The 71,364-nt window shown below is 43.8% G+C and overlaps 3 protein-coding genes and 1 pseudogene across 6 annotated transcripts in view; 1 reads left to right on the forward strand and 3 right to left on the reverse strand.

The window, feature by feature from the left end:
• Positions 1-4,159: 4,159 nt before the first annotated feature.
• LOC104328383 (uncharacterized) lies at positions 4,160-11,552 on the reverse strand (annotated as a pseudogene).
• A 13,794-nt stretch (positions 11,553-25,346) lies between these two features.
• Positions 25,347-44,203, reverse strand: STYK1 (serine/threonine/tyrosine kinase 1). Of its 3 annotated transcripts, XM_075441569.1 has the most exons (11): positions 43,418-44,203; positions 43,261-43,345; positions 35,422-35,526; positions 34,368-34,514; positions 33,135-33,383; positions 32,668-32,849; positions 30,908-30,991; positions 30,453-30,661; positions 30,170-30,210; positions 29,807-29,903; positions 25,347-29,098 (listed from the first exon to the last, which is right to left on the reverse strand). In XM_075441569.1, exons 3-11 carry the CDS (start codon positions 35,486-35,488, stop codon positions 28,894-28,896), a joined length of 1,281 nt encoding a protein of 426 aa, XP_075297684.1. In that variant the 5' UTR covers positions 35,489-35,526; positions 43,261-43,345; positions 43,418-44,203; the 3' UTR covers positions 25,347-28,893. The 3 variants fall into 3 exon arrangements, with proteins under 3 accessions (XP_075297684.1, XP_075297675.1, XP_075297692.1); XM_075441560.1 differs by having other exon boundaries at positions 43,261-44,203; XM_075441577.1 differs by having other exon boundaries at positions 29,039-29,124; positions 43,261-44,203.
• A 5,091-nt stretch (positions 44,204-49,294) lies between these two features.
• SYCE3 (synaptonemal complex central element protein 3) lies at positions 49,295-53,537 on the forward strand. Of its 2 annotated transcripts, none has more exons than XM_075413369.1 (3): positions 49,295-49,533; positions 50,632-50,740; positions 51,858-53,537. In XM_075413369.1, exons 2-3 carry the CDS (start codon positions 50,632-50,634, stop codon positions 52,025-52,027), a joined length of 279 nt encoding a protein of 92 aa, XP_075269484.1. In that variant the 5' UTR covers positions 49,295-49,533; the 3' UTR covers positions 52,028-53,537. The 2 variants fall into 2 exon arrangements, with proteins under 2 accessions (XP_075269484.1, XP_075269475.1); XM_075413360.1 differs by lacking the exon at positions 49,295-49,533 and adding an exon at positions 49,589-49,987.
• A 7,473-nt stretch (positions 53,538-61,010) lies between these two features.
• YBX3 (Y-box binding protein 3) overlaps positions 61,011-71,364 on the reverse strand; it is a 22,117-nt gene continuing 11,763 nt past the window's right edge. The window contains exons 6-9 of the mRNA XM_075441587.1: positions 64,543-64,637; positions 62,578-62,749; positions 61,826-61,926; positions 61,011-61,377 (exon numbers count right to left, since the gene is read on the reverse strand). Coding sequence (XP_075297702.1) covers positions 61,861-61,926; positions 62,578-62,749; positions 64,543-64,637 — 333 coding nt within the window. The 3' untranslated portion in view covers positions 61,011-61,377; positions 61,826-61,860. The remainder of the gene's footprint in view (positions 61,378-61,825; positions 61,927-62,577; positions 62,750-64,542; positions 64,638-71,364) is intronic.

Genomic DNA, 71,364 nt, shown 5'->3' on the forward strand with positions numbered 1-71,364 from the left:
CATTTTGATCTCTATGCTCTCTGAAGCACTGGCCATGCTCTTTCCCTGACCCTTCCCTCTGACAACCAGTGGAGCAGCTCAGCAATGCACAGTGCCTTTAAGAGAAGTCTGTGCTAAAACATTTTTGTCTTAGAATGTGCAAACAGTGGTTGTAATTCCAGAGCCCAGATAATTTCCCACTCCTCCAGCGCTGTCAGTGTAGTTTGTGGATCTGATAGTCGATTATGGAAAAGTCACAAGCGATACAATCTGCAAAAGTAACCCAAACCCATTCCTTTCATTCCTCAGACTCTACAGGGAGAATAGGGCACAAATTTCACGTGCTGAGAAAAGACTCGTATATTCATGAGGCGCTATCGTACATATTAAACAGGAGAGTGCTCCTCAGAGGCTGAAAAAACACCCAGATGAGAAGAACTTACGTGCCAAGAATCTTGCCTGATTTTCTTTACATTCTGCTAGAAGGAAATACAGAAAACAATGGTATTTAGCAAAAGGTATTTGAAACACCTCTGCTGTTTTTGAAGAAAACTAATGAGCATAAAGGAGTAACATTTGCTATTGTTTTATTAATTGCTTCTGAACTGATTGGGCTTTGAAAATAAACACCTTTCGTATGCATACAATAAGCACAGTCGTGGGAGAGTTCTCGGATTGGAGAGTGACTTGCAGTGTGCAGTGTAGGGCTGAAGCTGCTGTTTATTCTTTACTGTAAGGCACAAAAAATCCTGGAAGATTGCTGTGATGGCTGCTGAAAATTTTTAAATTTTCCCAAGGCAATCAAGATGAGTATTTTGCAAAGCAGAGAGACTATGACTACTTTAGGATTTGTCCTCAGGTATGTCACATTCCTCAGTATTATTCTTAGTACCATGATTTTCTCTACCTCATGATGAGGGGTTTGCCTTAGAAAGCCCTTTGTTCACAAATATGAGCCAGTGCTTATGTACAGCCAAAGGAACAAAGGTCTTCTGTTCCAAAAGGTGAGCCAGACCAGGCTCTGCTCCATCACAGAAGTCTGTATACAGCAGACAAAGAGCAAGGCAGATGATACACTTAATATTCTCCTAAGAGAGAGCCCAAGAGCTGTAGTTGCTGCTGTAGTTTGCACTGTCAGACGTGAATACATCCCAGTATTGCTTCACAGCCCTGGAAAATGTGGCTAACAGACAAAGAGGGTAAGGCTTAGCGCAAGGAAGAAGTCATGGCTGCTGTACAGGGAACTTGGGAAAGGCAGAGGGGATACAAGGGACGGAGATAAGGACAAGGGCCATACGAGTAACACTCTCCTAACTACTCAAAATGCTGTTGTAAAAGCCTTTGTCTGCCCAAGCCTTGAGACAGAACACTCCTCCTGCCTTCTGGAAGAGAACATGTCCAAAGATGTCCACCTCCCAAAGCAGGTTTTGTAAAGTCACAAAATAACAAACAAGGATAAGATAACCTTGAAAATAAAAGAAACTCAGATTTTATTTGCAGGGGGGGGGGCCTAAAATCTCGTTTGAGTGCTCTACCCTGTCAGGCTGGTCCTTCTCTGGTGTGGTTCAGCAGTTTTTTCAGTGATGCTCTGCATGAAATAAGCAATAAACACCCTCAGTCCCCAGAAGGCATGAGGCTGTGCTGGAGGTCTGCACTCAGAGCAGATCACCTTGCTCTGTTCTGGTTTCAGGGCTGCCCCTTGCTCTGTGACCCCTTGCCTGCCCCGTCCCACCTCTGGAAGCTGAGCATGTCCAGCCAGTTGCAGGGAAAGCGCCAGCTCCCCTCTCCTCTGTGGGGTCCCCTTGACTGAGCATGCTGAAGCAGGGACGGGGTGACAGAGCAGCGTTTCTTGTCCTCCCATCTCTGTCATCTGGTTATATGTCTTACCTTCCTCTCGTAATCTGCAGTCCTTCAGCATGCCACCAGCAGAGACCGCACATCGTACAGCATCGGTCTGAGACTGAGAAAGACATTGGAGAGATTTCTGGACTCCTTCTCACTTAAAGTAACATAAAGACTCTCTAAAGAGTGCTCCAGGCATCCTGAAACAAGGATTTCTTTTTCAAACAAATATCCCTTTGACATACATAAATCTAGTTATGGTTCCTCTCATGTGTTCACTTAACCCTCTAGCAATGCCTAAGCTCCCAGCCCTACACGATGTGTTGCACCTTGCAACAGCCTGTGTGTCCTCATCTTCCATGTAAAGTCAGCGAACACCAGGATGTGTGGTGCTGCATGCCCTTCTTACCTCCTCGGGATGGTGGGATAGCTATTTGATAACAGTGCCTCACAGATCATCATCTATGATGTGATGATCCCCACACTTCACCTATGGCACTCTCTGCAGAGATTTCACCGTTTCTCTCTGCACACACTTCATAGACTGTACTCTGAACAAGAATGTGTTGCCGTCCCTGAAACTTTCCTAGTTCTTGGAGACACTGACATTTTTACAGGAAAAAGGAAGTGTTAGCAGCTTTCTGAAGTCCTGTAGGGAAACAAACTGCATCTCAGGGGTCATTTCTGGTGATTAGATCCCAGGGAGTGGAACATGAGTAGTAAGTCCAGATCAGAGACCAGATCTTCTGATTTAACTAATGATTCTCAACTAAAAGCAACCCTCAATCTACAAAATCTGCCGCAGAACTTTTCAGAACAATCTCGTGTCAAGCAAACCAATAAGTTCGATAAAGGTATCAGACCTGCAACACTCTCATTTTGTGACAGAGGAAGAACTCTAAACAGAATTCTGCAAAATTTGAGAACCTCTGTGCTTTGCTGCTCTGTGCATGTATTCTCCAGACCTTGTGTGATGCTTAACCTCTAGATGCTGTCCTGAGTAGTAAAAATGACCAGCGATTTCTCCAAAAGGAAATGTTATCACAACATATGCTTTTTGAAGTATGAATCTATGTTGGATGGATTGACACAATATCAAAACTCTAAGTGCCCCATTGCTGCTATTTGTACTTAGTGATAAACACCGAAATCAACACTGTGCTTTTATAAAGCTCTTTGATAAGGTTCTTTCATTGAAATCTCGAATTTGAAAACTGTCAGGGAAGTTCCCTCCAGTAATGGTCTACCTGAACAACAAAAACAGAGGAGTACTTTCAGCAACAGCAGATTTAGCTACAGCCATATTCTATATGCTTCTAGGAAGCGGCTGAACCATTGGAATAAAACTTTCTGTGCCATATGTGACTTTGTTGCGTATACCAACCTCCAGGAAAAATATCAGTCTGTAATTCCTCAGGCAGAGCTGAGATAGGAGCCCGATTAATAGCCGTAGCTGTATCTGCTGAGATAGGAGCCCGATTAATAGCCGTAGCTGTATCTTGTCCTATGCAACAGGAGATCCTCTTCTGCAGTGTTACTGCAAAGAAAATATTTCACCCCTTGTCCTCCTTGCTCTGTTCCTCCTACCAGCTTCTTTTCTGCTCATTTATCAATCACCCAATGCACTGAGCAATGGTGTTGGGGAGGAAAGCAGGAACAGTCACTATTCCTGAAGTAACTGTTAGAAGCAACTGATATTTATTTTCATCTCAGCGGGGTAACAGGTTTACTCCTTCACAGCTCGTTACACCGCAAGGTAAATTGGGAGGCATGCTCCAGTTTTCTCCAGGTACAAAGACAAACCACAGAAGAATTTAGGGTAGAAGGGACCTCTGGATATTATCTGATCCAAGCACTTGTAAAAGCAGGCCAAATTCACACTTCAGGCTAGCTTTCAGCCTTGGTGTACGTCACCAATGTTCACAAGAGAGAGAAATTAACCCACAGTTTGCACGAGCTGACAGATTACAGTCCCATCTTTCCCTAGGATTTCCCATGCCAGGACAGCATTCCAGCAACAGTGCTCAGGTGTCTCTGAAAGTGACTGAGGGGCACTTAGAGAAATCTCTCGTTCCCCCTCTCCACCACTTTGAAGACCGTCTGTCACTAGCTGATGGTGATGAACATGAACATCACCAGTGTGATGCTGAATGGAGCCAGGAGCAGCACTCCGACCTGCTGCAGCTGCTTGTGCCGGGGCTTTGGCTGCAGCTGCATTCGTTGCTTGCCCTAAGGCAGGTGTCCAGCAGCAAGGAGCACAGCCAGACGCTCTCAGAGAAGCTTCCTGAGTCACCTTCACAGGGATCAAGCCTTAGCACAGCCTTCCAAAGGACACTTCCTAACACAAGGTCCACAGAGGTCACCGAAGAGATTTCTTGCAGATCCATGGAGCAAGGACTTCGCAGCTGGAAGCATGGATGGCACCTTCCAGCAGAACGGCGCAGTTCTGAACAGGGCTGTTGGACTGGACCCTGTGGGAGACATGGGCAGAGCACACAAGCAGAGGAACATTAGAGAGGGATCCCCACTTTGACAGGGGGAGGAACACCCCACAGTTTGGAGGTAGGAGACTTGCTGCAACTGGACTTCATGACCCCGTGTCAGGGAAGACCCATCCTGGGACACGGGAGGTCTGGCAGCAGAGCTTGCTGTGCTCGGAGCTTGCTGTGAGACATTCGGTTAGTCAGTCTCATTCTGGGCTCTCCATTTCCCACCACTAAAAACAGAAAAGTCCTGTCCCATAAGGGATTTTCTACTGTTCCGCTTAAGGCATTTGGAGACCTTGGGACAGAAACTATCAAGTATACCAGTTTAAACCTGTGGTATGGGTATGTGGAAGGTGAAAGCTTCTACTTCATTAAAGTTATCCAATCAAGAAGCCTTTCAGTGCAAAAGAGGTTAATAAGGTGGTGGAAACGATTAAACAGAAATCCTCAGAGACACAAACCTGGTGCACATAAAATAACAGAGGCAACTGGCAAAGACCAAAACTCTTCAGCCACTAATTGATGGGCTATCAAGAAACTCTGGGGCACAGCTTTGGAGAGGCACACCCTGGGATTTGTAACTGATAAGAACGGGGGTAAAAAGAGGAACAGGAGGAGTTGGGGTATTTGAGGAGGGCCTGTGTGACTGTGCAAAACTCGTTGAGGAACCCTTAGAGGAAGGGGGGTGAAAAGAGAGGAGGGGATGGGCCATGTGTGAGCAGCTGACGGTGTTCTGAAAGTGCTCATCTGACCCAGCCCAGCCCCTGATCCCTCTCACCGGGCTCAGAGGGGGTGCAGGACCCTGGGTGGCGGTGCCGGGCGCCGGGGGTAGAGGGCTTGTGGCTTCCCCCAGCTCTTGCTGCATGGGACGGGAGTGTGCAATGCCCCGGCAAGCTCCAGGCTGCACTGGCTGGTGAGTGCGAGTCCCTGGGTCTGGGGAGGGGTTGTCGGGTGGGCAGAGGGTCCGTGCTGGTATATGGGGGGAGCACCGTAAGCGTGGGGTGCCTGTGAGACAGGGGTGTGAGTACATGGGTCTGCTCACCAGCGATCACTGAGCTGGACCAGCTGGTGAGCGGGGGACCTGTGGGGTGGGTAAGGGGTGCTGGGGTATGGGCGGGGTGTCAGATGGAGAGGTGCCGTGCCGGTGCTTGGGGGATCTGTGAACGTGTGTGTGTGCTGATGAACCTTGAGAGCGTTGTGTGTGCCTTCACAAGTGAACCAGCCAGAGAGGAGCAAGGGACTTCTCTGCCTGTAGCTGTGCTTTACGTGAGTCCTGGTAGCATTACATGCTGCAGGCAGTGCCTTGTCTGCAGCAGTGTGTGTAGCCAGCCATGGCAGAGTCCTTTGCTTGCATGTGTGTCTGTGTCCGTGTTTGTGCCTCTGGGATACATTCTCAGCTTCACTACTGGTTGAACCTGCAAATGGGAAAGTAGCAGCTGTGTCCCTCACCCTGGGACAGAAACTCCCAGGCCTCTGGGTGGACCCGACTGGGCTCCAGCAGCCAGGCAGGACGAACCCCTCGGTTCTGGAGCTGCTAGAGCCTGCAGATGCTCTGAACATCCCTTAGCAGTTGCATTCATTGTTGGTCAACTTCCCACAGCTACAGATGGGACATTTCATGGAAAAGGGTTAAGGGCATGGGAAGGATCTCAGTCCCTTTATCTAAACATACAGAGGAAGCACCGTACTCACTTCTTGCCACTAAGTTTTGAGCCTTCTTCCCAGGCCCAGTCACCATCAGTGCCATTGCGCAAACCAATCCAATGGAGTTTGGTGTGCATCATCTGGAATAAGTCCTAGGAGGGACAGAGAGGCCGAGAGAGATCAGTAGGCTTGGAGAAACCCAGTCAAGTCCTGGGTTCTGAGGCAGAAAGAAAGGACCACTGGTGAGAGATGGAGTTTTGGGGCCATTTCTCAATGTCCTTTGAACAGCCACACCCTTCCTCCTTAGCCTCCTGACTGCGGGCTCTGAGGGCTGAGCCCACGACAAGCTCAGTGGATGCAGGCAGAGAGAAGCAAGTCCCTCTTGCCAAGTGGCCAAGGGAAAGACTTGCCCCTGCCAGATACAGGAGGGTCGTGAGTACGGGTCCCAGTGCCCTGCGAAGGCCCTTTGGAAGGGGAAGAGGTGGGCAGTACAGTGCCTTGGACCCTCTCCCCCATAATCCTACCGTCCAGCATGGGAAAGGCCCTCTGCCTTTACCACTGCGAAGACACACACCATTTCACTGGTATCGCTGATCACCAGGAGATGAGCTCCCTGCGCCCGGCAGGATTGCTGGCTGGAATACCAGTCCTTCCTCTCCTTGGAGAAGGAGTAGCAGCTCCCTCTGTGAGCTATCCACTTCTCGGGGCAGTGTGGACATGGACAGCCTGCAAAACAATCACACATCTCTCTTCCCCGTTCATAGTTGTAGCCTAGTTCATCACAAACAGATTTCACAAATACACCTGATCCAGAAAATTATTTTCCACCAGTACAGTAGTACTGCTGCCCTTGGAGCTCTCCTGAGACTTGCAAAGACAGTGTAATTACCTCTGGAGGGCTCTGTAAAGGGTATCCATTTTCCAGATTGGGAATAGGTGGGACAGCGTGTAGGGATCTCTTGGGACCTTCCTTTTTCTTCCCAGTGTTTTTACCTGTTTGGTTTTCCCTCCCATTTTTGTTCTGTCATCTCCACATAAACTTCATCTTTGGCCCATATCTCCTTCTGTCCAACGGGACAGGCAAAGCTCTGGCACTTGATAGGTTTGTGGCAGGCCACCCATTTCCACCCAGTCTCCACCGCCAGCACTGGCTGCTGCTCGGGCACATCCTGTAGCACATTTCTGAAGTACTGCTGCTTTGTACAAACGGCATTTCCAATTCCTGTACTTACCTGAACATCAGCTTCATAGCAAGCTGGTCAAAGGGCTTAAACTTCCTAGGAACAGGAATTATTTTATAACAGCTGCTAGTCATGGAGGTCTTGCCATTTGAAGGACCCTCCTTTTCCTTTCTAACAGGAGAGCAGCTTGTGCTACTAGCCCATGGATGGCCACTGAACACCTCAGGGTTTATTTTCTCGCTGTACAGAAAAATCCACAGAAAAGAAATGGGCCTTCAGACTATACCCTCCAGCCTAGAGTTGTATTCATCCAAAGGCATCTTTGATATCCTCTACCTCTTACTCTCTTGTTCCTGCTGAGGGCAGGTCTAACTAGACCAAGCTTAACATTTAAAAATCTCAGAAAAAAAGAAGTATTTTTTAAGAGAAAAAAATGTACTTCCAGGCTTTTCTTGGACACCTGTGCAGGTTTCAAGACCTCTGTTTTGCTCCCTGACAAAGCTGTAAATTAAAATATGAAGGAGATTTGTTTACCCTTGATAATAAACCCCACTGTTGTCCCCAGCGATGCCAAGAAGAGGATCCCTAGAATCACTGCAATAATCCAGCAAGTAGCACATGAAACAGGAGAATCTAACAAAAAGAAAAAGAACATAAATGGGAGAAATGTGAGGCTTTCTAAATGGGATCAGCTCTAAAAATACAACTTGCATTGAACTGCGGTGTCTATTTACCTCAGCTTGCACTCACGTCAGAGCCCAATACTCTCTGACCGGGTTCTTCTTGATATTCTACACACGGATAATTTAATGTTTAATATAAAATTTACTTATTTGAAGACACGTGATGCTGCACGGGATTCCAGTTTAGCAGAATGATACAGCTATGTGCCGAAAGCACAAGTGCAAATTACACTTAGCAGAATACAGCGATTTCAATACACAGATCGATCATGATACAGACGTGATTCTCATTGCCAGGCTCTGTGATATGCTCACCATCACAACGAATGCTGGGTGGCACTGGGCAGGAATATGTGGGTTTAAGCAGCTCAAGCCTGTTGCTCTCTTCAAAGCTCTTTTTGCCAGTTGTTCAGTGATTGCACTCTGTGTTAGGCTGAGCCACGTATACACTCCCCCCATACTGGTCTGGCTAATGCAGAAAGATAGTCTCACTCTTTCAATTAACTGGTGGACAAAAATTTGCACAACCAGCTGATCCACCCAACTGATACAACGGTTAATCTAAAAAATGGTACCTCTCTGGTCCCCTCAGTTCAATTTTTCAATTTCTTTTCAAAAGTTGAATTTTGTTTCTGGCAGCCACGTTCAGTCACTGCACACTTCATGAGCACACTGCACTTGCCCATCTCCTTTGAGCCTTCTCCTATTGTAGGGGCTTATTGATCAGTCACAACTCAGGATTACGTCTGAAGAGAAGTCCAGACATAATGACTGTTTTGATACGGCATCAACAGAAATGATTAGACCACACATTACTTACTCTGTTGGAGCTGCAAGTCTCCAACTTTAACCTGTCTTGAACTGCCCATCCTTCCCAACTTCAAACAGCAGGACAGAAAAAAATATTTTTAGCATACAAATGCAAATCTCTAATTCAGACATGAAATCTGTTAGACTGTTTATGCAGCAATGCATACATCTTTCCCATTATTAATAGACTTTACCTTTGTTCTTGTTCTCCTCTGTTCTTTGTCTTCTCATCATCTGTTTCTTGGAAGAAGTACTGTGTTTCACATTCAGATAGATGTGCTCCTTTTTATTCCCATCACATGCTTTTAAGCATTGGTTTTTTTCACTTTGCTTTACTTGGAATTTAGAAGTCCAGTTAGCTGCAAAGTCCAGGTCTGGATCTGAATTTCCCTGAAGGTCAACAGAGCTTTCCTCCCAGCAGTTAGGAATCATTTTTAATGACAGAGCATATTATTAGCAGAAGAGTAATACATAGAAGGAATGGTGTCCTAAATCAGCTTTCTGAAATAAAAAATCATTTGAGCAATGACAATAGCTCATGAAAAGCTCTGTCTTTTGTGATTAAACTGCTGCTATGACAGATGCTAGGTAGGTCAATGTTAGGCAGGGGGTCTTGCTGTCACAGGGAAGTGAAGTTACCTAGCGTTCTCCACATCAGCCCATATAAGTAAGTAACTTCGGCTTGACTGAGATGACAAAGGTGAGGGATTAAATTTCCATATGTAGCAAAAGCATAGACATGGGTAATTCTAGTGGGACAATTTGCAGAACACATTTCTCTCTTTCACTGCAAGCACCGTCAATAAAAGCAATACAGATGCATTTGATCTATATCAATGACATACTGATTTACAAACAGAAGTCCTTTGAGCATTTGGACAAGAAAATTGCCGGGGGGGGGACACACACGTTTACCTTAATTCCATAGGAGGAAGCTGAAATGCAATAGCAGAGCAGGTGGTGCATCTGTCCTGGTCTCCATATGTGACTCTGCAGGACGACAAAATGATGATTACCATCAGACTGAAACAGGGCAACTGAGAGATGAGAAAAAAGTATTGTGGTGACCCACACAGGAAACTTGCATACTTTTACCCCAGCACAAATCTTTACCCTTTCAGAGTTATAGCGACAAAACCTGTGCCTGACACGGTTTCACAAAATTCTGTTTGAGCTAATTATAATGTCACATTCACTGAGCAACAGAATACACTGAACCAGTTGAATCTGTAGAATCCACTATAAAATCATAGGCTTATACTGCCAGTTCCTTTCCTGCAAAAACAATTTCTCTGATCTGTCCAACAATATCAGTCTTTCCACCCAACTCTTTGGTCTGTGTAGAAAAAAATTGCTCATGCCTGCCTTACAGTTAGGTTGGGACTTGGTTTCAGATAGAGAAGAGAAATTATAGGACCTTCAGAACAGAAGAGAACTTCACAAATCACTTCTTTTGTTAATTCTGAGAATTAATCAAAATCTGTATACATAATTCTATGAACATTTGCATAATTATTTTCACTTTGCAGGTTACCAGGAACATATATGTTTAATTTCAAAAGATAAAAATATTTTCCATCCCTTTTCTTCATTTATTTTCCTTCTTTTTATTCTTACTCCGTTTATTTTTAAGGACATGAACAAGAACTGGTCAAAGATGAGAAAGCTGGCGTTAGGCTTGGCTGTAGTAACCACAAGCTGGTGGAGTTCAGGATCCTGAAAAGAAGGGGAAAAAAAATGAAAAGCAGACTCACAACTCTGGACTTGAGGAGAGCAGACTTTGGCCTGCTCAGGAATCTGCTTTCACGAATCCCATGGCAGACAGTCCTGGAGAGAAGAAAGGTTCAGATTAGCTGGTGGGTTTTCAGCTCCTCTGAATCCAAGAATGGTCCATCCCAGTGAGTAGGCTACCAAGGAAAGGTGGCAGTGGGCCTGTATGGATGAGCAAGGAGCTCCTGACTAAACTCAAACATAAAAAGGAAGTATGCAAGAGGTTGAAGCAGAGTCGGATGAACCAGGAGGAATCCCCTAACATGCAGGGAAGGGGTTAGGAAAGCCAAAGCTTGCCTGGATTTGAAACTGATGAGGGATGTGAATGGCAACAAAAAAGGTTTCCATGGGTACATCAGCAAGACAAAAACTAGGTAAAAATGTGGGCCCACTGCTGAATACTCAGTGGAGTTGGTCACAAAGACATAGAAAAGGGTGATACATTCCATGACTTGGTGCCTTGTTTGTCTGTATCTTTGCTGATAGAACTTGCCTTCAGCAATTTCAGGTCTACAAAAACTATGAAAAAGTCCAGTGCAAGGTAGACATCCTTGGTGGAGGAGGATCATGTTAGGGAGCTTTTAAATGAAATGTACATACACAGGGCCATGGGCCCTGATGGGACATACCACAAGTGCTGTGGGAGCTGGCTGATGTCGTTGCAAAGCCACTCTCAATAACCTTCGAAAGGTCATGGTGATCAGGAGAAGTCCCTGAAGACTGGAAGACAGCAAATGTGACTCCTGTCTTCAAGGAGGATGCAGGCAACTACAGGCCAGTCAGCCTGACATCAGCCCCTGGGAAGCTGATGCAGCAACTAATCCTAGAAACCGTTTCCAGACATACAACCGGCAAGAAGGTGACTGGGGAGTAGTCAGCATGGATTTACAAAGGGAAAAACATGCCTGACCTACCTGATAGCCTTCTGTGATGAGGTGACTTGCTCCACGGATGAGGGGAGAGCTGTGGATGTTATTTCTGTTGACTTTAGTAAGTCTTTTGACACTGTCTCCTGCAACTTCCTCACATGCAAGTTGATGAAGTATGGAGCTAGACAAGTAGACAGTGAGGTGGACTGAAAATTGGCTATAAGGCTGGGTCCAGAGGGTTGTGACCAGTGGCATGAAGGCCAGCTGCATGTCAGTGAGCAGAATCATGCTTCAAGGGTTGATACTGGATGCAGTAGTGTATAACATCTTCATTAATGACCTTGACAATGGGGCAGAATGCATCCTCAGTAAGTTCTCAGATGATACAAAACTGAAAGGAGTAACTGATACACCAGGTGATTGTCCCAACATTCAGAGATACCTAGACAGTCTGGAGAAATGGCTGGAGAGGAACCTCATGAAGTTCAATAAAGGTAAATGCAAAGTCACACACATGGTGAGGGACCAGTGCATAGAGGGGGTCAGCTGTCTGGGAAGTTGGGGATTCCTGGCAGACAGACAAGTTGAAAATGAGCCAACAATGTGCCCTCGTGGCAAAGGTGGCCAACAGCCTCCTAGATTGTGTTAGGCCGAGTGCTGCCAGCAGGTCAAGGGAGGTGATCCTTCCGCGCCTACTCAGCACTGGTCAGGTTGTGTATCGAGTCTTATGTCCAGTTCTGAGCTCCCCTGTGCAACAAGGATATGGACTTACTGAAGCAGGTAGCAAAGGGCCACGAAGAGGATTAAGGGACTGAAGCGTCCTTCATATGCAGAGAGATTGTGAGAGCTGGGACTGTTCAGCCTGGAGAAGACAGGGCTCAGGGGGGATCTTAACAATCAAAGCTTTTTTCTTTTTTTTTCTTTTTTTTTTTCCTTTTTTTTCTTTTTTTTTTTCTTTTTTAATTTACAGTGGGTGTGGTCAAAAAATGGAACAGGTTTCACAAGTGATGTGGTAGAGCGTCCATTTTTGAAGACATTCAAAAGCCAACTGGACAATGTCCTTAGCAACTTGCTTTAGTTGATCCCGCTTTGAACTGGGCGTTGATGACCACCAGAGCTGACTTCCAATCTCAATTATTCTGTGATTCTGTCACAATTAGTAAGATTTCAGTATGAAAGAGAAGAAGATGAAGGCTAAATGGAACAGACACTGGATTCCTCTACAGCAGCTTTGGAGAGGCTGGTAGGTCCTGCCTAGCCTTCCAATAAAACAAAGCTCTGGCTACCAGAAGGGATTCCTTGGATTTAATAAGTTAAAACAGACTTTAGGTTGCTTTCTGTGGTGCTGTTGGTAAGGTCTAAAAGAGATTTTTCCCATCCTCTGCACCCCAAAGATCTCCTCCTTCTCCCTCACACCACTTTGTGCCGCGTGTGGTTCAAGGGGCTGGCGGATCCATGCCAGCTGCAGGGACAGTTCTGCAGGAGTGAGCCACGGGATGCTGCTGACCCGTTTCCATAGGAAAATTTAAGAGTCTGTGGCTTTTGACGTTTCAAACTCAGCCAGGCAGAGCATGAGCAACTGCAATGTAAAACATTTCTCTGGGGGCAAATCAAGCTAGTCCCGTTCTTCCTAGTAATTATACCTTGCACTTTAACTCACGAGATCAGAATCTATTGTGCAGACAGCAGAAATCACATAAAGGATGAATACTGACCAGACAAAGAACTTCAGCATGGTTTTACAAATCTGTGGCTCCTTGTGGGCAGATTTCTGACACAAACATCAGCCTGATCACACTCCCCAGCAAGCTGGATCTAAATTCTGCCCCTGTGCCCCTGAGATCTTCGTTGTGCTGCTGCAGCTGACTGCATATTGTAGGGCAAGATGTTCTTAATTTAAAACACGTATGTATCAAAAAATGTAAATACAGAATGCAGGACTGAATTCAATGAAAGGCTTCCTTTCTATATTTCAGTATAAGAAATTAAGAAATTCAACTTATTAAAACATAACCAATCAAACTAAACGCTGTCCTCCAGCTTGGAGCTGGTGTATACCTTTGCAGGAAGCACACATTCAAAAAAGCGTGGGTTACAGACAATTCAGCTTGCATCTGGCTCCTTTGTCTTGTAACGATCAACAAACCACAGCAAATCCACGCTCTGAAAAGACAATACCAGCTCACAGGAAATGCTTCTTCTGAAGACATTAGCTTCAACCAGACAGGAAGCATTAGCTTCACAAAAAGCTTTGCTGCCTGATATAACTCTCATAGAAGGAATATTAGTAAGAAAAGCAATGAGGAAGATCAGAGCGCTTTTCTTCCATGATGCCATATAAATGTCATAATGCCATTTCTTCGTGTGTTTCAGCAGTGAGGTCTGTTTTGCAACACGTCCCTAGGTTAGGAACTTGAGCCAAACAACTCTGTTTCTGGTTGATTTGTTTGTGGGGTTTTTGCTGCTCTGGTTTTTGGTTACCTCAGACTCAAGACTCCTCATGAAAATACAGACATACAATTAACAACAAATAAACTCATTTAAACAGAGTAGAATAAATTCTTTGTAGTGTAAATTGCCACAGTGTACAGTCCTGCTCCTATCTCTTCACCTCATCTTGAAGACAGGTTGTGGTGAAGAGCTGAGAGCTGCAGCTCAGCTGCGTGCAACCAAGATCACGTACGTGCTATTGGTACAATAAAGAAAGGACCTGACACAGGTATGAATATTTAATTGCTTTCATTCCTGTTGTGATAATTCAGATGAAAAGTAATGAGATTTCTCCAGCAGCAGCAGCTCTGCTATAGCCTTTCCACATCAACATGGTCTCTTCTTACCTACCCAAGCCCCATGCATCTCCTCTGTGTGGTGAATTCTGAAGTACTAATCATAGAAAACTGATCAAACCACTTCTACTCACACAGACCCTAAGATGCTTCTGTATGGCTATGTGGAAGGTGAGAGCATCCACTTCATTACAGCCATCCCATCAAGGACCCTTTAAATGCAAAAGAGGATAAGAAGCGACAGAAACACAAACCTGATGCGCATAAAATAACAGAGGCAACTGGCAAAGACCAAAGGTCTTCAGCCACTAATTGATGGGCCATCAAGGAACTCTGGGGTGCAGTTTTGGAGGGGGACAGCCTGTGCTTTGTAAAGGATAACAAGGGGGTAAAAAGAGGAGCAGGAGGAGTTGGGATATTCGAGGGGGGGCTGTGGGACTGTGCAAAACTCGTTGAGGAACATGTAGGGGAAGGGGGGTGAACAGAGAGGAGGGGATGGGCCATGTGTGAGCAGTTGCTGATGTTGTTTAAGTGCTCATCTGACCCAGCCCGGCCCCTGATCCGGTGAGAACACCGGGCTCTAACAGTGTTAGTGTTGTGTACTTGTGTGTGTGCACATGTGTGTCTGAGATACAGGCTCAGCTTTGCTACTGGTTAAAGCTGTTAAGGGGAAATCAGCCGATGTGGCCATCAGCCCTGGACCTCACAGGACCTCAGATGGACCGGTCTGGGCTTCGGGGGCCAGGCAGGAGGAATCCCTGAGCCCCAGAGCTGCTGGAGGTCACATCCACTTAAAACTTCCCTTATCCGCAAGACTATCAGAATTGTGTGCATTAATTGCCTGATATACATGTGCTCATTTACCCCTTCAGAGAACTCCAGTTTATTTACTGAGAGTGAGTTCCTTGCACAGAAGCAAATTCATCTCCTCCCTCAATCCATTGTACTTAACACCTTGTCTATTGTATGTTTGTAACGGTCTCTACCAGCACATGTATTGTGATAGTCAAGCTTCTGGTCTGCAGTTTTAAGATCCTTAAAAAGTGGCGCCACATTTGCCTTTTATTTCTTTTGTACTGGGATAAATTCAAGAAGTAAGTTACTGTGGTGGGTTGACCCTGGTCAACAGCCAAACCCATCCAGCCGCTCATTCACTTCCCTTTCCGATGGGACAGGGAGAAAACAGAAGTGTGGTGAGAGGACCTGGGGACTGAGATAACAACAGTTCAATCAAGAAAGCAAAAGCCGCATGTGCAGAAGTGCTTTCACTGCTTCCCGCCAGCTGGCAGATGTCCAGCCAGCACCACGAAAGATGGGGTCAGCAGGCAGAATGGTTGCTTGGGAAGACGAATGCCGTAGCCATGAAGGTCCCTCCTTCCTCCTCCTTGCCCTGACCTCAATGTTCCCTCTGTGGTCCCTCGCTCTTTTTATCCCTGTGTTTTCTCAAAAACGCTTCCCAGAGGCACCACCAGCCTCGCCCAGGGGCTCAGCCGTGTCCTGCGGCAGGTCCATTGCAGTGCTGGCAGCCCCACGTCTCTCCCCGCAGAGACCACCCCTGCAGCCTCCCACCATCCGCAGGTGCTATATCACAACAAGTTTTTGGTCCTGGTGCTATATCACAACAAGTTCTACTTTCTAAGGCCTCTTATTACTTCTTGTCACTTCCTTTACCTGCCTAACACCTACACTTTTTAAGGCATCACACCTAAACTTTCGACATGATTTAAAACACAGTGTCATCCGCAACCACACTGTGTGGTTCACTTCTTTTCAACACCCCTGGTGCCGGCTGGTTGGTGTCCTGTCGCGGCGTCCCCTCCCCGTGCAGGGCTGCATCTGCATTGCTCCCAAGGCTGTGCACGGTGGAAGGAGACATGGAGATACAGTGAGAAATAGCATTGTGAGGATTGTAATAAATAATAAACCAAAACCAAATGAAGACACCTCTGTTCTGGCAGTGAAGTTTTCATCTACACCTCTCTGGAGAGGAACAGAAACTTTCACGAATGTGAAATGCTGTGTTGTTTTTTTTCTGAAACCGTCCTACATGAAGACGTAAGCAAGACGAAACAAAGACATCAGCAACTGCAATTCCTCCTTCCTTCTCTCCATTACTTATATTGCAACCTCTGAATTTGGATCTTGGAGTCAGCAGTATGGTGCCTGCATCTAAGAAGCAGCAATGCAGGTCTCTTCTTGTGTTGGATGGTATTGTGCGGACATATTAAGAGATTAAATGCATTAAAAAATCAGCCAACGAAGGTTCTTCCTTGTGGTGTAACCTCTCCACACCCCACACCCCCCAAACACTCCCCTACCCCTTCTTTTGTTGAAAACCCTGCTCGCAAAGACGGTTAAGGAGCATAACAACTTTGAACCATGTATGTCAATGTATAAATTGCTGGCATTCCCTGTACCAAGTAAGGTATGATTATTTTGGCAGCACGAAGATAATTTTTCCTCTCCTTACTTGTTAAAATAAAGGTTGCAAGACAACATTTCTTGCATTGAAAAAATGGGACTGCCCCATCTTTTTTTCCCTGTTTTCTTGCTTAAAAAGTAAAAGCCTTTTTTTCTGATAGCTACAAAGTATTTTCATGGAAAAAGAATTTACTCAGGTCAGCCAAAGCAAAATGAGGGCCCAGGAATGTTACAACCTAAAGGGCTGCCTGGCCTGTGGGTGTGCAGAGATTGCAAACGTGGGTTCGCAGGATTCTGTTCCACACAAGGACACAGAGGCTTTATCCTCTAAATTTCTCTACTTTATTGCAGTTACCACAACTCACCAGCAGTAGGCATACCTATGAATAATAAAGCAAATATTTATATATAAATTTATATATCAATCTATTACAAATTATTCTTCTCAACCAATAGCATAGAAGCAATTAAGGATAGCAGCAATCAAGAATAGCAGCAATTAAGAATAGCAGCAACAACTGCTGCCTCCCTGAGGCCCAGGTTAAAGATGCAACAAGAAAGCTTCCTACCCTGGTACAGCCCTCAGATTATTTGTTCTTGCTTTTTAACGTCAACAGCAATGAAGTTGCAACAAGAAGACCAAGGGCGATCAAAAGAGGCTTCCGGGCCTTGGGCCGACTGGTTAAAGGGTCAGGAGCACAAGCAGTGTTCTCCTCTATCCTTCCAGTTGATGAGGAAGAAGCAGGAAGAGCCAGCAGATCAACACCCAGCTCCGAACTTGCTGTCACTGGCAGAATTTCAGGTTTTTTAATCATGGGTCAGTCTACATGACACCAGGCCTGCTGGCAACCTGTCTCAAAGTGGGAAAAGGATCTTTGCGCAGGAGTTAGCAGGGCTCATTGAAAGAGATTTAAACTAGATTTGAAGGGGGAAACGGATAAAACCAGGCTCTCGAGATAAGTGTGGAGGCAGAACACCAACATATGAGGGACAGCATGCTAGCAAGGTCCTTCAGTCTGCTCCACAATGAGCTGAGCACCCTGGAGCACATTTGAAATGTCACTGTACTAATGCGCATAGCACCTTAGCCACGCCAGTGGAGGCAAGGGATGGAGACCCACACAGCAGCAAGGGCGAAAGTGTTGTCGATGTCATTAGAAACCATTGAAGAACCTGAGAACAGTCACGTGGGAATTAGGGCTTCTCGCCCCAAAAAAGGTGGCTGGATCAGTAGTGCAGCTGAAGCCCATCTACACTAACGCACGCAGCATGGGCAACAAACAGGAGGAGCTGGAAGCCACCGTGCAGCTGGAAGACTATGACATAGTTGTAATGATGGAAACGTGGTGGCATGACTTACACAGCTGGAGTGCTGCAATGCGTGGCTGCAAGCTTTTCAGAAGGGATGGGCAAGGAAGGAGAGGCGGTGGGGTTAGCCCTGTATTTTAGAGAGTGTTTAGACTGTCTAGAGCTTGACGATGGTGATGACATGACTGAGTATTTATGGGTAAGAATCAAGGGGAAAGGCTAACAAGGCAGATAGCATGGTGGGAGTCTGTTATAGACCACCCAAGCAGGATGAAGAGGCAGATGAAATATCCGATAAGCAGCTGGGAGAAGTCTCACATTTTCGGGCCTTTGTTCTCACAGGGGACTTCACCTTACTAAATGTCTGCTGGAAATACATTCATTTTAGGATTTTCCTTTCTGTCCTTTTGTTTTTGGTGACGAACTGCAGTAACCACAGGCACCCTCTGCCTATCATTAAATATGAGCATTAGGATTTTGAGTACATATGTCCACAGAAAGGCACAAATGAGAATATAAAATATTCTTGTCTGGTTGTAAAACATACCTTTGACAGCATTCAACAAAACTCCCACTCTTCTGCGAAGCAAAGCAGCCCTTTCACTATTTCACCCCTTACATTTTCCAAGATCTGTTCTCTGGAGAAAGAAAAAGTAGATATGATTGAAGGTCAGAGATGGGAAACTGGTGCCGCAAGAAGACTACTGCCCTGGTCAGCATACCTGGGGACATGCACCACAATTCCACTGCAGGTAGGACGTAATGGCAGGACATATCTTGCTGCTGTCAGGTACAAGACAAACATTGAACAATCCCACTTCAAACAAAAGCAAACCAACAGATGCCTACAGGCCACAAACAGACCATCTGGAGTATCTGATCATGCTCCCCCTGTGCCAGTCTGAAGGAGAAGCCTGGACAGGAAGCAATCACCAGTCATCACCACCCCCTTGTTTCCACAAATGGTGCTTCATTTCAGGGCACATCTTCTGCCAAAGTGATGCCAACCGTGACTGAAAAGATAAATCTGCTGCTGGTTACATCATTCATAACCACACTCCAGATCTGCTTCCCAGCATGCCTGTCCTCCAGCAATCCTCCCTGGCACCACACCAGGAACCCCAGGCACAGGGCAGGATCCCAGTGCAGGCAAGTGCTTTGGCCAACGTGAGGTAACTTGGCAGCTTTCCCTCTGGAGTGAAAGCAGGCTCTGTTGCAGGCAAGAAGATAACCTACATTGGACTTACAGTGTGGTGCCTGGCAAAAAATGAACTATCAGCTAAGGGATTATTTTTCTAATTTAATTCATTCTGATTTAGTTCACAGACTTCCACAGAACATTGCTCTTTCAAATGCTTTTGTCCTTACCTTTCCCATGTAAAGCAGCTCACTGAGTAATCATATGGCTGTACCATAGCCACAAAACTCTGCATGTGCCCTGAGTCAGAAGAATTATACAGCTCCTCTCACTGAAATACCATGTAAACACCATGGTAGAGGCATTTTTGATGCATAGAAGGAACCTCTACACAAGACGCCTCAAAAGCACCCAGCACTGGTCTGTAAAACAGGAGCAGGAGAGAAGAGTTTTCAGCTTAAATTCCACCCAGCCACACACTTGCCAGTGAAGGCTAAGCCTCCCCACTCACACTTCATGATCTGAAAGCGCACATGGTTTTAAGAGCTCAGAAACAAGTCCAGGATGAACTTTAAATCTGTGCCTCCAACAGGAATAGGGAAAAAAAAGCCGTGCTGGGTAAGAAACATTTATCAAACCCAAGAGGGAAGTAAGAAGGAAGATTTCCGAGTTGCAAGACTCACTGAAGTCCAGAAATTTTTGCTTCAGCTCGAAAGGAGACTTCAGCAAGGCTTTCGATACAGTCTCCCATGATATCCTCCTAGGGAAGCTGAGGAAGTGTGGGCTGGATGAGTGGTCGGTGAAGTGGATAGAGAACTGGCTGAATGGCAGAACTCAGAAGGTTGTCATCAGCGGCACTGAGTCTAGTTGGAGGCTGGTAACTAGTGGTGTCCCTCAGGGGTCAGTACTGGGCCCAGTCTTGTTTAACTTCTTCATCAATGACCTGGATGAAGAGTTAGAATGTACCCTCAGCAAGTTTGCTGATGACACCAAACTGGGAGGAGTGGTAGACACACCAGCAGGCTGTGCTGCCATTCAGCGTGACCTGGATAGGCTGGAAAGTTGGGCAGAGAGGAACCTGATGAGGTTCAACAAAGGCAAATGCAAGGTCCTGCACCTGGGGAGGAACAACCCCATGCACCAGTACAGGCTTGGGGTGGACCTCCTGGAGAGCAGCTCTGCGGAGAGGGACCTGGGTGTCCTGGTGGACAACAGGTTAACCATGAGCCAGCAGTGTGCCCCGGCTGCCAAGAAGGCCAATGGGATCCTGGGGTGCATCAAGAAGAGTGTGGCCAGCAGGTTGAGGGAGGTTCTCCTTCCCCTCCACACTGCCCTGGTGAGGCCTCATCTGGAGTACTCTGTCCAGTTCTGGGCTCCCCAGTTCAAGAAAGATGAAGAGCTACTGGAGAGAGTCCAGCGGAGGGCTACGAGGATGGTGAGGGGACTGGAACATCTCCCCTACGAGGAGAGGCTGAGGGAGCTGGGCTTGTTCAGCCTGAAGAAGAGAAGGCTGCGAGGGGACCTAATAAATGCTTATAAATATCTGCAGGGTGGGTGTCAGGAGGATGGGGCCAGACTCTTTTCAGTGGTGCCCAGTGACAGGACAAGTGGCAATGGGCACAAACTGAAGCAGAGGAAGCTCCATCTGAACATGAGGAAGAACTTCTTCCCTCTGAGGGTGACGGAGCACTGGAACAGGCTGCCCAGGAAGGCTGTGGAGTCTCCTTCTCGGGAGATATTCCAGACCCGACTGGACAAGGTCCTGTGCAGCCTGCTGTAGGTGACCCTGCTTCAGCAGGGGGGTTGGACTGGGTGACTCACAGAGGTCCCTTCCAACCCCTACCATTCTGTGATTCTGTGATTCTATGGGATGCAGGATCTACAGATACGTGTCTTCCTTACTAAGATCCAACACTTCAAGACCTTGTTGCCTTATCTGACGTGATCTGGTATTTCACATGCCAGTTTATCCATGTCAGATTCACTCTAGAAGTACAGAAACGTGCAGAAGAAAACACTGTGGTTGTGCTTTCCACACTGTGTTTCTTCAGCTGCTGCTTACTGGCTGCTTAACCACAGGACAGGGAGCTTACAACTCACAAGCCAACAACCACCAAACTCCATTTTAAAGACGCTATAAAACCAGCTATGCAGCACAGAAAGATTTCAGTAATGATTTTCTGAACAATTATTCATAACTGAGGTGTATCCTGTCGCTTATGGCAACAAAGGCTAGGTCAGATGCCATTCCAAGATTGGACCATCAAGAATGGACAGTGATTTGCGATAGGGGATCATGCCAAATTATCAACACTTCTAACAGGAGCGGCAAAGCCGTGGCGGATAAGACATGACAGCACCCTCTGACTCCAGTGTATCACTTGGCCTGAAAAAATACGTATTTGTTCTCACTCCCAAATGATTAAATGTCACCTTGTGTAAGTCCAGACATGGACTATTCTAGGCATGTTTCCTGGTCATTTTTGCTTTCCTGGTATGAATTGTACATGAGCCATATTCAAAAGTCCTTGGATTACTGACAAGCTATATGAAATCCAGCTATTTTGCTGGGTATTGAATAACTCCATTACATTCCACAGGCTTGCTCATGCCATGCAAAATAAGGAAGAGTTACTGTATTTTTGTGTGTGATATTAAATCAAGAATGGTTTTGTTACAGTACTCAAGCCACTGTTGCTAAAAGTCAGTGACGGCAGCTCGGGCTAGCTCACTACACAAGCATATGAGATTCTTGGGAATGAATTCTGCAGAAGAAAACTGCAAGAAAAAGAGGAATGAAAATAAAATTTCAAGGCAAAAATTGGGGAAAAAGAAACCTCCCAAAAAACCCCAAATGCCCAAAGGGAAATACAGCATCCTGCACGGAAATAATTTCCACAGGAGACGGAGTTTGAGATAAAATGATTATAATCTTAAATAATTTACAATAAGAAAATCAAGAAAGCATTCATTAACATTTGGAAAAAAATTACTGGATAGCAAGCTCTAAGCCACAAAAGACTCAAACATTTTCATGAACATCACCAAACTAGCAATTTAAAGTTTTGCATATGAATTATCTGTTTCATACACTGAGTAGAAACTTACCAACGGCCCAAAAGGTTGGTTAGGAAAGGGCTCCACCGAATCAGTATGAACGTGGGATAGCGAAGAAAGAGAAGCAGGAATCTCTCAATTCTCCCAGCAGTTCAAAAGTGGCGGGCTCCATCTGAAAGCTCAAAGTGTATTACGAGACAGCACAGATACTACTGTCACCTGAAATGTCTGAATCAGCTACATAGGGGGTTGCTTTCAATTGTATTCAGATTCACGGCTGCATCTAAACAAAATCAGATGTACAGTCAGGTCCTCCTCTTGCACCACAGCATTAATTCTTCATTTTAAGTTAATCTATCAGAGGGCAGATGTGGTAAGACCAGCCTGTTCTGCCGCACAACCAGCTGCAGCAACTACAGTGAAACAAGGGCTAGGGCTGGGTTTTTTCACACTCCTGCCTGTTTCATACATCAGAAACCATGCTGGCATCCCTTCTGAATCTGTGCGAAGTAAAGGCACCCGTAACCCTGTAACAAGGACTTTTTTTACATCCATTTGGTCTGACACCTGAGAAACTTCCCCCTGCCCTCGTGAGCACGACTGCTGCAGTGAAGTGTGACTGATCCTTGCTATTCAGATGCTACCTCAGAGCAGCTCTGGCAGCAAGGGCTGCTCCAGCAAAGACATAAGACATAAAGAGCAAAATATGGAGGGTGATGGCAGCAGGGGAAAGTAAAACAGATCTACAGTACTGGTGAAAATTTGTAAAGAATCTTGCCAGGTGAATGAGCTTGTAACTTCTGAGCTGTGGCCATAACAGGCTTTGTGTGAAGCTATGCTGATGCGGGGAGCAGAAGAGCAACACCTCTGATGTAAAACACAAAGCTACAGGAGTAAAATGGCCCTTGCAGGAGCAGATGGCAGTGCAGGCTGTTTAAAAACAAGGCAAGAGGAAAAACCCTAGGCCACGTCTCCTTTCGTCATAGGCAGAAAGACACATTAAAGCATTCTGTAAATACCAGACTAACTAATGGGAAAAAATGAGCACTTTCACGTGTCTTGGGGGGTGGTTTGTGGGGTTTTTTTGAATTATCACTATTTCTTCATAGTGCAGTACCTGCTATAAATAAAATCACAAGCCGCAGGAGGTAGCATAAACAAATGCACTCTCACATCCTCATGATGAAACCACAACCCTCACCAAAAAGCAATCCCGTGACCGCAGCAGAGCGGCTAAGAGCTCTGCGGTATCTCTCTTCTGCGGGTTTGAACGGGATTCCCTTTGTCTGCAGTGAAAGGCATGCCACATCTGCATTCGAGAAGGACACTGCAACAACTGACCCTTTTCCAGTCTCCAACCCTGTATAATAAGCAGGTGCGCTGATTGCTGGTCAAATAACAACTCGCATGCACACAATTTACATGCTGTTGTGCTAGACCGCTCCTTCCTTGGCCCCTCAGAAGCCAGACCGGGCAAACTCGCGCCAAATGAGCAGTGGAGTGAGGCAAAAGAGCCACTGCTGAGCCCAACCCTTGCGACCTCTCAGCAGACCCAGCGTGCTCTGGCACAGGGCCTTGCTGTCGTGGCTTCAAACGGATTCAGCAACGGGCACGGCTGCCATTATTCTGTTTGTTTCTTTAGGTGGGTATGGAGGAAGAAATGGAAAGCCCTGAGGAGCATAAGGAGGCATTCCAGCTGGTTTGTTGAAAAGGTATGGAAATGATGTTGAACTAGGAGCCAGAACTGGAGGATTCTTCCAAAGCTCGTCCAGTAAACTTTGAACAATTTTTCCAAGATCCAAGTGCATTGTAAAATTACTTATTAATGGACCTGTTACATATACTCCCTGTTTGTCCATTAAATGATGTCTCACAGGTGGGAAAACGCTGATGACTGTTTTTTCCTGAGGAAACTGAGGTGGAACAAACGCATAGGAGACAGCAATGCAGCAGCCGTCTTGGTTCTCTGCATCTGTTCCAGACGGAGGAATTCTTCTCTCACCTTCTAAAAAAGCTTCAGACGTACACCCCAAGCCTAGGGCATCACCTCGCAGAAAGTGCAGAGCTGGTGTCACAGAACCAGTAAGCTCATGCTTTTGGTGATGGCAAATTGCCAGGCGGAAGCATTGCAAACCGGAGCGGTGAAGTCCAAGTGCAGAGTCCATTCCGCAGGAGTTGCTGCTCCTCAGCTTCACACCAAGTCAGCGGGCACTGACTGAATGATGTAGATGGCCATCTGGGAGCACACTTCAACATAATAATCAAAAGCCAACATTTTTCATAGGAACAAGATATTCCAATTACACAAATAAAACAAAGTCTATCACTGAAAATCCACGCTTCTCCACAAAACACCTGTGAAAAATTTTCACCCGGTCCTCAGTGGATTCTCTAAGGAGGAATTCATGCATGAGTCTACACAGATCCTAAAAATTTAGACCCATGCACTAACGGAGACTGTCGTGTGGGAAAGATTTCTACATAGACTACTTTAATTAGCATGAAGCACAGTTAAACTAGGGTAACTCCATGGGTATAATTGCTTTTATGCCACTATAAAACTTAATCTGATTTAGATTTTGTCACTTCCAAGTCTATACAAGCTCACCTGGGGAAAAGGGAGTCAAACTAGAACAAGAATGCTCATACTGAGAATCAAGCTGCTTTATTGAAAGGAAATTAAATTTAGACCTTATATAGCAGGAAAATGTCTTTCTGTGGGCAAATTCATAAGCAGGGTCTTGGCACAGATTTGCTCTCAGGGGAAACTAAAGCAGTTCTTTTGTCAGAGGCTGCAAGGTGCTCAGCATCCTGAATTCCCATGGATTCCCTTGATCAGAGCTTTGATAACAGAAACAAAATACGAGGATTTGTGTAAACCAGAACATTGCTTTCTGTGATGCAACAAGATAGGGAGCTTTGAGAACAGTGATGCATTTGTCACGTTTAACAAAGCCCCTTGTGAACCACTGTGCCTTATTCATCAGGTCTGCGGCAGTTCACAGCTCGGAGATTGCATTACGTATCTGAAACACACCCGCCTTTCACTGGCAAGGCCTTTGAGAATATCCCGTTCTTGGGTGGGAGCTTTGAACCAAATGGTTTTTTTCAATCAATATTGAAAAAATAATACTGGATGACTGGCAGCTGTGACTTTGACCTAAATTTACCAGGTAGCTTTGAACTTGTTCTCAAGTGAGGGAGAGAGAAGAGGATGTTCTTATCTGAGTATTTTGAAAAGAAGATGTTTCAATTCTTCAAGCCAGATTTACACCAAGAGTGGTTATGGACATTAAGGTCGCAATTAGCCAACACCATAAGAAAAGTCAGAAAGCTAACTAAGCACTCTTTAATGAAGCTTGCAGTGTTCCAGAATATAGCGGTGATATATGTGCTGTACGAATTAACATTACTTTTATTTCTGGATGGAAATACAGTTTCTTACAAAGCCTAAGTAATGTAGGAAAAACAACCATTCCATTCATGTTATTTTGCGTTTAAAAGAGAAAACTTCTTAACATTGTCTTCGGAAGCAGACCAATAAATTTTAATGGAAACTAGAATCTAAGCTCCTTTTAACAGCTACATATGTTTAATATCTAAAGTGATGATTGAAGACATCCTATAGGGTAAATATTCCCCTTTGAAAGAGCCATCGTTTAGCTTTTTTCACAACACTGATTTTGGCCTTGCATCCTACATGGCTAACACACCTAAATTTGGCCTTACAGGATGCTGCAGGCCTGCAACTTCTTCTGAAACTATCAGGGATTCGAATACATGAAAGACCAAACCCTAATGAACAGAACTGACTGCAGTTAGCCTTCTGTGGGTTGCCAGGCCCTTCAACTTCAAACACAGACAAGGGCCATGCTAATTTGGAGGGATACTGAGTGAATATTGAATCCACTCTTCACACAGAACAGCAAAACTATTCCTTTAATGTGCATTTAGTCTTTTTTTTTTACAAGAACCTTTATTGCTCAAAGTACCAAAATAATTAGAAAAAAAAGAATTAAGGCACTGTCAACTTAGAAACCACAAACAGTAGAAGTCAGAAGAAAAAATTTGTTTCACAATCTGATTCTGCTTCTTCTGAAATGAAGGAAAAATGTTCATGACTTCAAGTGCCTCTGACTTTTTACAAAGTTTGCATGTTCATTAAAATCAATGACCAAATATTTTCAGATAAGCTTTGTGCAGCTTATATTATAAAATATAAATATTGAACAAGAAGAAACCCTCACTTTTTTGATTAAAGAGGCATGCCCCCCTTCCAGGCAGATGCTGAAGACGTACAGGTGCATTTCCACTGGGACTCCAACCCCTCAGCTACCCTAGGGCAAGTCTTCGCATAGGCACCAGTAACTTTTCTGCAACAGCGCTGGCACAGCCAGAGCCTGCTCATAACGTGAATACTCAACTCATGTGCACTCACGTAAATCACCATTGCAACCACCCCAGTCACTGAAATCTTTAGTGGAAACAAGTTTGGAACTTACATTAAAATGTATCCACTGATCAAGGCATGTAAATGGCTTACAAGAAAACTACATATGTAGAATTTCTCACACTGTTATTTTAAGCTGAATCTTGAGTTCATATTCAGCAGCTCACTGGCTACAAGTTCACATCCTCCGTATGATTACCAAAGTTATCTGTGTTGTTTATATGTGAGACCTTGAAGTAGGCTCTGTTAGCACCACAGTATTCACAAAATGCTACATACTGTCACACTTGTCATAGGGTAGCTACGAAGGCAACGTCCAATATACAGATCCTCACTGCAGAAGCCATGCAGCAAAGGTGTCACCACAGAGATAAATAGAGTCGACAGTATATTCTTACCACATTCACACAACGATGTCACTATGCATGCTTATTCTCTTCATAGGTTGTTTTTACTGCAGATCAATCTTTCTTATTTGGTGTAATCTTAACATTTCCATACTGTTTCCACAGTATCTGTTATACCCATGGACAGATGTCCCCAAAAAACCAAATAATTAACAAAGCATTAGCAACTCGAAAGAGAAGCACACGAACAAATAACCCGCTCTGCTCAAAGCAATGATTGGTTAAGGACCATCTCTGAGAACTTCACGTCTGTAAGGACTTTTTCCTGAGATGAGATAATACACCTTATGTCTTGGAGTACTCACTTGCCCCTACAGCTACTACAGGAAAGGTACACTCTTACATGAAGATGTATTGCATTAACATAACAACTTCTACATCCACAGATACGCAGGGGTTTTGTTTGTGGGTGGTTTTTTTTTTTTTAAATACAGTACCCATTCTCCCATGGGAAGCTAGAGTATAAAGCACTGGAAAAATCTCAGACATTTGTTGAACACTTAAAAGGCAAGAACATAACAGTCTTCAGTGGGTTCTTAGTGAATGGACAGGAAACTATCCATTTGTATTACCTACTCTGTACATTCATTCCTGCAGGGCTCTGCCCCATAGCATATTCCCCAGGACATCTCCTCTTTTGTATACCCAATTGACGCAGCTTCCTGGAACAGAAAGGATGGAGAGACATTTCCAGAAACCTCCTTGTGGTGGCTTTACCTTGACTGGCCACCAGGTGCCTACCAAGCCACTCTATCACTCATCCTCCTCAACTGGGTGTAAATAAGGACAGGGAGAGCTCACTCACCAATTACTGTCATGGGCAAAACAGACTCGACTTGCAGAAATCTATAATTAATTTATTGCCAATCACAAGTCAGAGTAGGATAATAAGAAATCAAATCAAATCTCAAACACCTACCCTCTACCCTTCCCTCCTTCCTTGGACTCAACCTCACTCCTGATTTTCTCCACCTTCTCCCCTCCAAGCAGCGCAGGGGGACAGGGAATAGGGGTTGGAGTCAGTTCACACGTTGCCTCTGCCGCTCCTTCCTTGTCACACTCTTCCCCTGCTCCAACCTGGGGTGCCACCCAGGGGAGACAGTTCTCCACGAACTTCTCCAAAGTGAGTCCTTTCCACATGCTGCAGTTCTTCATGAACTGCTCCAGCGTGGGCCCTTTTGACAGGGTGCAGTCCTTCAGGAACAGGCTGCTCCAGCGTGGGTCCCCAAGGGGTCACAAGCGCTACCAGCAAATCTGCTCCAGCGTGGGCTCCTCTCTCCACGGGCCCAAAGGTCCTGCCCAGAGCCTGCTCCAGCCCAGGCTCCCCACGGGGTCACAGCCTCCTTCAGGCACATCCACCTGCTTTGGTGTGGGGTCCTTCATGGGCTGCAGGTAGATATATGTTCCACTGTGGACCTCCATGGGCTGAAGGAGGACAGCCTGCTTCACCATGGTCTTCCATCATGGGCTGCAGGTGAATCTCTGCTCCGGCACCTGGAGCACCTCCTCTCCTTCCTTCTTCACTGACCTTGGTGTCTGCAGACTTGCTTCCCTCACATAGTCTCACTCCTCTCTTCCAACTGCTGCTGCACGGTATTTTTTACCCTTTTAAAAATATGTTGTCGCAGAGCTGCTACCATCGCTAATGGACACAGCTTTGGCCAGTGGCAGGTCCATCCTGGAACCAGCTGAAACTGGCTCTGTCAGACATGGGGGAAGATTCTGGCATCTTCTCACAGAAGTCACCCTTCTCCCCCACTACCAAAACCTTGCCATGCAAACCCAATATGCTCCTCTAACTCAAATTTCTCATTACATTTTCTACAGCTTCCTAAACCCACTTTGCTCCCAAATCACCACTGGCAGAGTGATATCAACAGGCTGATTTAATAACAAAAATGATAATAGTTTGTTGTTTCAGGCATGGAGGAGAGGTCCAATATATATAACGTGCTTGAAAAACAAAGGGATCCCTCCCAACACACACACCTCATTTCAAGCTTGCAAAGTGTCTAGAAAGGGCAAACTCAGAGACTTCTTTACCAATACGTGAAAGGATCCTTCAGAGTATAGTGTACTCCCTCATCAGACTGTGCACATCAACACCAGCAACATTAGCGTAGAGTTCAGGCACCACGAGCTCAGGCACCTGCAGTACTGCACGGTCATTGCTGGTCTTCACAGCTATTTGCAGGGACTGGATCAGGTCTGCTGGAGAAGGCCGCTTAGTTGCGTTCCACTGCCAGCAGGACTTCATGATGCCATACCTGTAAGATGGAGAAGTCAGGAGGCTCTGGGAATGAAAAGCACCAATACAAAGTTTTACTACAGTCATGTCATCTCATATTTAAAATGTCTAGAGACTTCCTCTTTTTCTGCTTCATAGAAAGATTTTTCCCTGACCCTTTGAAATTTGCAACCACATAATAATGTGTGGGGACAAGGGCACGCAGTTGTTTGCAAGGATGTCAACTGTGAGTATGGGCAAAGGGAAAAAGATTGTTTGGTATTCCCTTCTGAAACCGCAACTGGGATTCCTTACGGAAGAAAAAGCCTCTGAAAATTAAAAGAAATAATGTCTTCACAAGAGGAAATATAATGACTTTGATCTTCCCTGTGGATGCTTTGTTCACTTCAGGGAGAACCCCACAACTCAGAGGGGAAAGATTACTCCAGAATATGTGTGCACCTTGCAGGAAAGCAGTGGAACAACAAAATGCAAAGGCAGACATGAAAACAGAAACAAGAGCAATTTTCAAAAGCAGGAAAGAGAGGTTTTGGCCACCAAGGTTTCATGCAGCAGAATCCAGCAAGGAGAGCTGGCAGACATGTGACATGCAAACATCCTCAGCTAACAGATTACTGTTTTGTATAGTCTAGACTTAGAGATCTTCTTTAAGATCTAGTTTTGTATGCCTCACTTCCATTTAGCTCTGCAGATCTCAAGTTCACTTGTCCATAAGCAAGTGGCTTACATGGCTTGCTGGCAGCTTGAGGGTTGCTTCATAATGTTCCGTCTCTGCAGGTATGATAAGATGTCAGAAGGTGGCACGTCAGGATATGGTGGAGCACCTGGAAGGGCAAAAGGAATTAAGCTAATGGTTGGAAACAGCAGCCTCTGTGTAAGAATGTCTTCCTTCCCTACCAAAATCCATTTTTTTTCCTACCACAATTCACAATAACAGAAAGTCTAAAAGAAATTGTCAAGACTTTGGAGGTGGGAAAAAATAGGATGCTTATTTAAATGGTCCAACTTTGCATTCTGAAATTTGAGATTTTGAGTCTTGTTAATTTGCTGCTTCCTTACGTATTTTTTTATTAGCATTAAATCTTCTTACCTAATGTAATCATTTCATACAGTAAAATTCCAAAAGACCATCTGCAAGAAAAGAAAACAAAGCAATGTTAAGTCTGCATTCTAGCTAGCTAGCTTAAATACACACAAAAGACTAGGCATGACCTGCAGAAATGAGAAAAGAAGGTATGAGCTAGAAAGTGGAGCACTATGCTGAGAACAGATATGCCTTACTCTGAACTTCAGGACGCAACATGTTACATAAAGGAGTGAAAGAGATAGTCCAGACAGACAGATAAACTTCTAGTCCAAAAATCAAATCATACATGTCTGCCTTGATGCTGGGGGGTTTCTTCAGGAGCTGCTCTGGAGCCTGCCACTTGACTGGCACAATATGTGTCACTGAATAGGCACCGTATGTGTGAGCTTCATAGGCCAGACCCAAACCACAGAGCTTAGCAGTGAAGTTTTGATGAAGGAGGACATTCCTGGCAGCAATGTCACCATGGAACAACTTCTTCTGTTCAAGGTAAGCCTGGAAAGTTGGAAAAGAAAGAGACCATGATAATTTTAAAAGGAATGTTAATTGATATAGATTTTCACTTAATTTATGCCTGTCTTCCATGCTGTGGAAGACAGGCATAAATAATGCAGCATATTTGGCTCAGTTTCAACAAAAGTACATTCTCAGTGCTTAGGCCAAGAAGACTCAGGCCACCATGCAAACTTGTGCTGCAATCACACAAGAAAGGAAAAATGCAGCAAATGCAAGCAGACTTACCAGAGCTGCTGCAACTTGCTGTCCAACTTCATATACCTGCCTCTCAGTGAGGTCATAGGGGATACCATCCATTGTCACTACATCCTAGAAACAAAAGAGCAGATCTTGGATCAAACAAATGCCTTTGCTGTAGGGTATTGGGGAACATTTTCTTCTACCTTAATAATATGAGTACTATCTAACCTTATGCTCTGCCAGCTAATTTCACAATTGGTCATAAATTGACTGAAATATATGGGTACATGGATGGGTGATGTGGATGGATGGATGGTGTGCTGGGTAGGACAAGTACACCAGAGACAACTGGTGTGTAAATTGCACGGTGGAGAAGAGACGAACAGGTTATACAGAAATGGGCAGAATGACAGTGGAGAATGACAATCCATACAGACGAAGGGAAGACCTATTATAAACTAGAATGATGAGTAGAAAACATATTTATAACATATGAATGGTTATCTGGTATAAGACTAGCAGTCTTACTACCCTTACTGCCCTGCCTGCAACAGTGACCCTAGGTGGATACCCAGATGAGAGAAAGAGAGTAAGGTACGCACACAATGTTTTTCCTGTGTAGTCTTCCAGCCCCCAACTATTTTCAATTTAAGGACTTCCTGAGATGCTTATGGTTTCAGCATGTTCAGTAACCTTTGAAAGGTTATGTTCCATGAATGTATTCACTCTTGTCTTGAACCCCTGTAGAGTTTCAAAATCCACAGCAGCCACTGGCAAGGAATTCCATTAATCAACTCCCCACTTCATGAAGAACCACCTCCATTTGCTTGTTTTGAACATGGCACTTCTTAGCTTTATTTGCTACCACCTTGTCCTTCTGCTGAACAGGACAGCGAGCAATGCCTCTGTATTTAGTATTCCAGATGTAGGAGAATGATGGATTTATATAGTGACATGGCAGAGTTTTGTTACTATGCCCATCTTAATAACACCTAATATTTGGTTTCTTTTTTTGGCTTTAGTTAATATTTTCATCAGACTGTGTATTTTCATACAATCAGTCCTGTGATTTCAGTCCTCATCAGAATGGGCAGATATGAGGCCATCATTATATATGCAAAGCTCAGATTGCTCTTCTACATGGGCATCATTTCATTTTTAACTATACTGAATTTCATCTGTTCTTTTTATTGGCCAGTCTCTCAATCTTGGAATATCCTTCTGCAATTCCTCAAGGTCAGCCCTTGCCTTTACTGGCTGATATCACTGCCAACCTTCATCACCTTACTGTCATCCCATTTTCTAGCTAACTGACGCATGCAACAAACAACACCAGGTCCCAGCACATATACCAGCAGAACTTCATGGCTGACGTCCCTCTGTGCATGTACCAGCCTTTCACTTTTACAGTCTGTTTCCTGTCTTTTAATCGATTAGTTGTCATTCAGTGACCTTCTCCCTGGTGTCATAACTGCTCTGTTTTCTTAAAAGCATTTGGAGTAGGACAGTATTTAAAACTTTTTAGAAATTCAGGTAGCTGTACCAGCTCTCACTCTAATGGTCTGCAAAGCAGGACTTCGCTTTACAAAACTAGGTCAACTTCTCCAAACTAGATCATCTCAGTTGAGATATTCATTAACTCTATTCCAGTTTAGACTTGTGTAGAACTTCTCTGGGGGATGGAAATAGTTTAGACTGACAGAGGTGGATGAATGGAGAGAGGAAAAGAATCATTTATGACTTATGGATAGATATCTACCTAAGGAATTTAAGAAGACATTCTGTGATGACTTCTTTTGACTCACCTTCCGACATGTCCATAGAAATGTCAACAGGTCACCAAGTGACACATCTTCCATGATCATATAAAGTGGGAGCCGGTCTACACAGCATCCAACCAGTTCAACCAGGTTCTCATGATGGCCAAGATTTTGATGGAATTTAATCCTTCCCAGGAAATCCCTTACTTCTTGGGGACTGGCCAGGTCTGAAAGAACCAACAACAACAAAAAAAAAACACCACAAAAAAACCACCTAACACAAACAAAAAAACCCCAAGTGGATGCAGCAAAGAACAGGGTGAGTAGCTTTTAAAATCAGCATGAATGGCAATCCTCTTTAGTTCTACCAAGACACTTCTACCAAAACACCACTCTGACTAGCTAACATGACACAGCTTGTTCTTGCCCAGTAACGACTGCAAAGTTCTGCCCAGCATCATGCCTTTGATAGAGAGATCCGTACCAAAGTGGATCCTGGCCACGTGCCTTACCTTGTAAGGCTTTCAATACTACAGTCTTAGTCTTCCCGGTGTTCCCAGTTTCCAATTGTGCTCTGTAGATGTTCCCATAGCGGCCATGTTTTATCAGCTGCAAGGTGCCTGGTGAAAGTTTCTCTCGAGGTATCTCCAGTTCTTTCAGAGTCAAGGATGCAGAATTTAGCAGGCTCTCCACAGACGTCTCACTCAGCTGGATATAGCAGTTCTCTGTTGAGCTGGATTCCTGCTGATTCTTGTCACTCACTAACAAAAATAAATACACAAGACACATAAAAGCAGACAGATGAACTCTTGTAGTAAGTGGCAATGCCTGTCCTTCTATCCTCTTTGATTTTTCCCCCATACTGTTTTGGAAATCAGGACAAAGTAAGGAACTGTTATTGTATCTTACTTGTTCTGGCCCTTGAAGAGGTAAAAGAATTTATTATCTCCCATTCTGTTTGATGAAAAGGCAGAACGAGTCTGGAGATCTCTATTGTATTTAACTACATAAACTTTCTAGATAACATGCATCTGTACTCGATCCCCATGTGCTGAAGCAATGACCATTTTCTTTTATCACCCGCCACCAGTAGTTATGAAAGTGCCATGCACAGGGTGTTCCCACAAAGGCCCTATCTTTGTTCTTAATTATTTCCCTTTATATAGGCTGAAAAGGCTTTTTCCTCTAAAAGCCCCAAATCACTTCAGAACCAGATTTTCATTTCCACACAGCAACATGTGTTTGCAGTACCAACAAACCTTTTCCTACCCCCTCATCAGTCCCTGTTGTGTTTCCTTTTGTCCCCATAGGAAGTGGGAGACAGCAGCTTGAAATTAAATTTCTTAAATGACAGTACAGAAAATTGATTAACTAGGTGTGATCGACATAAAACCAACTAACATTCATAATTACCCCAGTGAAACTCTCCTTGCAGCAGCATCTAGAAGGCTGTTACTCAAACACACTCTGCAGCTCTCAAGTGATGTACCACAGTACATTAATGAGCCTATATGGCATGTTGTTTCACATTTTCTGAGATCCATCTATACTACAGATTCCACTATCACTACTGCAAGTGGGCTAAATCACAGTTCCCAGTTTTTCCATTGTTCACTGGATTGTCGAATACCAGTTGGGTTCTTCACAAATGCTATTGCCTAACAGCTCAAGCGATAGGGAAATGGGATTGACTTCTGGCCACTGAAACCAACACTCTTTCCTCTGGTTGAAACACAGTTTTTTACCTTGGTGTCCAGATGATGATGATGATTGCTCCCGCTTTGCTCGCAAGCCTCGACAGTGGAGCCAAAGAATCACAGTTAGCACGATGACAAAAAACCCCACAAGGAGAACTGGGACAACAATCACTTCAGTCTGATATTCACGCACAACTATCAGCAGAAAAAGAAAATGAGAAGCCAAGGAATAAGCAGTACTGCCTGATGCACATTGGTTCTGTATAACAAAGTAGTAATAACCCATTTTGGTAACTTTCAACCCCCAAAGCATGTGTATCTATCCTCTGCTCTTTGCAACAGCAACTGAACGCTGTCAGTGCTGCCATCCTACTTTTCAAAGGTGTTGAATATCTAAACTTCATGAAACCACTGGGACTCCAGCACCTTAGGTCACTTCTTGAGATGCCTTAATACAGAGGCTAGGAATTATAGCCATGTGTAGGTATCCTCCACCAGCAAGACAGAGTCGACCCTGGGAGACGGGCAGGAGGGAGATGGGGAGGGCTGGGTATGGCTGTGCCATTGCAAATACACCTGCAATTAGAGGTTCAGCTCCTTCCATTAAAATTATACGGAGAATTTTAAAGAAAACAAAGCATGGTCATGCGGTTTGGATTTGACCAGAAGACATTTCAATTAACAAGGATGTTGCAGGTAATTAACTCTCTCAGGTCCCCAGATTTGGAGGTGGTGCTATTTTTGCACAGCGCAAGACCACATTTCAGTTCCCAAAGATGACAGAAAGTCACAAAATCAAAATCTCACAAGACTGGTCCTCAGGGAAGCAGCACAGAATCTTTAATGACTATATTATGTCTCATTCAAAGTAGATATACTCTAAAATGACTAAAATTAAGTGAGATGAATCCCACCACAAAGGCTGTATCCCCTTAAAAGTTTCTACCCTGAGACATAATGAAAGCAAAGCTCAGTCAAACCTTTCTGTGTGAACTGGGATGCAGGTGGAGGAGGGGAAAGGGCTTAGCCCACTTTCTAGCAAAGCTGGCCTTCTTGCTCAGCATGTGAAAGCTTATTGCTTAAAGGAACATGTGAATCTTACCACATAGCTTGTCATTGCTGTTGCATTCCAGTAGCATGCGTGTGAATTGTTTTACATCCCCTGCCATGTTCAATTACAAGCAAGTGGGTCTCTGACCTCTGTCTTCTGCACAGACACAAAGAATATTAATGACATTTATCAGGAGGAAGGACGATTTATGAAGCAACAGGTGAGCTGAATATGGAGCTTTCTACCCCTTATGATCAATGGTTGTGCGAAGACGCAGCACTGAGACTTGGAGGCTTAGAGAATGATACAGGATATCCACTCCCAAATCCTATGAATGGTACACTGCATGACCAGAGATAATGTAAGATTAAGCTTGTTCTACAGTGCTTCACAAGCAACTGGGTACTCCTAGGCCTAAAGGCTGGCATACGCACATAAATTCACAGCCATGAACTTAATTATACTTAAAGAATAGCACTTCCAGCTAACACACTTCTTAGATGCCAGAATAGCTCAGCCTTTGATCTTCTGATCCATAACAAATTAATAGATCAGCAGTATGCATACAAAATGTCTGTTACTCTTCACTACAGCCCTGCCACAACTCATACTCAAGACAAGGAGAAAAAAAGTCTCACCATTAGGGCTCTCTGGTACCGACTCCTTAACACTGTCAGGTCTATAACTAATCTGAAGCACAACATCTGGAACTTCTGCATTTGCAGTTGAAAATCCAGACCCTGTGCAAGCGTGCACTTTTCCAGCTGTAATTTCAGCTTTCACTAACCCCTTAGCAGGTGCAACCATACACCTACAAAACCTTCTGACTGTGTAAGTGCACTCATCAGGTGTACAACCCCACCCAGACAGGGCTAAATTCACCAGCGTATGGCAGTGTCTTTGTGTTCCATACACATCACTGGTGTAGAATTTCAGCTGTTCTGCACTACAGGGGGAGATTAGCCCTGCAGAAATTTGTATTTCGGTTCAAATAGGTGTATGTCTTTTTGTTTATTCTCTGGAGAACATGTAAGCATTTTAGAAGATGCCCCTCTGCTACACGAAGTATACTACCTTTACTGAGGACTGAAGTCATAAGATAGTCATAGGCTCTGTGGTGCTGCACTGATTTACACCGGCAGAGGACCTGGACTACTATTTCTAAATTGCAGAAATCAATGATGTGGTGAATAGTGATGACTGATAGAAAGGCAAGGCACATACATTTAACCACTGTTTCTTATAAACATAGCCAGAAACTTAAGACTTAACAGCTTCACAAACAGCATCATCTAGAACGTTTTATAGGCATTGGGACTTGTATCCTGTAAGAACTTTCTCTGTTTGCAGCTGAGCTCAAGGCAATCAACATCAATGGCAAATGTTAATAACAATATACGGCATTCTTACTGATATCAATATGGTTTTATGGCAGTTGGTGATGGATGAAACATTAAACAGAGTTTGTTCTCATGCTTAAAATTAACAAGTGAAATTAGGCTTTATCAGTTGTACAACAGAGGCAGCAGAAAGAGGAAAACAGAATCTGTTTGCACTTTAAGATATCACAAAAAGTCTGTTTTCATTTTGTATTTCCTTTGATTCTTAATAAGCTAGCAAATTCACCTAGTTTCAGTGTGTGGCTACAACGTGAATACAATCAAAGGAGTAATAACGCAGCAGTAACACCAAAATTTTCAGGCACACTCTGAAAGCAAGCACACTAAGTCAACCTACCTTGGCTATAACACATACACACACTTACACACAAACACACAGGCATCACCATAAGAGTAACAGTCTGCCTTCTTTCACTCTCAGATGCACAGATATGAAATATACATATGAACAGACATGATGGCATCCCAGGAAAATAGACTTGAGGACCTTTAGCCAGCAATCACGTTGCACAATCCGAGTTGTAAACAGTCCAAGCTCCATCTTAACACTACCTAATGGCTTTGTTTGTACAAATGCTCGCTAGAAATGCACGCTTACATTTCAAGGACGTGCATGCACAGGCACATGTAAGCACACGCACACCAACCTGTATTCGCGCAGACACATGCTCATGCAGTCGCAAAGATCCACGGAAAACAGTTTTGACACAGCAACCGTGTCTACACTGGTCGCCTTTCCGTAAAAAAGATTCCTACCTACTCCCTTACGCACCTACCATCAGTGATGCCAGTGGGTGGCACCCATGTTTTCTAACCACACTCAGGGCAGAACTATGGGATCCAGAAATAAAAACAATGGCCACCACCGGTGCTTTATTTGCACTGGCACTCCCATTTGTTGCCATTGCTTATGGAGCTGCACAGGTGTTACCACGAGAAAAGTCTGATCAGACCAGTCCATTCACACTCGACGCATCCATCCTCTTGCAAAACTCAGGAAGCAGCAAAAGCAGTTGCACTCAATAAGATAATTCCGAAGTATCTTTGAGTGCTACTTTCCAGGCCGAGACCAAATGAATTCTCATACTTAGCTCTTTCTGCAGCTCACCGATTCAACGTTAGTAATATTGTAGTTCCTACATTCCCATCCTCACAACAAGAGTGGTAACTCAGAAATACACAGATCTCACATTACACATTTAATAAATATTTTTCCAGTGTATCAGCAGGGGACACTCAGAGGTTATGTGGAACTAACAGCTTCAGTGTACAGGTGCATGCTCATCACACAGCAGAAAGTATATTGGCAGTGCTCAAATACTTATTTTATTGTATGAAGACAGTCTTCCAGTATCAAGCCAGGATAAGGGGGACAAAAATACCTTACCTCACTGTAATTCTGATTTTCCTTGTCTGTATGTTATGTTGTACCAAGACCACTGCTGCCTAGATCATGAGCACAGGAGAACATATCCTCTATTTCTTCAGTTTAGAATTTGCATTAGACAATTTGGGCAATGGTAAGTAAATGTCAGCTTAGTTCTTCCATTTTTTTTATTACTCTCTTATATACACTGAAATTCACTCCCTGCAATTCATGTCTCTTCATTGTTTACTTTCAAAAACATATTTGCTTCAATAGACTGCTCTCTGTGCCTGGGCCTATCTAATCTTTCAGGTTATTCTGATTTCCCCCTCTTTCAGTTGAAACTCATTATATTCATTGTTCACACAAAACCTGGAACTTTCTTTTTTCTCTTGGACATGAATTTTTTTTCATCAAGTCCTTTATTGTGCAGCACATCAATGTGACCTAACTCCTTATTTAAGAAAACTGGTTGGCAGTGCAATGCAAAAATCAAACACCCTAGGTAATGACCACAGTACTAGGCCATCTTCCTTCAGAATGCCAAGGCTCAAGGTGAGGCAGGTATGTTCCCACTCAGATTCAGACTCCAAAGCCTTCCCAAAAGATACCCACTGTGATAACAGTGACCAGAAAGAGAATGAGCTTTTCTAGAACAAAGCTTCTCAACATAAGGGACTGAATGGGAGCAACAAGGAGCTGTGAAGGTCTCTGTAAATGAGTTTTGAAAAGCTACTTGTTCCCCTGACCAGACCTCAGAGCGAGGGAACATGGTTTCCACTAAACAGATTTGGAGAGACGTGGGAGCTTTTGCTGTGGCAGGGGGAAATTGATATGAATCAATGCAGATACAGTGGCCTGGAGGGCAATGCTCAATGCATTACTAACAGTGTTCAGATACTACACAGTTCCAAGCAGACTGCAACAACGATGACAGTCAAACCTTCCTTTGACTAACACCTGAACCCAAATCCCCATGTCCAAGCTAAATATACAATGAAGACCCTGGTATCTAGAAATAGCAGAAGCGGCTGCCCTTAGACAAAGAGAGATGCAAAGCAAAATCTTAGCAGAAGCTAACCTACAGTCAGCAGCATTTCCAAACTGCTGCTAGCAGACTATCTGCTGAACTGTGCACAGCAGAGCGGTTTCACAGCCTGGAGACAGTTGGCAGGCCCCTATATCTGCCCTACGCTGACACTCGCTCTCCTCTGTGCACGTTTGCCAACAGGATGAGCACTGGGGAAAAAGGTGGTAGTTTGTTTTCAGTCATCTTTGTTTGCCAAGCAGATCTGCTGCCCTGGAAATTTAGACAAAACACATGGGGACAACATGAGGACAGAACTGAGTAGCTAAAAGATGGCAGTTGTGGGGGCTGCTTAAACTGGTTCAGGAAATTCCAATATTGAATGTCAATATGGTTTTCTGAATGCAGCTGAGCTGAATTAAGTGCTCACCCATACCACAAGAAGGGAGTATCTCTTCTTTCCACTCTCTTCACACTCCTTGCTTTGTTCCCAGCTGTGCCACTGATCACATGCTAAACTGATTCAAACCACCAAACTAGCAGGAAAAATTCACTTTTCTTTTGCTATGGTAATTTCCTGCCATTTTAGTGAGCGATATTTGTTCACCAAGCAATTCAACAGTTGCCAGGGCAGGCTCGAGGAAGGGGCAGGAGCACACATCCAGAAGCAGAAACAGGGAAAACGCACCTCCCGCTGCCCAGGCTGGTGAATAGTTAGCTTGTATAATGCTACATTGTGAAAACATTCCCTGTGTCAGCACAGACCCACAGGCACTGGGTGCCTGCATAAGCCCTCTATGATTTTTCCAGCCCTCTGTCACTCATTCCCACACGTACACTGTCTCCTTGGTGCCAGCACAAGCATTCACATGACAATGTGGTAAACTGGATTGGGAAGGTGATCTGCCCTAAAAGAATTAATTTTCTCTCACATTTTATGGACTTAATTTCTCATCACACTCAATTTATGGTATTTAAAGTGCCAGGACATAAGAGACAAGAAACCTGAGTGACAAGACATTGTGGTGAAAACTGAAAGAAACAGAAATATAAAGTCTTATGTGTCCATCTAATACCCAGGAACAGGTGGCTTCAGAATTGCACGCACAGAAACTGCCTGCTGCTTGCTCCTGCCATGTTCAGGAAAATAAGATACTGTACATATTCATGCTAAATACACAGTTTTGCCAGTGAGTACGTCTGACTTGGGAACTAACATCAGTTCCCATCATCAATGCAAATGTGTAAATCCCTGAGTACTGATTAGCTATTCTGTCGAAAGAAATAGCTGATTAAGTTGATTAAATATGATAAAAATAAAGGCTAAGATTCTTTTGGATCTTCATTAGGCCTTTTGAAAGGAGCTATGAGCTGTATGTAGTTATTTCTCCAGACTTCTTGGCTTGCATTAACTGCACACCATTTTATTATAAAAATATTCTTACATATGTTTTTCACGCACTACTTGTGAAGACCAACTGTGATATGACTACAGACACATAAAGAATAGCTGAGTAATTACTCACATCAGTCCAGCATACTGCCGGACTCATAAAAGACAAAATACACCTTCTATTTAATTTCTTACAGTGGCAGAACCATATTCTCAAGCTTTTCCAGTCACCGTTTCTGTACTGCTTTTATTATTTTCTTCCTCTTTTATATGACCTTTGAACACGGCCACCCATCAAGGCTCGGGCAACCATTATGCACAAGCGCACTACCCTGGCCGGGCAGCTGAAAGCAAGGGGAGCTACCAGGGAACTGCAGGAACCAAAAAGGCAGTGAGACCACGATGTGCGGGCTCAGGACAGCCAAGCAGTTGTGGACACTGTATGTGAGAGAACGGGGAGAAGAAAAGCACCATGGAAAAGCAAACAGCAAAACACAGGTTTCTTCCCCTGTAATGTCCACCGTCTTACTAAAAGCAGCATTGAAAACAAATAAAAAACAAGTCCCACGGGTTTCAAGCCTAACAACTTGATGCCATAAGAACATACTTCTGCAAAAAGCTATGTATCTGTTAGACTATATATCCTGTCTTTTCTGCCTTCAAAAGACCTTAGTGACTATTTCCAACACCATGGCACATCATGATGTCTTTGCAACACTTCCCTGGCCCATCAAGTCATCTCATCTCTCACCACAAGGCATATGTGGGCTACAAAGCAGTATCTTCAACTGTGCAGAATGAGAAATTCTGACTGGTCAGCCCAGGTTATAACATACCAGAGCCACCTCACTTCTGATCTGAACAAAGAATACTGACTATATCCTGCAGCTTGCTGTGCTGGTTGTAATAATGTCTCAGCTATAAAGATTTGGTACTCTAACTCACTTTTGCACCAGCTGGTAGCCCTTACACCCTATCAGAAAATCACATACAGTGACTGAAGATTTTCTCTTGGTCCACAATTAGAAGCAGTACCTGAACATCACACCTAGGCCAGCTGCCACTGAAGCATATTAAAGGAGTGAAATAAAATTAGGCTGACCACTTCTGATGAGCTAGATCATGGGGAAAACAGCAAGTAATGAGGTCCACGCCACTATGTGAGCAGGTGAATTACTTAGGGCAAACTTGCCTCATTTTCCAGGGAGTGGAAAAAATAGGCAAAGTCAGCAGTTGTTACTGCATTGAGAAATATGACTCAGTAGGACTCTGCACTATTGTGATTTTATGCTAACAAGGTTATTCTAAACTGGTACCATATCAGTGGAGATATGCAAGTTCTCATGGTGCTAAGTTTTGCTTAAACTTAGATCATCTTACAAAAATTAATTGATTTGTGCACTGTGAGGAAGTCTGAGCAGAGAAGTGTGAAATGGTACAGAAACTGAATGATGATGAAGACAATAATATTTTTTTCTAACGCAGACACAGCCTACTACTGTTTCTGAAAGACTAACATCTCTGTATCGCACTCCCCCTGAATTAAGGCCACAAAAGTTACTCTTCACAGGTAATCTACAAAATAAAAGTTGAAACAATAAAAAATGAAGAATACATCAATCTGAAGCCCTTAGCGAGCAGGCTGTTGGAATGCAAAAGGTCCAGAGACCAGATTCTCAACAGCACACTCTTACCTATGACTTCCTTTTTTCTGGTCAAAAGCCCACACTATTTTTGAAAATGCTGGCCATTCTGCCTCTTTTTTACTGACTGAACTCTGATGTTGGTGGTGGCTTGCCAATAGTAAGCCTGTATCAAACCCTAGCACAAACTCGATACAGATATTCTGAAAAACCATGACAGCAAAAGCTGTGACAGGACATAAGCAGAATGAAGGAGTTTTTCAAAGGACTGTGCATGCGTGTAACTCTTGTTGTAAAAAGCACTGCGTGATAAAAATACTGCATGACACCACATTGCTGCATAACGGCTTTAGAAATGGAACATGAATCTGCTTTCATAAATGCACAGCCAGAAGGAAACCAAGCTGAAGTTGTGTACACAACATTAGCTTCACAGTTTCCCAACTTCTGGATGTTTCTTGGTGTATTTAACGTAGATTTTGTTTACAAATTAATTGGTAGCTCATGTACACACACACACACAGAGATACATGCAAACAGGTAAATACACAGAAAGATCTAGATATCTGCACCACGCTGGATCAGAGTTTGCTTCCTTACAATCAAGCAACAGTGACGGAAGTCAACCATTAAGTAATTCTGAATCCAGCCCTAGGCATGTATTACTTAACCAAACGCTGAACATACTTCTACACACACGCATGGCATCATCCTGCATTGTTTCAGTGAACTGAGACTAATTTGATATGAAACTAATTTCCTTTGTTATTTTCTTCCTGTTTAAAATGTGCCTAGAAGTTAGCTCGTTTAAATCAACCTGCATGTAGAGGACCTATTTTTTTTTCTCAAACCCCCATACCATTATGATCACAGAAATTTATTACTGTAAGCAAATTCAGCACAAGCAGTAACTACATGCACAGATGTATATACATACATACACAGATGTATAGACTTTACAGTACAGCTATATCCTAGTTCCGGTCACATGTTGATAAAAGTCTTTTTAACAAAATAAATATTCATCAGCTAATCTTCCAACAGTGTTTTCTCTCGCTTACCTGAATCACACCACTTCTCTTGCCCTGCAGTAGTCCTTTCCTGAAACTCGCCCGCTGCCGGTTCCCAGTTTGTCTGAGGCCAATCCTGATAACGCTGATGGTTACCTTGTGTGGTTGTAATTCTTATGACTAAGTTCCTCCTCACTGATTTTCCTACCTCAGACCTGCCCAGCTTCAAATCTTTACTCCTCAAGGTCTTCTCAGCTACCTCCCCAGGGAGACTGCGTGAGTGTATGTTCAGCACGGGAGCTTACAGGTAGGCACACACTTGTAGAACGGGTCTGCCTGGCTTCCAGCTGCTCACCCGCAGATGACAGAGACAGGCAAAGCAAAAAGTCCTGGGGGGGGGCGGAGGGGGGGGGACCTGAAGCGTAGTTGGAAAGGCAGGCAAACACGGAACAAGAGGAATAGGTTAACGTAACAAACAGAAATCATACTCTTCAAATTACAGGTTCATGTTTAGAAAAAACAGGTTCTTCGAACAGAAAATCTGTACAAAACCCCTAAGACTCCAGCCACTGAAAAAGCTTTCTATCAGGAACACAATCTGCAAATGAAGAGAGAGAGAAAAGATTAATAACACCAAAACATGCTACAACAGCCAGTAGCAATGCAGGTTTTTTTCATGCTCTGTCTTGCTCATGTGTATCCCTCATGCTTGGGCTATCCATGCATTTTGTCAGCATTTTCCAGCCCTGCCATCAGCTCTCCCCTGCCCTTTCCTCCCACCGGTTCAACCTAGAGCTCCACACAGCCACAATGACCCTCACTTACGAAACCCCTCCAAAATCCGTCCTGAGCTCCACAACCAGGCTGGCTAATGCTCTTGAACTTGTCCTGTGACCCTTTCCTGCTACAATGCTCTTGGTGTCACCGTTGTGCTCTCCGGGTGCCCTCAGTTCTCAGCAGCCGTGCGGCGGGATCTTCGCTGCACCTCGGTTTCTCCGCATTTCAGTCCTGGGGACTTTCTTCCCACCCAACCCGTGCATCGGAGTCCCAGCTGCTGGCCTGCAGGCTCCCCTCATTAGCTTGAAGATTGCCCTCCCCTATCACTGACAAATCGTGTGTTAAGAGTTTCAGATTCCTGACTCCTGGTTATATGAGTCTGTACAAGACCGTTTGCTTACTTCCTTCACACAAGTGGGAGGCAGTTGTACTACAAGAGGAAACAACATGAGAGCTATCGTTGAGAGACAAAGTTCATGTCACAGTCAACAACATGACGCAGGCGGCTTTGGGAAGATGTAGAAGATGATATGATCTCTGCCAACTGTTTGAGCAAAACTTACCTACTCCTGTTAACACTTTGGCGCTGCACATATTTTGTTTTGGGAAAATTTTAGTTGCGGTAGAGGCAATAGCTGTAGATACTGAAACACAACGGTTAGTTTATCCATAAAAGAGACTGCATATCAATGTATTTGTACATCAATACATCCCAAGCCTCTGTCTGGGATTATTCTCGCACCTGGCATTTACTGGTACATGTGTGCAAAATGGTGAAAACCAGGAGTGGTTTTCTTCATTGCTTGATCTCTCTACAGAGACTTGCAGAAGTGGGCAAAACAGCATTAATGAAATAGCTCTGTTATGTGGACTTTCAACCCCTGAGAAACAAGGAGAGACATCTTCTAGATTGCAAATTTTCTTGAGTTATAAAGACCACTATAGTGCAGAGTGTAGGCTCAGACTCCAGTTTTCAGCTTTCCTGTTACTCTGGTACTAACTTGCACCAACTCTCTGCAGTATTTTCTCCATGAAGGAGCAGAGGATCTGTCCTATACCCCATTACCCATTAAAAAGTAGCTAAAATGCAAAGGGCAGTTCCTCATTTAAACGAGTTCTCCACTGAAGTGTGTTACTTTCCACAGGCAGCTTCCCCAAGGGCACCTGGGGGAACCCATGCAGATTCCTGTTTAAAAATACAGTAACTGACAATCTTCCTCCCTTTGCTTCTTCTCTCACAGTTTCTACAGCCCCTAACTGTAGAAGAAAGAGTGGGAAAGGCAAAGGGTTAATATTCAAGGTATGCATATGCAAAGCAGCAACACCGCTGCTTTTAGTTTTCCCAGTCAATCTTTCTGCTGTGCTCCCAGTCGGACTGGTTGGAGAAGATATTTTAATGGTTCAGGCCTCAGGCTACACAAACTTCCTCACTGATCCACAAGCCCCCTGCCCTGTTTAGTTAAGGAACAGCAGTCATTGTCACGTTTTGTCCTGTGAAAAACAAACTTCTCCTGCTCTAAGTCTTGTATGGTGTGCACATCCACAAAGAAAACACTGCCTGTTTAAATGCCTCTGTCCTTCTCTCTGTTTTTTCCTTAAGCAAGTATGATTAGGCACACTGAAAGGCAGCAGACTGGCAGTCTGATTAACAAACATGTCCTCTTTATCTCCAAGACAGCTACAGCACACCTAGCAACCACCCAAACCACACACAGCTGTTCAGTACCCTCCAGATATGTTTCTGGGGCTAAGTAGCAATTCAGCCACAAACCATTCAGTCTTTGTCCTGTGTGCTGGGACTGTTAACGACGGTGCTAATTTTGCAGTTCAACTTCCAGAAGGTAAGCATACTCCAAGTAACGGCTGCTGCTGGACCAGAAAAACCAAGCTTCAGATGAAAGAATCTCCTTCTTAAATGCCGTTGCGGTATTCACTTTTTCTGCAGTAATTTAGAGGCAGTAAGGTCTCTCACATCCTAATGCAAGATTTAAAACTGTGGCTTATAGATGATAAAACTGTGACTGACCTTTCAGTCAGGCTAAGCCCACAGAAGTTGAAAGGCTCAGTACCTGTTCTTTTGTTTCTGCCATTCAAGAATCAGAACGGATGATATACAAGTGAAAGAAAAATTTCCAAGTCTCTGTTCTGCCTCATGAACTCTACTTCTCATGATGTCAGATCTTCTGACCTGGTAACAAGTTATTTGCCCATTTAATATTTAGATTTTTCTTGGAAATGGTAGTTCTAGTGGGATTTTCAGTTCATCCCTGCAGTTTTTGTTCTTTAAAATTTCCAGAAGAACAAAGGCTAGGAGATGATAGCATTATATGACAAGAAATAAATAAAGAAATGAAAGGAGCTTCTCCTTATAAAAATGAAATGACTGATGGATTATGCATCGTCTACTGCTAGTTGAAGGTCCAGTAATCTGCCAGCACTTCCTCTATTCATGGTTAGGCACACCTAATAATAGCCTTTTTCCCCGACTTTCCTGCCAAATTAGACCTTATGAATCCCAACTCTTCTTGAATCTAAACTCAAATTTCATTTGCACAGTTTCATGCTGTCACTGATCTGGTCAGCCCTCTCTCTTCTCAAACCAGATGCTCAGGAAAGATCCTGAAGGTTGGTTAGATGCTCTAAGTAGGCTACAGTACAGATGTAAGTAGGCTACAGCACAGTTTTCCCCTTCGGTTTCTTTGGCAGATTTTCCAGGCCCAGAAGGAGGGATTCCCTCGACAGACCTGAAAAATTAAGTTCAGGTCATAGTTGCACTAGGTTCTCTATATAGTTAATACAAGGTCATAAGAACTTTTGTAAAGCAATTCTAGTACTAACATCCTCTCTCCCTACACTGACATCACAGATATAACGGGTAACCTAGCTCCTGATTAACATGTCCTGGTCAAATATCAGAAGTTAGGTACCATAAATTTGGGCTAAATTCCATTGTCTTCCTCTTCAAAGAAATAACCTCCCTGAGCCTCCCAAAATCAGTACTTACCCACAGTGTAACTCAGTAGTTTGGCCACAGCCTCTCCCAGAACTCCAAAGCTGACAGACAAATTGTGAGAATGTAAGTTATGTGCAGCACGTATCACATGCGTTCAGTTCCACTCTGGTTCCTAAGCGCTTTTGTCCTGAGCAACCAACATCCTGAGCACAATATGTATGCCTATTCCTCTGTTACTTTTATCTTTCCCAGTTTCTTACGTTCTTTTTGTTAAAACCATAAATTTTCCTTTTAAGTTCCTGCTCTTTGCCACTCCATTTTTACACTGTTCTCATTTTCCAGTAAGAATGCAACAGCTCCTCTTGGCAAAATCTGGAAACTGGTGAAGAGAGCTACAGTAAGCCAAACATCCAGTCTCAATCTGGAATAAATTGCAGGGCTTCACACAAAAAGAAGCAAAGGAGCCAGCTATCCCCTGGAAATGTGCCCACAGAAACCTTACAAGAACTAGAAAGTATGTATCACCACCAGCTATAACACAGTAAGCTAAAAACTCATTTAAGAACTATTCCATCTGGTAATACTATTTTTTACACCTGCAATTCACCCTCTACCACCTCACTGTGTTCTAAGGGAATAGCAAAGAATCACAATTAAACAAAGACATGAAACAGAACTTGCTCCTGTCTGCCACTGTCACTGGAAATCAATTCTAGCACATCTATTATTATGCAGTAGCAAGGTGGCTGCTAAGCTATTGGAATGACATGCATAAACACACAATATTTGCTGCCCAGGTTTTCATAGAGTAACGAAGCAATATTAAAAAGCAACATCACCAAAAATCAACCTCCTAAGCCCATATACACACATATACAGCAAGAGAGGCAGCATTCGGGAGACAGCTTAAAGGCACAGAATTTAGGAGCTGGAGTTACCCAAGAAATGACTGTGTGACCTCAAACCAAGGGTCCATCAGCCTAGTACTATGCTTCAGACAGCTGGCAGCGAGAGTCCCTAGGGAGATGAAAGACTACAACAACAGAAAGTGACACTTCCCTTACCACTTTCGCCAGCCTCCAGTAGCCTGTGGGTCAGGGATTTATTCAGCCACAGAATAGCTTTTTCTTTCATCTGCCCTGAAGGATTTTGCCCAACTGCTTTCTGAACTCCTGCAAAACTTCAGCAACACAATGCTCTGTGATAAATTCTGCAGCATTCATATAACTTGGGTGAATAAATGCTTCATTTTTGCTTGTTTTGAAGATGGATTGCTATCTTCAAACCAGCTACTCAGTTGGTAGTGAAATGAGTGGTAACAGCAAGAGACGAGTAAGTTTCATGCATGATGAGAATGCAAATATACTCAATCATTTAAAAACAGGACAAAGTTTGTGTTTGTGTGGATGAAAAAGGAGAACCAGAGACAGCCCAAACCATTTAAGGTTCGCATATTGACATGGAACGGGACACGAACTGGGGTGTGAGCAATTGATCAAACGGGCTTCTCACGCTGCGATACACCAGACTTGATGAACTTTCAGTCTTGCTGCTCAGCCATTAGAAAATTTCTAACTCTTCTTTGCCTAGTCCTCCAAACACCTTGGATTTTTTTTTTTTTTTAAATGAAGATCATAGAATCATAGAACGTTTAGGGTCGGAAGGGACCTGCAGAGGTCATCTGGTCCAACTGCCCTGCAGTGAGCAGGGACATCTCCAACCAGACCAGGTTGCTCAGAGCCCCGTCCAACCTTTCCAGGTTTCCAGGCATGGGGCATCCACCGCCTCTCTGGGCAACCCCTTCCAGTGTTTCACCACCCTCACTGTAAAAAATCTCTTTCTTATATCTAATCTAAACCTACTCTTTCAGTTTGAAGCCCTCGCCCTGCCGCTGCAGGCCCCGCTCTGCAGCCCGTCTCCACCGTGCAGGAGGGGAGAGGAACACCCGCAGGGAAGGGGCAGAGGCACCACCCGGCTTTCAAACTCCGGGCTCAGGACGCAGCTTTTGGGTTACTTTCAGGCCAGTTCCCGAAACGACGGCCCGCCTGCTGCCAGCCTTCCCGCCACCGCCTCAGCGGCCGGCGGGCAGCGGGGCGGGCGAGGGGAGGCCGCACGGCGCGGGGGCCAGGGCTGGGGGGCGGCCGGAGGGGCCCTGGGCAGGGGGACCGGGTTACCTCCTGCTGTCCGGCCTCCGGGGAAGGGCAGGCAGGGGGCGAGGCGCTGCCCCGCAGGCCCGGGGCTGAGGGACCCCGCCGTGCCGCGGCCCAGGGCCGGCTGCGGGTGCGCTGGAGGGAGGCGGGTGGCGGAGCCCGGGCCCGGAGCCGCGGAGCGTCTCCCTGACGGGGCGCGGGGCGAGGCGGGGGGGGCAACCCCGCGCCTTTCCCCGTCCTGTCCTTCGGCCGCCCAGCTCCTCACCAAAGCGCTCGTTTTTGTGAAACACAGACTTAACCGAGTTCGTGAGCTCGGGGGCAGAGCGGGCAGGGGAGGACAGAACGGCGGTTTTTTTGGTGTCCCGTTCCCGCCCGCTCCTGCCGCCGGGGTCGGGGGGGAGCGGCTGGCGTGAGGCGCTGGCGGGGGCCGCCGGACTCCCCTCGGTGAGGGCGGGAGGGAGCGGGGTGAGGACGGGTCACGCGTGGGCAGCGGGCTCCTCACAGGGCCTTGGGGCTCGGCTCCCGGCGGGAGGTTCGAGCCTGCCCGTCGCGGGGTGCGGCGAGGGGTTCGGGCGCGGGACGCCTCCGTGGCACGCCGTTACCTCATGAATTGGGTGGTGTGAGGAGACCCGCGAAGGCTCCGCGTCTTGCCGAGGGTCGGCGTTGCTTTACGCTGCTCTAAAGCCGTTACAGGCCCTTGCGTTCCTTCTGCATTTGCTGGCAATAAAAAGTGGAAAATGGCTGTGATTGATGGAGTTTGAGAAATCCTATATAAAAAAGAAAGCTGACAGCAAAATACGGCTGCTGCGAGACGTGTCTGGTCGCTGCGGTGAAGCTCTTCCATCTCCTGCCTAGTTCCGTCCCATCCATCGGTGGTTTTTGGGAAAGGACGTTAAAGGCAAGGCTGTGTGTCCCATTTTTGGTTAATATCAAGGTTCTGAAACTTCGAATTGCATAACTTTGGACTCTCAATCTGTATTTTTGCCCCAAGCAATTTAATTTCCTGAAATTTTGCTACCTACAGCGTGAGCAGAGTTAGTAAATCATAAGCGCTCAGCTGCTTATGTGGTGACAGAACGTGGTGTATGTGGTTACCTGGCTGTAGCGTGCAAGTGTGAAGTAGTGGATACAAATGGGGATTTTACAGCGGACTTCTTTGAAAATTAAGAATTGCCCTACGTCAGAGTATTTGGGAGAGAAGACTGAAGTCAACTTTAAGAGGATAACAGATGAAATTTTCTGATTAAGTGCTTGACACGGTGATCTTTGTTATTCCTGACACCAAAATCTTCATTTGGCATAAACACAGCATATTCCAGTGTAATTCTTTCTACCTAAATTAATTTCAAAATGGGCTGAAAATAGTATGCAGCATACAGGTGATGACGAGTAACTTCAGGGTCAGATGCCTAAGGAATTCATATGTAAATTGAATATTTATAAATGTACTTTTTAATTTATTGTAATGTTACCTTCTCTAAACTGTGAAAATCAACTCCCTTCAAAGTGAAATAAAGTGTGAAATTCCTGTTTTCCTTGTAGATGGCCGAATCAGAACCTCAGGAAGGAAACTATGATGACATGGTAAAGATGGTGCAGGACCTGAACGAGGACTTAGAAAAACTTCTGGAGGAAATGGAAAAACTAACAGGTACCGATCTTTATTAAGAATGATACGGGTTTGTCTACTAGAGTGAAGACATCTGGGATTTATTATTTGTAGTTATTGCTGTAAACTTCCATGTGATAGAAATGTAAGTAAAAACAATCATCATCAACAAACGCCCTAATTAACTGGGAGAAAGCATGCAAATTATCTCAAAGTTTCAGATGGCTCAGAACTGAAAATTAATAGGTGATGGCTGCTCAGTTCAGAGTGGTGGTTGAAATCAGAAATAATACTAAGGTATTTAATTTACAATTATGAAAACATAGTATATAAAATGAGATTTGATTCTGAAAAACAGTGGGATACATAGTACGTCTCAGGTCAGTGCATGATGTCTTTAATTCTTCAACTAGAATAAAGACTCCTCTGCAAATTTAGTCTTAGTCCTGTATGTATGAAGAGGACTGCATACTCCTCTCCATGTTCTGCAACAATTCTATCAGAAACTGTGTGCAACTAACAAGAATAGATGGAAACTGTTAAATACATAGTTCTATGATTCTAAGAATTAAACTGTTTGTAATTAAACACATTTTATGAGTGCCATTGAGAAAACTGCAGTCAATTTATGGTAAAAAAAAAAGGGACAGTATGAAATAAGTGCTAAAACTATTTGCTCTGCTTTACCAGCTCCTCGTTATTTCAAAATCAATTTCATTATTTAGGTTGTTCTTAAAACCTTTCATTTTTATGCTGCAGCCTCCTTGATCTTACTCTTCCTTACCTAACACAAGCCTTCTGACTGTAACTGGTCTGGAGAGAGGATTCTTTGGTTCATTTATTTTAAAACAGTCTGTTGAACCTTTCTTTTTGATAACCTGTTTGGTCATAATTTTTAGGTAAAAGAGCCTATCTCTCTTTTGTTATTTACGTCAGTACACTTCCATTCTGAAGTATTTTGAGAGATAAGTAATACTGGACAGTTTTTTATTTAATCTTGACTATTACTGTGGGCAGTTTCCATTTTATTTTACAGCAGGCCTTCTCTGACATAAGATCTGGACTGACAATAATTCATGCCCTTTATTTGTTTACTGAATCATCCATTGCTTTTATTTGGTGAAAATTCCTGACTTAGTAGTATCTGTTGGGTTTGTAGTGCAGGCAGCCTGGACGGCATATGACATGGTAGTCATACGTACCAACCCAGACCTGGCCAACTCCATGAGGCGTTTAGAAGATGCCTTCCTGAGTTGCAAAGAAGAGATGGAGAAGAAATGGCAAGAGGCGCTAAGTGAATCTAAAGGTGAAGAGCAAAAAAAGGAATAAAATTAATTCAGTCATGCTGGCAAGACTACATCACTTGGAAAATCACTCCAGTCTTTTTATGTTCCAGCTGTGGAGGTTTCACAGACACTGTGGAAAATGGTTTGGCTTTCATCTTACTAAGAACTACTCAGGTGTATACATCTATGGAAGTATTTTAATGAGATCACACATATATATATTTATATTGTTGAAGGCAAAAGGCAACAATGTGTCTATTCCTATTACGCTTGTTAGTAATCCTTGTAGTGTGCGTGCATACACAATTTACACACTTTCTGTGTCTTTCTTCCGCGAAGCTTATACTCACTTCATCATTAGTAGCAGTGGACCATCGCAGTGGTATTGCACCTGCACATGCCTTTCAAGGAAAACTGAACAATTACTTTTTTTCCCAAATGAAAAACAGGTGAAATTCTAGATTTGCAGATAGATTGAGATGGAATTGCGAACTAGGTGTTCAGTTACCGAATTTTATTATTCAGATAGCTCATCTATAGTTGTTTCATTCTGTTTACTTGGGGTTTTAGCCATTTCTTTGGACTGGTTTTCCCAGGAAGATTGTTCTTCTCAAACCCTCTGAAGGTAGCATGTCTCACTTAAGAAAAACTTGTTTACCATTATAGACTGCACTGTGTAGTGCAGTCTGTGGGGTTGCTGCAGAAACCAAATTAACTATGTTATAAAACATGCTTTTCTCCATATGTTCCTACTGTGCAATATTAAAAAAGGAAGGAAAGAGAAGAAAATTACTTTTCATTTGTAGTCAAGATGTGGATTAAGAGCACCACCTTGTGGCGTGCGGTCAATGCGTAAGTAAATATTTTGTCTGAGATGGAAATCGGTGCAAGTTCTGAGGATCTTCCCTTTCATTAAAATGAGTCTCTTTTAACTAGAAAGTAGATATCATGTAGCAAGTGAGAAGACGTCCATCTCCTTTGAAAACGCATTTGATTATTTAAATCACATCTAAATGATCAGTCAAAAGTTTGCTAAGTATTCTCTTGAGACTGGTTGACTGTTCACAGACAGAATGTTTATCCCACTAAAGTGAAAAATATGTAAATAATTTCACTTTTTTTATTGCATTGCTACCAGGCATTTCTAGAGGCACAAATGGTTAAGAACATAAACTTTGGATTATACTCTTGATTTTCCAGAGGGTAGGTCTTCCTTCCAGCCAAGGTAGGGCAAAATGGCAGAGCAGTATCTTTGATTAAGGGTGAGTTAATCCTCTCTGGAGGATTTTTAATGGCATGTTGTCACTTTGGTAACTTTGACTACATTGTCTTCATTCATTAAGTCTGTTAAAAACTAGATTCTTTGCAGAGGCACTGTCTTTAACAGCTTGTGTATGAATGTACTGAATTTTGTGATTTTGTGTGACCTTTTGGCCACAAAGTGCTAAGTATAGATAGACTGCAGATTTTCCAGAAAGCTCAGTTTCTGTTTAGACATTTAAACTAAGTGGCCAGTGTTAAAAAAGATTAATTTTTTTTTTTTTTAAATCCAGGATTCCCACTGAGAATAGAGAGTACTGCTCAAAAACAGTCCTTTTAAAAAATATGTCTTTTAATTAAATGTGATATTCAGCGAAGTTGTATCTTTTATGTCATTGGAAGGCTACAATAAATGAGTCTGTCAGAATACAGAACCACTGTATTTGGGTTTCTCTAGAGTGAAGGGCCTCGAAGAGAGAATCACAGAATCACAGAATAGTAGGGGTTGGAAGGGACCTCTGTGGGTCATCTAGTCCAACCCCCCTGCCGAAGCAGGGTCACCTACAGTAGGCTGCACAGGACCTTGTCCAGGCGGGTCTTGAATATCTCCAGAGAAGGGGACTCCACAACCTCCCTGGGCAGCCTGTTCCAGTGCTCCGTCACCCTCAGAGGGAAGAAGTTCTTCCTCATGTTCAGGCGGAACTTCTTGTGCCTCAGTTTGTGCCCATTGCCCCTTGTCCTTTCCAAATTTTGGAAAATGGATTCCCCCACCCCCCCCACCCCGTATAACCGCTGAGGCAGAAGGCATTACAGCACCAGGAACAGAAAGCATGAATAGCACTGTAATCTTCTCCTCACCAAAAAGCAGACAAATGATAGGCTGTTAACCATCGGGCACCAATTTAGTCTCAAGGATAGGTGCTTACACTGAGGTACCAGGTCACTCCCCCGGTGAAGGAACAGAAGGAGTTTGCAGGAGGGCTGTTGAGGATATCTGTGAACAGTTGTCGTCTCTGCTGCCCTCTTTCCTACCCCTGAAAGTTCTCACTCATGTGACCACAAACACCTAACGGTGATGAGCGGTAGGGACAGAAGCTGGGAAGAGAGAACCGACGGTTGCAGCTGGGAGCACAGTGTGTCCTCTGCCTGGCCGAGTAGGCTGCGTCTGCTTCTTTCTCCACAAGATTTTCTTCCCAGCTGTGTCATGGTAGCCGGAGGATACCTAGGGGTATGCACCGGTATAGGAACAGCGCATATGCCTTGAAAAACTTTACAGCAAGATGATTGTACTTTACTACTAATCTATGTGTAGGCTGGTTTTCTAATTTTATTTTTCACATTTAGAATCAGCTCGTGGGGACTGAGAGCTTTGTTTCGTGCATCTCGCCATCTACCACATTTCAGCCCAGCTGGATGCTTTCGGCTTGCAGCAGAAACCAGACAGCCCACATTGAAACACCTTGATTTCCTGCCGCAGGGGTGTGTCATGAATTTTCACTGAAAAGCATGTGGAGCAACAGCCCCATCTAATGGTCTCATAACTTAAAACTGTAACAGTAATCCGGATTGCTGGGTTGACATCTCTTAATCACCGATCACCAAAGATTTCTGTAACGAAAAGCGTCAGTAGCAGCTTAGCTTTATGTTCAGTCTCAGTGAACTCCACTTTTGTGAGGTGAGCCTGCACAGCAGTTATTTACAGGTGCTTCCTGTACTGTATGTAAGGCAGAGCACACTTCTGCAAAACAGCTACAGCAAGAGAAGCTGGCACTGGTGCACTGCCAGTGCATATGCCCAAGTACAGCAGTAAGGAATTCTGTTTTGTTAGTTATTCACTCTTTAGCCTCTATTAAGTAACAATAAGATGTCACAAATCAGGTGAAATGTTCTTTTGGGTTGTTTTTTTTCCCCCTTGTACTGCAGACACCTGGGTGAGTACTGGAATCTGAATTCACCCTGGCTCATTTTGCATTAACAATAGGCCAAGTCTTGTTTCCATAGTTGGATATCAGCTTTAATCAAGAAGCGCGTGAAGCTTAGCAAAGAGGTTATGGACTTGACCCTTAAAAACCTATTAAGGGTAGCAGATGTTCTGGTGTTTAACACTGCAATGCTTTTATTGTCCTTGTCACAAACAAAATTTACTGATCTTAGTTACGTACTTAGCCTGTCTGCAAGGCAAGAGTTGGATGCCTAAGAGCAAACTATCCAAGAGCAATCAAACTGAGCCGTATGTCGTCTGGTCCTAACAGCCTGCAATCGTGTAGCTCAAAGCACATTCCTCTTCTGAATGTAAACATCTATCTTTCCTGTGAAGCAGAGGCGTGCAAAGTGTTCTGCGGCCCCTGTTTGTCTAGCAACTCAGGTGCTACAGCACTCATCAGAGCTGCCTGGATTCTCAACATTATTTAGAGTTTCCATGAACAGTTTCTTACCAAGAAACAGATGAGACTTGGCTAAAAGGACGATATGCAGACTCCTGGGAAATTTTGATGGTTGAAACTATGCCCTTCTCTCCAGTGTAAAACAACTGAGAAGGGGCTGTGGACATTTCACATGTCCACTCAGGCATCTCGATCCTTGTCAGAACGCGGCCTAGAACTTTGTTTAGAATATTTATTTCATTTAATACTAGTGCTTTCCAGTTCTTGATTATTCTAGCCCCAATTCAGATTACCTCAGAAAAGCTCAAGAAAAGAATCCATACCAACTGCTTTACTTTTGGCATAAATTGTTTCAAAATTTCAGTCCAGATCCTTGCAGCAGTTTTTCCTGTAATGTGTATGGAGATTATTGAATCTGTAACAGCCCTATTTACAAATACTAGTATTAAAATAATGTTCTTTTTGCTGGCATTCTTAGCAGAGAAGCAAAGAGCTTACTGAAAACAAGGGGCTGAACATTCCTTCCTAGTCAGTCATTTCCTCCAGGACTTGAACTATATCACCTAGGCACTATCAGCATGAAAGCAGCAGTGCCTTTTCTGTGTACATTCTATTAACACTGATTTCATTTTTATAGCACCCCCTCTTCCCTGCTTCTGCACCACTGTAAAATGCCTGTATATTTTTTCAACAAAAACATGATATTTTCTTATTTTTCTATTTCTGATAAACTATTTACTTGCCTGGTTTTCTGTAGGTGCTCTGAGTTTGGATCATTGGAGTATGTACATAGGCAGTAAGATTACAAGGTTTTGAGGTGACCTGTAGTTTTACACATGCATTGAGTCCTGCTGGTAACTAGAAAATTCTGTGTGGCTGCTCAGAAAGTCAAATCATGACTAAAGAGGACACATGGCATCTTCCCATTTATAGAAATCGAGACTAAATAGAGGCATTTAGAGATACTAGTTAGAGCAGGTTAATTTAGTGACCATTTAAGCTCTCATGCCACATTTGGGATACCATCCCAAGGTTGCAAAATTACTGGGATTTTAGACATAGCGTGTTACATATACCAGCACTAATTACACAGAATATTTTAAAGGAAGAAGGGCAACATTTATATGCCATTAAAAATTTAACAGCACTCTCTAGGTCATGGAGAAAAATGTGAGTATTGTGTAATGTAAGTGAAAATAATTGGCTAGACCAACACACTGATCAGTAACCACAGAACACAGACCTTCTAAGCCTCCGGAAGCGAAACAAGACTATTACAGGTACACTGTACAAAGCATATTTTGATTCTAACCACCTAAATGATGTTACCCAGTAAGTTAAAAGAGCAGAAGTTTGACTTTAACTTGAGGTGCAGCTAAAGCTTAGTTCTAGGCTGACACTAATACAAGCTGCTGCACTGAGCTAAGACTGTGTGGATCTTCACACATTTAACCAACACTTGAATTTTTTGAGAACAGATCTCTTCACGTACTACAGACACAAACTTTCTGACCAATCATCCTTAGAAATGCATTGTAAAAGCAGTTCCTAACTAATTCTAAGGACTTCTATGGTCCTACAAAAATCACAGTTTACAAGTCAAAACTCCAGATTGATAGACAAGCATTGAAGAATGATGCATTTTGACAACAGTCAGGAAAAATTACAAAGCTCTGAACTCAATGACAACTTTTTGTAGGTCTTTCCTATCACATTTTAAAACCTTAAGATATTAGAACTAATTATTCATCTCATCAGCTGGTACTGCTAAGTCATCAGGATCAGTTTTCTGCTCAGTGCATCACTGCCTACCTCCAAGACTCAAAGCTGAATTACAGTTGCATTGCTCCACTATTGTCAGCAGCACCAAATGAAGAGTTCAAGCTGCCACTTGCTTGACGTGGCTTCCAAAACTGTCTCATCTCCTTTACGCTTGAGCAACGATCCCACTGCCATTTGGCTTGTCCAGCTGTTTCCCACCTGCCCGCTAAGTATGTCATAACATCTCAGGGCATACTTTCTGCAGAATCACACTGATCCTGAAGGCTAGTTGGTTCTCCAAAAAGCCAAACCAGCAGAAAGGATAACAACATCTAACGCCACACCTTTGAACTCAGGATCTACAAACAAGAATTTCTGAAAAGCCACAACAAATAACTGTCAGACTTGTGTAGTTTTCAATCTTCATTAGAAATTTCCAGGAATCTACAAATAGACAAGTTTGAAAACCACTGTTCTAGAGCTACTAGGGTCATTACAACTTGCTATCCAGATCACATACAAGTTCATTCTAGCGTTCTATGGGAGAGTCTCAAGCATGTGCCCCTGGCATGAAGTAAGTATGCACATATCTTACTATAAGGGCTGTGAAATCAATGTAGCACAGACTTCATTTCCAAAGTTTTTGCAGTTGCAGCAGAAAGTGCTTCACTTCCAAGGCATTTGTTGCACCTGTGTTGTGCACAGTCCTCCCACAAAGTGGCTGGGAAGGGCTGCAGATAGATAACAGTATTGTTCAGTGCAGCAGTTCAGAGGATACGTACTTCTCTGAACTGGTGAATGCCTTGTCATTGCAATACTATTATGTTTAAATCAAATGCCGCACAGATAAAGGCCTACAGAGCTTTCTTCCCTTCTTTATCCTCCTCAAAAGATCACAAGCCGCAGGGAACGTTTTTGTGGCCAAGTAACAGTAGACAGCAGCCCTCACAAGCAAAAAGCCTGGTTACAGTAAGGCAGGCAGAGTATTATGCAAACACTGTAAAATGATTACATATAAAAGTGTAATCCACTCCAAGTGTCAGCCATCGTAAGTGCCCATGAAAGGAAAGAATGGTGGAATGGGAGAATGAACATAGCACAAAAACAACAGCTCCAAGTAGGTATAAAATCATGTTAACTACTCTGCAAATTCAAACTCTTTGTAGCTAAAGTCTTAAAAAAAAAAAAAACACACACAACGCTAAACTAAAACTAAGCACTCATCTGAAGTTCTGCTTGAGACAGATAACCCATAGCCTTACTTACAGGTACAAGCACCACAGCTGCCAAGAGAACTGGCCCTCACTATTGAGCACTAGTTCTACATTTTTTTCAGCCAAAGTTCAGCTAACAAGAGAACAAGTGGCCTAGTAAGGGAACAACTTATGCCCAGCCTGAGACCTCCAAAACGTAGTTTTTGTAAGTGCTTCAGACTTGCTAGACTTGAGCTTATATTTTCATAAGCAGGAAAATTCACAGATGAAGGGGCTTGTGACAGTCACAAGCTTTTGTTTTATGCAAAGATTCTTCTTCTCACACAGGCAGGATTGAAAGAAATAGAACTAGACACTAGGACACTAATTGCACCTCTCCCTCAATTTCTCCTTTCATAAAATAAGGGTCACTAGTTAGGTGCTTTCGTTAAACTGATTCAATCTGACCTACTCAGATTAAGAGAATTCTGTTTGGCATGTGAAAACTCACTTTAAGAAAAAAAACACTTTTGAACAACTGAAGGCAATTCAAGTATTTATGACAAATTCTGCAGTAATGTTTTGGCATTTATGAATATCTTATATCTGTTTGTATTACAATGAAACTGCCAACCTTACACCAATCTGCCTGAAATAGATTTAGTTCTGAACAAAACTGAAACCTACTATGGATTATCCTGCTTCAGAATTTTTAAGAGGTGCATTACCTATGTTTTCATCACCTTATTAAATTTTGTGTCAAAACAGCCATATTCTTCATCTTCCAAGAAAAGACATTAGAGTACCACTGTGTCCATCTCAACATCTTTTCCCAGTCTACAGCTTACCAGGTTTGGTGCAGAAGCTCAGTCTCGCAGCAATCCTTAGATCAATGTTCTTTCAGAACTGCTCGGTAAGCAATCCAGTGCTGCAACAGCAGGTTACGCTACATGAGCTTGCAGCAAATACAGCAGCGTAGGTCCTTAAGGGAGGCAGAAGCATTCTCCTTCCCAAACCAAGCCTGTAGCTTTCACTTCACACTGCAGCACAAGTCCCTAATTCATTGCAAAAGCAAGCAAGAAACCCTGAGTGCAGTGAGCTGTGGGCAGCACAACTCATACATCCCTGAACCTTCCCCTGTCCCCACAAGGCAAAGATAACAGGGTGCAAGGACCAATCCTCACCTGCCCAGAAGCAGGAAGCAAAGTGCTTTGGAGCGCAATTACCCCCTACGCTACGCTGAATTCTTATTTCCTGAGGAGTAACATGAGGAAGCATGTATCCAGAGAGCCTCATATAATTTTTAATTATTAATAGTGTGCAAGAATAGGGAAACTAGAGGAGACAAGGGCAGTTAAGTCCCTGCCAAGAATCTCTCTACTCTCATTTAGTCCTATGTGCCTACAGTTACAGTGTTGCTCCAGACCCAGAGGTTTTTACATGAAGTGTTATTCAGTAAAGACTGGGTAAAGATGGCATAGCTAAGAACAGAAAGAGGTGTTTTAAGAAAAAAAAAAAAATATCTAAGGTTTGGATAACAGCAACTGCAAGACAGGAACATGAGAAGTGTTGGACTACAGAATGAAGGACACAAGATAGCTGAAGAAACACACTGATATTCAACAGCTGGAAGTACACTGATAACACTTGTAAGACATCCAAAGTTTAGGGAGGAACTTTAGAAATATACACATTAGTAAGACAGTCAAGTACTTTGCTCATTAACACGAGATAGCACAGGTACAAAGATTTTACTGGTTTCAAGCAAGGAGAAGTGGAGAGGCTAATCGAATGTACTGCCATTATGCAGAACAGAGGCTTGAATAAAGTGGCAGTTACTAAGTCCACTTTATCTTTTTGAGCAGGTGAGTCTCAAAGCTTGGATTCTACTGTTTACAGAACACAGAAGCCTAGCAAAACAGATAGGGGAAAATAATATCACAGTAACCCACTCTAAGTCCCCCAATTCCTGCCACAATATGGTCACAGAAAAACCCATCCATTAACACCATTGAGCCAAAAAAGCAGAGAGAACAGTGTAGGTTAATAAGCTCTTGTGTAATTTCTTTGCAGCAGTTGTTCTGGACTGAAGTAGATCCACCTAACCTAGCCATGTCCTTGCACGTGTATCATCCAGCATGGTTTTAGACAAGATACATCAATCAACACATTAGAGAGGCAGCTCTCATTTTCACATATAAATGCTGAAGCCACAAGATTAAAATCATGAGTGATTTTTAAAGGTAAACATGAACACACACTAAAACAGATTTTTTTTTGGTAGTTGAAACCACTTTTATTTGTGAGGAACGTCACCCATGCTGCACAGTTTCAAACAGATCTCACCAAGGAAAGCAGAAGTTTCTCCTCCCCATGTCCTGCAGTGAACAGGACTGGCACAGAAAAAAAACTCATCACACCTGGGAGGTTTAGCACCAGCATCCAATAAAAAAAGCATTTTATTTCAATTTCAGTTCTTTGGTTGGGTTTTTTTCCCTTTTCAGTTTGATACCAAGAGAAAAATTAAGAAATTCAATATTAGCGAAACAGTGAAATTCTAAAAAGACACACCAAACCCCAGAGTTGCTGTTGAAACTGGGGAGGGTTGCTCTTTTCTGAATCTCACTTTTTCTCTCTTCATGCATCTATCTTGCAGGCGTTCCCTGGATCTCAGCTGCTGGTAAACTTTTTTCTTATAAATTCCGAAGTTTCAAATCTTGCTTTCGTCTCCACTGTTGACAATTTATTGCTTGTGTGTTTCTTTGGTGTTACTTTTGAGTTGCATTTTAGGACACCTGTTGAAGAGCCAAAGATTTAAAGAAATGCTGTTGAAGTTTCATTTTCTTGTTGAAGAGGTGAGGAGTCAGGTGGAGAGGGAGATTTCATAGTAACAGACAGGATAAGCATGACTGGCTTACCCTGTCCATAAGCTGAGAGTACAGTATCTTCCTAAAGTAAAACATTACCACCTCATCAGCAGATGCCATTGCTATATAGACCAGATAGATCTTCCTGAAAAATCAGGCTGATCAAGAAAAATTACTTTGTGACAGATACAGACATAGAGGCAGAGGAAAGAAAGGAGAGAAAGCTGCAAACAGTTCCTTGGTTTGCCCATACAGCACTCTCAGAAGTTACCACAAATATCTAGCCATACATACGGGGACCTGGCCAGAGTGCAAGTCCTAGAAGTATACACCATGCTGCTTCAGATGGAGAACAGGAGCTATCTTTATTCCTCACCTGAGGGATGGTAAAGGTGCCTGGGGAGCCGGACATTACTCAGCACCACTCTGCTCGGTCGCTGGAGCACGATTTTCAGCAGGCGTTTCAGTCACCTTTGTCTGAGACACAATAAACCTTTAATAAAGGCAAAGACTGACCTCCAGACCCTTCCCCTGCTCAGTGGCAGGGCCAGCCTAGCCCAGGTTTTAAAATAATCAAGGAAGATGAATCCTCAGAAAATATTAATTATAGGAAATACACTAAAGTAAGTATTATACAGCAGATTCTGTCAGGGGACCATGTCAAGTAGAGCGTGAGAAGGTCTTTCCTCATTAAGGTAAAATCTGTGTTTGCAAACAGTTCCATGAAATCATCTGGTAGAAGCAGTTAAGGAAATGGACCTGGAGCTTCCAATCCCATCTCTTACACTACACACAAACTAAACGTTTGAGGAAGCTGGAACACACAACTGTTTCTCTCCACTTCAAAAATATTTGTTACAGTCTGACCCCAATTAAGAACTATCCCAAAGCAATCCCTGTCCCACTGGTAGTTCTCTTTAAGACAAGCTGCTCATTCTCAAAGAAATTCGTAAGGAACAGGCAACGAAACCAGCCACCACCTTCAGCCATCAGCACTTTGGACTTGACCATAAGACTCCTTCAGCACACCAACAATATAGTTGTTAGAACTCCCACAGCACAGAAGGTCCTGAGCACTCACCCCATTAAAACTCTGTCTCCGACACATTTTGCCAGGAGCATGCTTACCTCTTTACCATCCTGAGCTGGAGCATTGGGTGGACGAGGTCGACGCCGGTAGTTGTATGGGCGCCTATATCCACGGCGAAGTGGCTGCTGACTCATAGCACTGGCCTCATGATGATTCTCCTTGTTTTCAGCCTCTCCAGCCACTGGGGCAGGGCGTGGACGCGAGGGCCCTCTGAGGAGGAAGAGAAATGTGTTAAGTATGAGAGAAGCCTAAGAAGGTTAAGCTACCATAATTCTAGCCCAGCAAAAACCTCTCTAACCAAGTACCAGGGCTAACAATTTTGAATGCTAGCAAACCATCCCTTTGCAGTTTGGCTAGCATATAGTTGATAGGCAAAGACCTGTTTCCTTGGGTTAGGCAAACAACCTGGGTGCCTCTTCACCGCACAAGTCAGCAGTGCACCACTGCAAAGGCAAACTGGATCCCGGGCTCCATCCACAGAGGCATTACTAGTAGAGAGATGCAAACATCCCCTCTACCAGGCCACACCTGGAGTGCTGTGTCTGGTTACTGTCTAAAGGAGGGCTGTGATGATCAAAGGGCTGGACAACCTGCCCTAGGAGAAAAGGCTGAGGGGAGTTGGCTCTTTTCTCCCTGCAGAAGACAAGGCTTGGGGAGGAACTCGCCACAGTATACCCGTACTTAAAGGGGAGCTCCAAAGAGGACAAAGGCACTCTCTTCATAAGGAGCCACACTGAGAAGACAAGGCACAACAGATACCAGTCGCACTGGGAGAGATTTCATTTTGATATTAGAAAGATTCCCAGTGACAACAATCATTTACTGGAATAACCTCCCCAGGAATGCAGTAGAGTCACCACCACTGAAAGTTTTCAAGATGTGATTGGAAAGGGTGCTAGATAATCTTATCTAGGATCCCTTTCCCACAAAAGGTTCGGCCAGATGATTTTCTGAGGTCCCTTCCAACCTGGCCTGTTCAATGGTTCTGAGAACCTCCCTTTGTTTTTCAGCATGTCTCCCACTTCCTTCGTTTGAAGGCTCCTTACAGTGTATTTTTTTTATCACACGAACAAGTAAAACCAATTTCATCCACCCTTTCCATGCCACTCGAAGGTAGATTATAGAGGTCCTCTATTTGTCTCTTCTCCCAGACTCCAAGTCCTCAGTCACTTCCACTCTTCAGACATTTTCCCCCCCTTCAGTCATTTTGAAGAGTTTTATTCTGGAAGCTCTCCAGTCTCTTCAGCACCCCCTTTCTCCAAAAGTTCTAGCAAGAGTAACTGTAATAATCCTATTGTTACCTTCTCCTTTAGGAGCCCTCAGGGAACCTAAAATCTAAATCTTGACTGACAGCAATATCCTCCGCTAGCACAGGATGTTACAAGGTAACTATAATGCTACCATATAGTTTAATGGCCTGTAAGACACAGGACACAACTTCAGTTTCTCCTGGACTGTAGTCTTTCCTCTGTACCTGCAAGTAGCACCAGGGCATAAAACCAAGCCTGCGTAACACACAGGACAGAGCTGGTTGTGGACAAGCTACTAATCCAGCGCTGAACTGCAAACTACTTACTGTCTGCAGTCCACAAGAGAACTTATAAAGCACACCCGGGCCCTGCAGATGGTGGACCTAGCTGTCCCACATCAAGTGGGATTCGGACTCATTACATGTTGAGGAGAGCAGAAGAATTCAGCTGGGAAGACATGGAACTCCAACTCACTTCAGTACGTTGCTCAATTATGAGGAGTAACAGGACAAAGAATTCTTTGCTCATTCTTGGCCTATTCCTAGCGCTGAACAATATATAAGCACCTTAAACAACTTCTACAGTTGTTTCCTTAGTCCTGTAGCTCACCTTTCTCCTAGTGATTAAAATGCTTCTCATTCTTGCCATCATTTGCATACAGATTAACATCAGGGAATACAACTTCCTGCTCTTAATGAAGCCTGTACAGATCACAAAAGCATCCAAATGTAATGATGAGCAAACAGTACAAACCTGCGATAGCGGGGTCGATAGGTAGGATTCCTATGGACTTGCTGATGAAGTTGTCCTCCTTCTGTGACCCCATCCTTGATTTCTCCCTCACCACCCTACAACCAAAAAAAGACAACAAGCATCAGAGTGCTGTCTTACTTCACAGGCAGTATACTAAGCCCAGTGATGTGAACAGAAGTTCACAAACAGGATACTGGTACAGAAACACCAGCATATTGGGTAAAAAGCAGCAGATACTCAAAAGACTTCAGTTTGGGCAAAGATAAGAGCAGGACAGAAGAAAAGCCAATAATGCTGCCCTTGTGCCTCACAGTAACAAAGCAGCTACCTGACAGTGCCTCCTCCCAGTCTGCCAAGAAACACAGAGAACCTGACAGTTCTCTCCAACGTGTAGGACAGTGCATTTCAAGACAAGACACTGCACTGTAAGGGGTAAATGTGTCATGGAAAGGCAGCTATCGATCAGGACACTTTTGAATTTGGAAAGCTAAACGAAAGACATCACTCTGAAACTTGCCAGAGACCACTGGCTTCATTCTAAACAAAGACCCATCCCACAGAGAACTCACAAAAAATTAAAGAAATTTAAAGACAGAAAAACTGTACTACATCATGTCAAATACTCTTCTACACACTCAACTTCAACCTTTCAGAGATGCAGTGGTTATCTTTCCCCTTTAGCTGTTATCTGACAAAGCTCTCTATTTCAGTTTTGTTTTTTTTCCTAAGTTTTGGTTGGGGTTTTTTTTCGTTTGTTTAAATGCCAGCCATCAGTAACATCTGTTTTATAAAAAGTTACATTATTACCCATTTCCATTACACTCTTCTTCCCTTTAAACGAAGGAATTTAACAAGAGATGGACTTCTGTGTCCAGATATTCTGCATATGATCCAGCAGGAAACAAAAGCTATTGCTTCCTGACAGCCTTCAGCAGTCTACACTAAGTTTCACAGTTCTCCTTCCAAATCCACACAGCTATTTTAACCATCACATGTTGCTCTATTTTAACTGGCAATCTCAGGTAACTGCACGGGCAGTGAACTCTTCCTTAGCTAAGATAACACAATGATTGGCATTTAGAAAGGCTGCAGTGTTCTAGGTTGTAACAAGAAACCTTGGGTAATTAAATGAACCTCAGTGACCAACCTGAACAATCTTCTCTCACCACAGTAACATACCCTCCAAATTTATTAATTTCAAGAACTCTTTGTAGCTTTCCAAGTTTCCAAAAAGCACACAGACATGGCCTAAAGGCAACTGGAATATTTCACATGCTGTACCTAGAAATACCTGTACCAGCTATTCTTAACAATACGACAAGGTCAGCTGCTGAGGTGAGTATAGAGAAATCGGAATTCAATTCAAAAGACTCACAATCTTAAGTAACATTATCCATTCATCATGATCTCTCATCAATAAAACTGACCAGGATAACTAAATTTCAGGAGGCACTCCCCCTACGTACACAGTAGTAATAGGCAGCATCGATAGCTGTTGAGAGGTACTTGAGACTCAAAACCCAAAAGGAAATTTACACTTCTGAGTTGGACAGCATTATACTACATCCAGCTACATTGCAGTATTCTCTATCCTCTTTGTATCAAGACACTTTGTACTACATATTTTTACAGTTCATTAGACCTGTGATGGGTGATCAGAAGCGTCTCAGACAGCAAAGCGAGAAACAGCACTGCTCCAGTGTTGTGTGTGGCAATAGCATTTCAGAGGTCTTGGGATTTGCCTTTTGTGAAGCAAGGACCTGATGCTCCTGCTCTCACTCTTCCCCACATGAGGGCTGGCAAAGCCCAGAAACAGGAGAAGACAGCAGCAAGATGTGAAGGGAAGACAGGAAGCAAAACTAAAACAATCCTGAACATGCTTCAGCAGAATCATTATTTCTCTTCTCCAGGATTTCTGAGCAAGCACAAGCAGAATCAGCGCTCAGTTCTAGCACTGCAATGCCAGAAATATGGAACCACGAAGGCCTAAAGGCCTCATCTGAGGGACAACGTGCCCCAACCAATGATATTTTCATCAGCCAAAGCTCTCATGTAGCACTTGACAATCAGCATCACATTCACAGCTCTTTAAAATGCAGTATTGAATCACTACATGTTTTTCATGGCACAGCCCAAGTCCGCTCCTCCCTACAGAGGGGTGCATTGGAATCTCAGATAAAAGACTCCTTTTCTCCTGTAGTGATGGAAGGGATGACTAAACCTGGTGAAGCCTTACTTGAAAACAATGCAAACATTTTCCTATTCATCTTGAACTGAATGTTGCTATGTCAGTATTTTAAATGTGTTTGGCTTAAACAACCTGTTGAAAACAAGAGTAGCAAAACTACTAAATTGCTTAGCCTAGAAGATTCAATAATTTCCTGCATCTTCTATAGTACCACAAAAATTCCATTAACACATTACATTAGTATCACTGTCAATTGATTTAGGTCTATTGGCCAGTAGCAAAGTATGGCTCCAGAATAAAATAATTATGCTGCCAGAAGTCATTGAAACACATGCAATTTGTTAAGAAAACAGAATCTGGGCTTTTAGGTCTTGTTTTAATATACTGATAATAAGAATATTAGATTCATTTAGTAGGAAAGCTTAATTTGTGCTCTAAAAGCAGCACACCATGTCTTGCACACACATGATCCTGTTTGCTCAATCTCCTCCACAGGAACCTCCAACTCAGTGTAACACCTTCCAACAAAGCATTAGGTCATCCTACAGGACAAATGAATGAAGGCAGCCTGCTGCACTCCGTTTCTTCCTCTCAAGGCCAAAACAGGCAGGCGGGCTGCGATTCTCCATGCACATCTTGCACAGATTTCTCTAACCCTAAAAAGGTACAAAATTCTACTGCTGTCCCTCAAAACCAAAGCTTTTTAAGCATTAACTGTAACTGCAATGAGCTTTTTACCTCTCTGCTTCCCCTGATTTCTTAATTCATTTGTTCTTATATCTTTTCAGATCAGTCTCTAGCTTTTGTATAATACTATTCATCTTTTCAGGTCTCCTCTCTACAATAAATAGTGCCAGCCTATGAAAGAGCTCTCGAACTATTTCGCTTATTTTCTGACTCACTGGTGTAGAGGCTCCTTTATTACTAATGCACACAGTACGTAAAATGGGGACATCATCAGTTCTCAAGGTTATCAATTCATTGTCTGTTCTAACATTCTGACTACAGCTCCATGCCATGTCTATGTTGTCACAGAATCACAGAACAGTAGGGGTTGGAAGGGACCTCTGTGGGTCATCCAGTCCAAACCCCTGCCGAAGCAGGGTCACCTACAGCAAGCTGCACAGGACCTTGTCCAGGCAGGGCTTGAATATCTCCAGAGAAGGAGACTCCACAACCTCCCTGGGCAGCCTGTTCCAATGCTCCGTCACCCTCAGAGGGAAGAAGTTCTTCCTCATGTTCAGACAGAACTTCCTGTGCCTCAGTTTGTGCCCACTGCCCCTTGTCCTGTCGCTGGGCACCACTGAAAAGAGTCTGGCCCCATCCTCCTGACACCCACCCTTCAGATATTTATAAGCATTTATTAGGTCCCCTCGCAGCCTTCTCTTCTCCAGGCTGAACAAGCCCAGCTCCCTCAGCCTCTCCTCGTAGGAGAGATGCTCCAGTCCCCTCACCATCCTCGTAGCCCTCCGCTGGACTCTCTCCAGTAGCTCCTCATCTTTCTTGAACTGGGGAGCCCAGAACTGGACAGAGTACTCCAGATGAGGCCTCACCAGGGCAGCGTACAGGGGAAGGAGAACCTCCCTCGTCCTGCTGGCCACACTCTTCTTGATGCACCCCAGGATGCCATTGGCCTTCTTGGCAGCCAGGGCACACTGCTGGCTCATGGTTAACCTGTCGTCCACCAGGACACCCAGGTCCCTCTCCACAGGGAGAGTTTAGTCTCACAGTTTAGTGAAGAGCACAGCTTCTTTTCTGTAGTAGATATAATTAAGAAACTTCTTATATGAAGAAGTACTTCTTACTCTCCACAGAGCTCTCCATGCAATCCAGATGCAGTTCCACTGGAGCTGGTTAAATACCTCAGATTCCTCAAGGGTCTCTTCACTCTTGAGAAATTCAGTGTTCAAAACCAGGCCCAGTCAGTTACACACAGTACAGGCACATTTGAGCTAGCACAGCAAACCAAGGATAGCATCTTTAGTTTGCCTAAAACCATGCCAGTAAGCAAGGAGAAATCAACTCTTGCTGTGCTGCAAGGTTTGACTGGAGTTGCCAACAGGCATCAATTCAGTGTTCCTGAAACCTAGAAGGCCACCATGTCAAAAGTCACCTCAACAAATTAAAGAGGGTTTTTTTTCCAGTAAATACAGGATTGATGATGCCGACAGCTGAGCTCTACAAAAACCTTTCACCTCTGCAGCCTCGTAGATCTTTACACACAGCGGGCCTGGGTACGCTGAAACCTTTTCTGTCACGTATGCAGCAACAGTTGCCTGCAGCTGAGTAAATACAATTTCAGCAAACACAGCCCAAGAGTGCCATACTATGAGCAACTCAAACTTGTCTCAGACATATGCTGCAGGACAGTTAGCCAAAACAAACGTCAAGTAGAGGCGCACAACCATTAATGTACCTGCTAATGGGACCATACAGAACAGTGTATACATATTGCTATGGCTCACAGACATTGCTACCTTTCTTCCCCATTTACACACACGGCAACAGAAGGGGGAAGAAGAGGCCTTGTTGAAGCAAAAGGACATTAGAAAGAAGCATCTTTCCAGATGCAGTAGACACGCAGTTTCAATAGGAAGAATGTGTTAACTGATGCAAGTGAAAAGTCTCCAAAAGGAAATACCGACAGCTTCAGACGAGGATTCACTCTAATCCCAATTGATCTGTCACAGCAAGTACAGAGGGGATGACAAGAACGTCTGCACAAGTTTGAGTGGTTTCACTGAGCTACAATAGGACAGATTCAGGGACAGTCCCTGCAAAGACTTCCTTAAAGTGAAGCTTTGACTTGTTCAGGCAACTAATAACCGAGTGGGTAAAAAGGCCCAGCAGAACTGGTCGCACCTCAAACTAGCTCAGACCACTGCAACATGTAGAAAGTCAAGCAGGCATAGCTTGTATCAACCTTGGCTGCACAAAGAACTCCTGACTGAGCTCAAACATGAAAAGGAAGTATCACTTAAACAAGTCTTACACATACAAGTCTATGAGACTACACTGGCCACGCTCAAGACTGCTGAAGGAGTCTGGCCAGTATCATCTCTGAAAGGTCACAGCAGTCATGGAGTTCACCTTGTTACCTGTTAGAGTGGCATGCTAAGGTACTAATCATTCTTGAACAACACAGTACTCTGAAGACATAATACCAAATCCAGAGGAACAGTCAATGCACGGATGGGAAGACCTAACATTCAGAAGATACTCAACAAGCTAAAGAGAAGGTCCAAACTTCATGAACAATGGGAAACAATGAACACCCAAGTTTACGTCCTTTTGTAAATTATCATTTGCAATTTTTGAAGGTTGTAATCCTTCCAGCATCAATGATCCCAGAGAAAGAGCAGTACATTTTAGATTGTGAAATGAGAGGTAACTTCACAGGACATCAGGCACCAGTCACACAACAGCTAAGGTCCAACACCCACACCAAATCAGTCTGGGGACTCACATATAAGCAAGCCAAAGGAAAATGGGGGGATATCACAATTTGTTCCTCTTGTGTATATCTTCAAGCACCAGGATCCAAGTGTGTTACAATGTCATATGCAAGCCAGATTTTTAGCTGTATAAGACTGCATTAGACACCCAAGCCTTAGACTGAACATTCCCCATGTCCAAGTTGGGTCTCACATCACTCTTCAGGCAGAAAGAAACAGTTTCTTTCCACACTCAGCAGTACACAGGGTTGTCTCAGCCTTGACATGTCTGCTTATTTAAAAGCTGAAGCAGCTGCAAGACAACACCAATACCACCAACTAAAGCATTCACTCTCAGTAAAGACAGCTGAGGGAGATTTTAATCTCAGGGAGAGCAGAAGGGACACAGAATCAATACTGGAACATAGCCGGTTGATGAGCTAGCAGATAAAACTGGAAACATCAAAAAGCTGAAAAAAACCCAAGTACCCTAATTTTTTTGCCACTTGGCATGAAAGCTTAAGCTGCAAACTGTATCACCATAACCAAGGACATACTCAGTAGTAAGCCATCAGTTGCCAGCACCAACTTCTAGCCACCTCCAAGGGACTCAAAAGAACACCTTTCATGTATTTAAGGCCCAGTTGCATCCAGCAGGATTAAAGAAAAGACCTCACGATAGCTAGTATAAACAGCTAGGTTTTAAGGAAGGATTTGACAACAGTTCTTCGGTTTGCCCCCATGCTGTCAACTCTGTAGAACAAGATGAGAAGAGTTTTGTTGCTTGGGCAGCCATTTCCACCAGGGCTCTCATAGTGGCTCATTCACACATTTCTGCAAGCGATGATCAGACTCAACAATTAAACAAAAGCTAATCAAGCCTGGAAAATGTTCCAGTTTGTTGGATTATTCCAGGCACCAATTTAGCACAAAGTGCACAGGAGTAGTAACTGCTAGAAGTACAGCCATGTACCTCATACTTACTTGTCCCTCTGCAAAAACTTGCAGGGACACCGCTTAGGAAGGCTTGCGGATATTATGAAGGGTGGCATGTAGCTAGTTTAAAGAAAAAACGCATTATCTTTACACTGACCTGCTGCAGGCAGAGGCCTATGCAGGGATGATACATGGAGACTTCAATTAGTTGGTCAAACTACTACCACGTTATGCAAAGTGACAAACTTCTAAACAAATCCTGTT

This window comes from Opisthocomus hoazin, chromosome 1 (assembly GCF_030867145.1).
Source record: "Opisthocomus hoazin isolate bOpiHoa1 chromosome 1, bOpiHoa1.hap1, whole genome shotgun sequence".
NCBI lineage: Eukaryota > Metazoa > Chordata > Aves > Opisthocomiformes > Opisthocomidae > Opisthocomus > Opisthocomus hoazin.

What these genes read in the sequence shown, in the direction of transcription:
- STYK1 (XM_075441569.1), bottom strand. Translation starts at nt 35,488, where the DNA reads ATGGCAGGGGATGTAAAACAATTCACACGCATGCTACTGGAATGCAAC. An exon ending in AGCAAGTTGCAGCAGCTCTG is followed by an intron (nt 30,662 to 30,907) that starts GTAAGTCTGCTT and finishes CCAACTTTCCAG; the next exon opens with GCTTACCTTGAACAGAAGAA. An exon ending in TCAAGCTGCCAGCAAGCCAT is followed by an intron (nt 29,099 to 29,806) that starts GTAAGCCACTTG and finishes TCCATCTTACAG; the next exon opens with GTATGGCATCATGAAGTCCT.
- SYCE3 (XM_075413369.1), top strand. Translation starts at nt 50,632, where the DNA reads ATGGCCGAATCAGAACCTCAGGAAGGAAACTATGATGACATGGTAAAG. An exon ending in GGAAATGGAAAAACTAACAG is followed by an intron (nt 50,741 to 51,857) that starts GTACCGATCTTT and finishes TTGGGTTTGTAG; the next exon opens with TGCAGGCAGCCTGGACGGCA.